General features: G+C 35.5%; 2 protein-coding genes across 3 annotated transcripts; one reads left to right on the forward strand and one right to left on the reverse strand.

Annotated features, from left to right (window-relative positions):
• Positions 1 to 7,212: 7,212 nt before the first annotated feature.
• LOC143239112 (mitochondrial coenzyme A transporter SLC25A42-like) lies at positions 7,213 to 29,280 on the forward strand. 2 transcript variants are annotated; one of them, XM_076479948.1, is made up of 8 exons: positions 7,213 to 7,336; positions 9,486 to 9,611; positions 10,359 to 10,446; positions 11,457 to 11,565; positions 13,212 to 13,401; positions 14,704 to 14,820; positions 16,382 to 16,533; positions 23,345 to 29,280. In XM_076479948.1, exons 2-8 carry the CDS (start codon positions 9,547 to 9,549, stop codon positions 23,662 to 23,664), a joined length of 1,041 nt encoding a protein of 346 aa, XP_076336063.1. In that variant the 5' UTR covers positions 7,213 to 7,336; positions 9,486 to 9,546; the 3' UTR covers positions 23,665 to 29,280. The 2 variants fall into 2 exon arrangements, with proteins under 2 accessions (XP_076336063.1, XP_076336073.1); XM_076479958.1 differs by lacking the exons at positions 7,213 to 7,336; positions 10,359 to 10,446.
• Positions 29,281 to 32,012: 2,732 nt separating this feature from the next.
• On the reverse strand, positions 32,013 to 50,301 carry LOC143239123 (uncharacterized). The gene is made up of 2 exons (XM_076479967.1): positions 47,696 to 50,301; positions 32,013 to 34,665 (listed from the first exon to the last, which is right to left on the reverse strand). The coding sequence occupies exons 1-2, from the start codon at positions 48,411 to 48,413 to the stop codon at positions 34,559 to 34,561; spliced, it is 825 nt and encodes a 274-aa protein (XP_076336082.1). The 5' UTR covers positions 48,414 to 50,301; the 3' UTR covers positions 32,013 to 34,558.
• Positions 50,302 to 72,089: the final 21,788 nt, after the last annotated feature.

Here is a 72,089-nt window from a genome sequence, read left to right on the forward strand (position 1 = left end):
TATCCAAATAGTGGTCACTGATAATTTGTTTGTGCTTAGAAACAAACATAAGATATATTTTTCAATACGTTTCATACAAAGCCACACGAGGGCTCAAGGAATAGTGTCGCGCAAAGCTACACGAGGGCTATCTGCGCTAGCCGTCCCTGATTTGGCAGTGTAAGACTAGAGGGAAGGCAGCAAGTCATCATTATCCACCGCCAACTCTTGGGCTACTCTTTTACCAACGAATAGTGGAATTGACCTTCACATTATAACACCCTCACGACTGAAAGGGCGAGTATGTTTGATGTGACGGGGATTCGAACCTGCGACCCTCAGATTACGAGTGGAGTGTCTTAACTACCTGGCCATGCCTGGCTACGAATCGACCGAGTCGCAATTCTTATGGCGCCACGTACGCTCCAACCCCAGGGCGCGACCGCATTTACGAGTTTAATTCGGCTATCTCACGAATTTCATCACAGGTATAGAGACCACAACAGTGACAAGGCGTGAATTTCTAAAATCAGTGAAATTAACAAGTCAATCATTTAGAAAAATAAACGCTTTCTACAAAGAAAAAACTTTCTCTATGTGCATAATTATTAAAAACAACAACTACTTCCTGTAAGATCAAGTACTCTATTAAATTAAATGTTACCACATAACTAATGGACAAATTGTAAAGGTACGCTAAAAAAACGAAATCGGCTGGGTGTGGCAAATAGTGGTTATCGTGTCCAGACTGTGAGTCGAAGCGCTAAATGTTTCTAGGCTTATTGCCATATAAACGTCCATTGCACTTTGGGACCATGGGGACACTCTGTTGGTGACGGGCAAATCTGATTATATTGTCATTAAAAACTAGTTCAAGAACTGATGATAGCTTCAGCTGCATTATATAACTGTAGTCTATATCTTCAAAACTATAGACGAGTGTTCTGAGACGGTCTTTTGTATGCAGCTTTGCGAGAAAACTCCGAAACAAATAAATAGTAACACATGGTTTCGCGGATGATCTTGTGATATATTAACTTTGGACTTCATTGTTATAAGCTGCAGATCTATAATATCTAATTTACTGGTAGAGTAGCAGTGCAAACATGGCTCAGACAGTCAGTTCTATGCGTCAGCTGGTGTGAACTCCCAGAGCGTAGATAATTACATATTATCGCAATAGACATTGTTAATATCACTGATTGGAAATCGCAAGAGAAAATGTATTGAGATCTATTATGAACAGTATTCACGGACCGTTCTATTTAGTCCAATCAGTTCAGAATTCAAAAACAGAAGCCCATTATATATGCAGAAGGTTTCACAGTTTATTGGATTTGCTAATAAAGTTCGTTCACAAATGTGTGTGGCAACCAATCGTTGATGAAAACCTCGAATAATAAACTGAAAATTATTTCAGAAAATATGAATGGCGATGATTTTTTTTAAATGTGCCTCTGTGTAAAGGGAAGTTTTGGAAAAACAAATCACAGAAATTAATTTAAAACTGGCCACAATGTGGCCGATCATGGTCCAGTGATTAATGTATCGAGCTGAGGATAAAATGGTCCGGAATTCGAGACACGCTGACACTGTTCACCTCCATACTTTCAGCGAGTGTAAGCTTTATAGTGACATATTATTCCATTATTCAGGCGGCGGGTGCTGCTGTGTTCCTTTCCTCTAGTCAGTAAATCAAAAGTAAGGGCGGCTTTACCTGAACTTGTGCACAAAGTGCTGCTCAGGTTCAAACCATTCCAGTTAACTTATAATGTTCATCAGTTTGTTTTTGAACATAACGTTACTTGGTAACAAGAGCTGACAAAGGTGGCTCCACTGTAGGCAAAGGTAAATCAACACCTTATTAAATGGTTTGGTTTGTTTTGAATTCCGCGCAAAGCTACTCGAGAACTGTCTGCGCTAGCCGTCCCTAATTTAGCAGTGTAAGACCAGAGGGAAGTCAGCTAGTCATCAACACCCATCGCCAACTCTTGGGCTACTCTTTTACCAACGAATAGGAGGACTGACCGTCACATTATAACCCACCACGGCTGAAAGGGCGAGCATGTTTGGCGCCTTATTAAATGACGGATCACACGCCGTATTGCAAAGTTATCCCACCAACTAAGTTTTTCGAACATTAAAATATGAACAAAAGGTTGTTCTATCCTCGTTACTGAAAAAAAAAATCCCTTATTTCTACACGTTATAATCGATCTCCCAGTTAAAATGAAACAGATCACAAATAATTTGGGTTGAAGTTTTCCTACAGTAAAAAAAAAATTGTTTTGAAGCTATATAAATTATCAGAGCATATAAACCCTCACTAAACCGTGATAATGACCCTAGGAATAATAGACGTATTTGGCACGGTCAATTCACCGTTCAGTGAAACACCACAGGAAACTGAACAAACTATAAGCAGTCTGAAAGTAGAGAACTGGTTTCGACACATTCTTGTGTCCCTTTCAATCTCACGTCGATTTCAGTCAGGAAAAACTGGTCAACAAACGCCCTCGTGACCCTTGATCTCGAAATTCCCTTAAGGCCACAGAAATGTCAGGAAGTTATTGTGACCTTGGTAGTTGTTGAACTTGGCAGACTTTTGATTAAGTAATTTTCATGATTCTTCTTTCATGTAGTTATCTGTTTTGTATACAGTTATTGGTGATTTATAGTTATCTGTTTTGTATACAATTATTGGTGATTCCCAATCAGTTTGATGGCCAGAATTTCTCACACGAATAAAAATGGAATTGGTTTGGTTTCGTTCTTCGCTAGAATAGCGGTAAGTCTACGGATTTACAATACTAAAATCAAGAGTTCGATTCACCTCGGTGAACAGAGCAGATAGCCCGATGTGGCTTTGCTATAAGAAAAATACACACACACAAAGGTTTTTTTTCCATATCTTATGTTTTTTATTGTTGTTGTTTTTAACTCTCATGTCAACAGTCTTTCCAGTTTCACCTACACAACAGGACTAGCATGGTGTAATATAAACACCTTGTGTTCTCTCATGTCTTTTCGTTTTTCAAATAAGTTTCTTTAAATAGTATCAGGATATTTACATACGATTCTAAAGCTATTATTCCTTATTATTATTTTATCAAGGTTCACAGGCTTTGTTGTTGTTTTTGAATTAAGCACAAAGCTACACAAAGGGCTATCTGTGCTGTGCCCACCACGGGTATCGAAACCCGGATTTTAGCGCTGTAAATCCGCAGACATACAGCTGAGCACAGGGTTTGTGTTGTAGTAAATAAAAGGAGGATTCACATTGTCTTTGGTTGATCTTTATCGTCGTAGAATACGATTTTGTTTCTTTAAGATGACAATTTGTAAAAAAAAAAAACGTGGTGGAAAATGTCTTTTGAAAATAGAGAATGTATTTTTAATTTATTGTTTAATCGTTGTAGGGTGGAATATTTTATGCATTCTAATAAAAAAATGAAAAAATGCTGGTTGTTTCGACCTGTTTATGGTCACACAAAAATAAATGAACATAACTTAAATAATATGTCGGTTTACGGTAACGTCCGAGAAAGAAAGTTGGTTATCCCTTTAACCATTGAACCTTAAATTTGATAATTTGGTGAAATTGGTTTTGGTTATTGAAAACACTTTTAAAATCATTTACTTTGTTTGGCTACACATAAAATATATTAACATATCAGAACCATGGAATTATGAAAAGGTTAATATTTATGGAAGGAACCAATTCGGTTACAAAACATTCCATGAAAAGGTTACACAGTATTGATGACAGTGGATTTCTCATAAGTATTTCGTATTTTTGTCTAAAATGCTGACTAAGACAGGAAAATACATTGTTCTTAACACAGATTTCGATAAAAGAAATTAAAATGTCAATGTGAACAGACGAAAATGTATTCAGCTCAGGTACTTTTATCGAAATTCTATGGTTTATTTGATTGGCTAATTGGCAAAATAAAACTTTGACGTCAATATTGATCATTTCCCCTTTATTCAGATCAGTGTTGTTTTTTTTTTAAATTTTGTGCGTTAAGTTTACATTGTTATGGATGTTTCACGATGGAAGTTTCCCAACAACTGAGTCCAGATGTTTTGCTTAACTATTTAGGTAACGGGTATGTGACAGAACCTGCGTTACAAATGATTGGCCTCAGGAGAGAGTCTTCTGTGTTTTAGGTAAACTGTACTTGTAAGGTATGAATGGATTAATACGTTTTAACGTCCTTAAAATATCTGGGTTATTAACAATAATTGTTCTCAGGTGGCTCTTAAAGTCAGACACCTTAGGTAAACGATCAAAGCTCAACGTTTCATAAACAAACCCGCCCATAAGAAGTTCTTTCTTTCGTAACTGAGTTGGTTGGTTCTGTCTGGCATTATAATTACAAAGGCGTTTGTTGACCAGTTTTTGTTTTCTTGTCAGAAGAAAACGTGACACTGAAAAGGACGCACGAGTATATCGAAACCGGTTTCTCTAGTTCAATAAAAATTGGGGAATGTTACGTTTTGTCGTTGAAGCTTTATTTACCTACGTACCAGTTAAATAAACCATGAAGTTTCTTTTTTTAAAAAAAGAAGATTACTTGAATTGAAAATATATTTCGTTCCGTTTACTGTGGGTTTACTCTAATTGCTATTTAAGATATTGTATTCTTTTATTATAATGCTTAACCAGACTTGACCTCTACCTATATCCCGTCACCTGTTGACACCATTTCAGTCACCTTCCGTGTAACGATACATCAACCTTGGATCATTTAGTATCAGGCAAGCCATATAAAGAAATTAAAAAACACAAAAATCATAGGCAAGTCCTCTATACTTTAGTCCACATATAAGTTTTAACTACTCTATTAACCAAGCAAGTGACGAAGAGAAAGTCAGGAAATTTCTGACCACCCCTGTATTATTAAACCTAAATAGTTATCAGGAACTGGTGCTAATAATAACTGAAGAAGAAAAAAAACACTCTGTCCAAACATGTATTAAATTCCACCACCAATAAATCTTTCCCTTGTGCTAACAAATCGTTATTTGCCCACCAATTATAACGTATACTGTCATTGTACACGTTGAAGTCCAGCCAGTAGAAGCTTGGAAAACAAGCACTCAGTTTTTGAAAGTACCACCAGTCTTAAAAAGTGTTTCACGTGTAATGATAATACAAATATTTGAGCGGTTCATTTAGTTATAAAGTCAGTTGTGAATTTCAAATTACAATTTAATCTACGGTGTGAAAATATTTACAAATTAATAAATTTATGCATATGAAATTAGTTTGGTACAGTTTTAAATACATTTTTCTTCGTTATTCTTTAATACATAAATTTATATATTTTTTTATTTTTATGTTTGTCTGACTCATTTTAAGTAAATAAACAAAAAATATTTACCGCAACTAAGATAAAACACTGTTGACCTGCTAGTTTTTACATAGTTCACCTGAAACATATTTAAAAGCTTGAAAACATAGGAATCAAGATATTATAAGTTACTTACATATGTAATTGTTTGTTTGTAGTTAAACATGAAAGTATCCAATGGACTAAAAATATATACATTGTATGTGAAAACGGCTGGTTTGGGTTGAGAAAATTTTTTATGTAGAGAGCGAACAACATTTCGACCTTCTTCGGTCATCGTCGGTTCACAAAGAAAGAGGTAATGAATGGACTATTCGTGCTAGGAACCACGAGAATTTAAACATAATTTTTAACGTTATAAGCCTTACCGACTAGCCATCTGACTTGGGGCCCCAGTACTTATTGACCCCCCTCCAGTGGCACAGTGGTATTTTAGCGAACTTATAACCCTAGAATCCGGTTTTTAATACCAGTGGTGGGCAAAGCACAGATAGCCCATTGAGTAGCTTTGTGCTTGACTACAAAAAAAAAAGCTTATGCATTTAAGTACATATTTAACTTATCAAAATCTCAAATAGTTTACCACAATCCAGTTACCAGTAACAAAACATTTTACACTTACTAACCATAAGAAAGTCCTAAAACGGTATTACAAACCACAAAATAAATAAACAAACTCTATTAACCTGACGATGACCGAAGAAGGTCGAAACGTTGTTCGCTCCTCTACATAGTGCTTTCTCTATCCATACCAGCCATTTTAAATATATACTTTTCTTTACAAGTGGGTTTTCTCGTCATCATGGATTAAACTCTATTAACATGTAAGATTTTGTTTTCATAACTTTCTTACTGTATTGGACATAACGTGTATAAATGTATCGATGCATGAGAGTGATACCTGAAATATTATGTGGCGTCCTCTATTGCACGGCATCACAAACACAAATCCATAAAATATTCACGCTTTGGGGATTCAAGATTCAGATTAGGTATGTATTTTTCTTACAGTAAAGCCAAATCGGACTACTTGCTATATTCTTAGAGAGGAATCGAACCTTTGATTCTAACATTATAAATCCGAAGACTTGCCTCTGTTCTATCGGAGAACAAACTGAGACAGAAAAAAATAGGCTACAGTATGAAGAATAACCATTTCTTTATCACAGAACCCATTTTAAATAACACTGCTATCCTCACAACAAGAACACATTTTCGCCACCGAATTTAATATTGTTCAAAACATATGTTTATTTTGTTGAGAATGTTAACTGAATTTGTAGTGCAGGCCACCAAACACGCCTGTAGAAAGTAATAGAATTAGTATTTTTTGATCATAATATCATAAAACAATATTATTAAGCTTATTGTGTTTTTAGAAACTTGCATTATTTGTTTGGTCGCTTAGGTTTGTTTGTTTTCTCCAAAAAGAAAAGTATATGACAATATTTAAATCATATATATTTTTTACTACAATAATACTTCTGTAATATTCAGTACACTCTTCTGAAAACAAACAACAAATTAAAAAACATAAATAAACTGAATAAAATGTAATATTAATACCACAAAGTATAATATTATTTTCTAATGACAAATATAATTCATTACAACTGCGAATTCCCAACAAAATGTGTCTACACCGTAACAAGTATTAGTATTGTTATAAGCTCAATTTTACGGCGTAACTTAAATGTTAGTTATAGAGTAGATGATGTTAAGCTCGAAATGTTTGGTGATGTAAGCCTAATAAGTGTTAAAAATTTGACGTCAGATATTTGATAAAATACTTTGACGGTCAAAGTTTATTTTGTGTACAAAAAATTACTGCTTCGAGTTTGTTGCTGCTATTTTGTTTATCCAAACTTCTAAATTTTTCCTGTAGAGGACTCTAAGGGCTAGAAGGAGCTCGTGATTATAAATATCAGCAAAATTGCAGAGGTAAAATTTGAGGATGTTCGTAGATGTGATTTAGATTGTAACGTGGAGTTTCAATTGTAAGTAAATTCTTCGTGAATTCGTAAAGTATATTTGCGTTTGTGTTATTGCACTTCGTTGATTTGATTATGCTAACATTTATACTTTTAAGTAAAATCTTTGCAAGTTGTTGCTGAACGTTGTCGAAGGAAACTTATTTATACTATTATTAATCCAAATAATAAGATTAGTAACATTAATAGTAGTAACACGCAAAGTTGAAATTCAACGGAAAGTTAGTATAAGTAATTTGTGTTTATACTAATTATAGTATTAATAACAATATTGTTAATGAAATACAACTATCATACACACACACAATCACATACAGTTTCACGGTTTATCATTATTAATGCATACAGGGGGTGGACCAAAGAAAAAGTAATCCATTTGAAAATATTAATTTGTTATATCTTTGGTTAGATAACAGATAGATTTGTGAAACTGTGTGTTTGTAATGCACTCTACGTGATCTGTTCAAACATGATCTTCAATCCTAATTCAAACACTGGGTTTTGTAAGTAATTAAACTTTTCATGATTTTATTTATATATATTATAAAGTGTTGTGCACCTGCTGTAGTTTGTGATTTTTAAAATTAATCAATTTCGTGCGTATTTTATATAGACTTTTTGTATGGACTATTTCCAAGAAGCACTCATATTTTGTAGCATGTTTGAAAAACGAAAATTGTGGTATTGACTACAGTGTATGTAGGATGTGTTATAAATCGGGGAATTTCGTCATGACGAGAAACGCACTTCAAGTAAAAAATATACCTCGGGACAGTTGATATGGGTATTAACACTTTTAACAATATAAACCAGAAAACAATGTTTTGACCTTCTTAGGTCATCTTTAGGTTAATAAAAGAAACAAACAAAAAAAAAAAAGGATGCAAATCAGGAAATTGAGTTACTGATAAAATAGATTGGGTTCATTCCTGTTTTGTATTTTGATTGATAGATGTCAAATGCATAATGCATAGCATATCACTTAATAATTTGTAATTTTGACAAACCTGAAATTTTAAACCCTGAATATTGAGAAAATGGACTCTAATACTGAGTTAATTTTTTTACATTTGTGTAAAATGTCATTTAAATTGTTTTTGGGTTTTATTTTTTTCCAGTGTAAGTGATTGACAGAATTTTATCATTTGGATATTTTATATTTGTAATAATAATAATAAAACATGTAGAGTATTAATATAATTATTTCATTGCTTAGAATCTTGTAAACATAAATGAGTATTAGACATTCACTCTGTTTTAAGTTCTGCTATAACTGTGTAGAACATTGACTACAATACATGTGCTCTGAAAATGTGTAACATATAATGAAGCATTTGGTAAAGAAATTTTATTCAGATATTTGAGGAAGTAAATTTTTGTTCGTTACTAATGTTTGTAAGTTCAAGTGACAGACAGCAGGTTGCCTCTTGTAGGAGTTTGATGCAACCCTTGCATAGAAGAAATGAAACTATTGTTAGTAACTGAATTGTATGTACAAACATTTTGTTGAAAGTTTGTTGTGAGGAAATTGATGCTTAATTGATGCTTATTTGTACATGGAAAGAAATTAAATCACCCATACAGCCATCTCCTGCAGTTGTGTTGGTATGTGTTAGATAATTCAGGAAAAAAAAATTAACTTTCTGTATAGCTGTGCCTGAAATTGTTAAAATTTCATTCAAATATGTAATTTTTTCTTCAGTACATGTGATCATTTGCAGGGCAGTTCATTTGTTAGCTACATTAACATTTAAAAATCATACAGGTTATTTTAAAACTGAAGACTTTATTCATTACATTAGTAATAACAAAATATGAAATGTTTTTGTGATTCATCTGAAGTTTATTAGAGCTAATATTATAGGTGAATGCAGCTAATAAAGCATCTTAACTTCTTGAACAGCTTAAATTTTCTCCCACCATATTTGTATACATTACCATCATTTAACAGTCAAAGAATGCTGTTGCAATTGAGTCATAGGTTTTGTTCAGCTAGCATGTATTGATATTTTGTCTCTCTGCTGGTGCTACATGACTTCCTTTTAATGAAGAAGAAAAAAACATTTAAAGTGATAATGTAGACTTGTTATCTTTCTTGGAATAATGAAAATTTTTCTTTCAGTATTCAAATGTATAAGGTGTTCAATTATTTCAGGTTCAGACACTATCGTACCAACATGCATGTATTAGATCTTGCCAAACATTATGCTTGAAAAATGCAAAGAAAAGCACTGGATATATCCTGGAAAAGTCCTTCAACAATGCATGTAATGCATAAAAGGTTTGATAATTTCTCATGTTTAGCATCCTTAATATGAACTTGTTTGAGTAAGTCTGTAACTGTTATATATGAACAGCTGTGTTGAAACCCAGGTTGTGTTCAACTGTTTATAACATCAGACTAATCGAGCATTACTGTAAATGCTCGGCTAATCTAAGCATTTTAAGATCTGACCTTCTAATATACAAATTATATTCGTCTGGTTCATTGTCAGAAAATGTTTAAACTTTTTATTCTAATTTATTGTTTATGATCTATAGACAACAAAGAATCAGTTGGTTCTTTAAAGCTGTCCTACTACATTCACTTTTTAGAAAAAACAAATGTATACCCACCCTTAATTTTTCAGCAAATCAGATTTATTTTTCCTTTGAAGCTTTTGTAAAATTTTGCATGTGTGGCAACTCATTTTCCCAGTTGGTCACACTGTTAGAAAATAAAACTAACTGGATCTCGTATTTTCCAAATCTTGAGTCCCTTCTATGTTGTTATCTTCAGGATATACCTAGGATGAATCAGAGGACTTGTCTTGTTTATTCTTTGGATTATTGTGTAAAACTCAATAACATTTTTTATTCTTTTCTCAAGTTAAGTACAAATTAAGACCTCTTATCCATAAGATAATCTGAAATGACTATTTGTGTTAGATTTTTATTTATTAGGCTTATGGCTTTGCTTTACCTTCAAGTTTCTATGCATGTATCATTATTTCACACAAATATACTCTATTAGCCTTCTATTTTATAGCAACTTGGATGTAGTAGACATCAAAGGAGAAAGTTTGGCTCCTAAGTCAGCTAGTCATGAAGAATTTATGGTTTCCCAAGACAAAAAGGTACAACTGTATTTAGTTAAATTGTAATGATGATAAAATATATAATCTAAGAACTTGAGGGAAAGCAAAGAAAAATGTCAATATACCAATTGCACTAAGTCAATCATATCCTGTGGTGACGAATTCTTTTGCCCAGTATTAGGGCTTATTGGGCAGGTTGGGTTATGAAAAAGTAGTGGTTGAAGCCATTATATCATTAATATTCTCTATTAAATTAATTGTAATTATTGTCAGTATTATATAAGTCATTTACAGATAATAACACAATTAATTTTATTCACAAGACAAAGTATTCGTTCTTAGTATTGGTAATTTATTTGAATTGACTTGCATTATGAGTTGAAATAACTGAACAAGCAAGCTAAGATAACTTGCTATAGCATAAACTACTATTCTTTGTATCCATTAGTGATTCATTGAATTATGTCTGTCATCTTATGAATTGAACAAAAAAATCTATGTTTCTGGATAAAGTTAGATATTTAGATGTGTCTTAGCTTTTACTCCATTTATTGTTTTAAATTCAGTATTAAAGAAATTAGGGAAACATTAACAGAACAGTTTCTGATGGTAGCAATGTTTTATTTATGTATTTTATGGACTAACTTGTCTCAGAGTTACTTTGTAACAGAATGTTTAGATATTCATGGAGATCATTCTTGAATCATTTTACATAATTATTACTTTCATACATCTGTATGTTATAACAGTTGTGAACATTTGTCAATAGTTATTTATCTTAATAGTAGAGATTGTTTGTAAACTGTTTCTGGTGTTATTTCTTCATAATTTCTTCTAGTTTATTTAAAGGAGAAAAGGACTTGCCATTTTATAAGAAAGTGAAATTATCACAGAAGGAGGTTACTAGAAGAAAATTTAAATATTTACTCTGTGGTATGTTTACTGACAATAAATTATAAACATAATCACTATTGGTTAAGTTTTTTAAAGTTTCATTAATTGAATACATTTGTTTCTGTGGATTAATTAGTTATGCAAATCTTTTTTAGGTGACTAATAAGAACAAGGTTCTTATGTCTCTGACCTCTGGAGCTTTGGCTGGGGCCCTTGCTAAGACTGTAATAGCTCCATTAGATCGTACCAAAATTAACTTTCAAAGTAGGCATTAATCTGTTTTGTTTTTTACAGAATTTACTTTAGATTCATAGGTAGAAAGTAAAAGCAATTTGAAGAATCTCTATCATTCCAGATTAGTATAATAAATAAAGAATTTTAATTCACTTAAATTTTGTTTGTTTCAGGACTCCATATTTCTGTACCCTAAGACTATTTAAACACTGTGGAAGCACTCTGTAATAATAGTGGCAGAATTTCCTGTTATAGATGTATAGAGGTTTCATTTTTTAAGTTTGTTTTTGACACTAAAAAGAGGATTTTCAAGCTCAAATACTTTTTTAGATTTTTAATTCTTTAGGAAACACAACTCAGCAGTAATATGAATTTAGGGCTAAAATTTTTTAATTTTTAGAATAACAAGTTTAAAATCACTGTTTCTTAGTGTGAAATTTATCATATCATGGAGTGCCTGTGAAACCCATGTGGGTGTACTTGAAGCTATCTTTTGGGTGATTCCCATAGAAGCAGATTCCTAAAATTACTGTTCCTTTTAAGGAGAAAATTTGTATTGCTGTTTTAACCACTTATTGATGAGGACTATTTCTAGGTGCTTGTTGATACAAGATGCATTTTCATGGAGTGCAGTTTCATAATGTTGAGGTTGACTTTACATTATAATGGTTTTTTAAGGAACTGTGTTTGTCTCTTCCCCATTGAAACTCACCCACAGTGAGGTAATACCTGATGCTGCAGTAGTTTGTTATGGGCTTCATTTTTGGTCACTGCATTAGTCCTGTTGGTAGCAATGAATGAAACTAAAAAATCTGAGAATTGATTACCCATTCATCTTTAGGAACCCCTATAACTGGTAAGCAACAGGGGTGAGGTTAGGATGTTGCTTGCATCATGCACTTGTTTAGTAAGTTGTGCATCCCTTGTGATTTGCTAATCACATTTATGCTCCTATGAATTTGAGACCCAAAATCCATGAAAGTTGAAGACTGATGAAAATTTCAGATCTGATAAGTCTCTCCATTGGAGGATACTGTCTCTATCTTTTGCATGTGGGCCTAACTCTTATGCAGGGTTACATTCAAAATGTTGTTAAACAATTTTATTATCAATGTGTTTTAATAAATTTGAACATTGTATTCGATTTTTAACTTCTTAATTTAAAGTATTTGTTTAAAAATGTTTGTTTTGATGTTACGTTACTCATCTAATCTTTGATCTCTTGATGAGGATTTTCTCACATCAAAAATAGTGCTGCAGTTTCCAACCTATTAGAAACACAATCCATGTATCACTACAAGTAAAAATCTAAAGAAACAAATTGGATTTATACAGAATTAACAAGAATTATAAAAAACAAAAGTCAGTTTTTATAGTAAAATGTTAAACTTAATGCAAGGTATGATAAAAGAAAAGTGAAAATTAGTTTCCAGTTGTGATATAAAGAATGTTAAAAATGATTTTCTTAGTTTTTAACATTTGAAGCAATAACTTACTCCAACTTATTCTTCAGATTGTGTTAAGGTGAAAAACGTAGGTATTTAAGTTTTTTAATTACAGAAAAAAACACTTTGAAATTGGTAAAGAAAGTCTTAACTGAATTTGTGAGAAAAGGGAAGTTAAAAAAAAACTGAATTTGTAAACTATCTGTTTTAAATACACTTATACTTTTCCAGTTCACAACAAGAAGTTTTCGTTTCGGGAAGCTGTATGCTTTCTGATACAAAGCTATCGTGACCGTGGAATCTTGGTATGGTGGCGAGGAAACTCTGCGACTATGGCCCGTGTCGTACCTTATGCCTCTATTCAGTACGCAGCGCACGAACAGTGGAAACAAGCTTTACATGTGGACACTCTTGCAGAGAAGTATTATTTCTTATTTGTAATGGTAATATTTAGAAGTTTCAGATTTATTAAGAGGCTTGGAAAAGTTTTCTATGGTTAATCTGTTTGAGTTCCAGTTTTAAAAACTGTATTGAAGACTAAAATTGAAACAACAACAAAATAGAGCTGTGAATTTTTAAAAGCATCACTTACAATATCATAAGACTAATTCATTGTAAGTGTTACCACAGTAATTTTTACCTGATAACTTAATCCTGCTGGGCTTTGTATTGTAGGGATATATAAAATATTTTTTTTGCAACAGTTAGAAGCTTCTGTATTAATTTTTATTTTTATAAATTCTTGTTAAGGTGTAGTGCATCTTGTAATTTAGAATTCCTGTAGTGGAATTGAAGCTAATGATACTGTAACATTGTAAAATTCAAACATGAGAAAGTAAAGTAATATAAACATTTATCTTGATAGATTCCTTTAGTTGATCTTGTAGCTTGCAGTGACATTTATAAAGTTACGTACAGGGTGATGCAAAAGATGTACACCACCATGGTCTTTGACTTTTTTCTAATATGTGTTTGTGCTTTATTGTTCTATTCCATTAATGGTTAGGATATTGTTGATGAAGCTGTAGCAAGGGGAGTCCAGGCAGTGTTACATTTTTTTCTTGGAAGTTTTTAGATGAAAATGTTTAGGTAAAATTGTAATTGAAACTTTATCTTTTAAGATTAATAAAATATTATCAAACATTTTCAACTGCCAAAACACTAAGATCAAATGGTTTTGTGTGATGTAATTACTGTTTGTTTCACCAAATGCATTGCTTCACTTCCTTGCTTGTTTTATTTCTTCAACCATAAAGTACAAAAATGAAGCTCGATAATATGTACCACGAGAAACTAAAATCACTATTTCCATTTACGTGTTTGTACTAAATGGGCAATTATTTTGAGATGGAATAAAAATGTGGGTTAATTGTGGCACAGCTGCTTGCTGTATGGTTTTCCTATATGAACTAGACCTTGTATTACAGTTGACTTAGTAAAGTGAGTGAGGGTAGAGAGTAAGATATTATTGGGATTACTGTCGACAATCTTATTTACAGTTGAGGTAAGGTTCCCAACTGAAGAAATGATGCTTTCTAATTTGTGCAAGTAGAACTGTAAAAACTTGTGTTCAGTCAACCATACATGCTGTTTTAGTTTGGTTCTAAGTACATAAGTTGTTGTGTTTGGAAGTTAATAACCTTTATTGTACTTGTGTTTTTTTAGTGAATAATGTGTATTTGGTTTTGGAATAATAAAAAAAAATCCATATTCTAACTTTCAGAAAAGCTCATCCTAGCAAGTCATTCTTGGCAGGGTCATTGGCAGGAGTAACATCCAGTACGTGTACCTACCCTTTAGACTTGGCACGAGCCAGAATGGCTGTAACACACAAAGAGAGGTAAGCTGAACCATTGTTTAGTTACTTGTAATTTAAAAAGGACTTTTAAGTTGTGTGCTTAAAACACTAAATTATGATATAAACATTTTTAATTAGTTTTATTTATGCTAAGTATTTACTTGGAGCATAACATAGATTTGAGGATAGAAAGTGAAGGATATACTACCATTGTAAGTGGCCCATAGTTGCTTACCACTAATAATTACACTATGTAACACAAATTTTGTTCCTGGATAGTATGTGTTATTTCTTAATTGCTTATGTTGTAAAAGTACAGAAAATGGCCATTATTCCCTTCAAATTTTGCTTTTGTGAACTGGATAATGAAATTTAGAAATTAATATATTTTTTATGTAAAAATGAACAAATTTGTACATTTTCATTTACATAAGGTCTGAATAAAACAACGTATGAATCAACATTTACATGTATTTATACTAAAGTTATTCAAAAATGTTTAGAAGTGAGTAGTTTTTCGAGATTTGCGACTGTAATGTAAATCACTTTCACGTATCAGCCCCAAATCTAGTTTCCCATCGTGTTTTTGTTACATGCTCCAGGTCACAAGAGCAAAGTTTGAAGAGAAAAATAGGTCTTTTCCATTTACGTTAGGCATAAGTAATTGGGAAATAACACTCTGTCCAGGAACAAAAGTAGTGTCGTCAGTTCCAGTTAATACAGCTGGTCTTGTTGTGACTGGTTCTTTCTTGTTGGTTACTGTGACTGGTTCTTTGACATCTTTTAATTTTGTAAAGCTTATGTTTGAACTGTAGTTTCCACTCTCTAGAGTGTGGTTTCATTATTCTTCCCACTTCAAGATTTATACTAAAGAAAGTTTTACCTTAGAATCAAACTGATTTGTTTGATACTACTTAGAAGTCTGTGTGACCTGAGGTTTAGGAAGAGATGCACACAAACACTGAATCTCACGTAATATTAAAAAATAAAAATTCAGTAGTTGCATGTTTAGCTATGTGTATAGATAAGACACTAAACATCTGGTTATGAATGTAGCTAAGTCACCATAGTAACCAATAGTTCTGATTCATTCCTCTTTAATATCATTGTATGTTCTCGGAGAGAGTTCCTTTATGCAAAGATGGACAGGGATTTGTTTTGTACATTTTCAGGTCAGAAGGTGCACCGAAGACATAACCTTCCTGTTTTGTTGAAATGACCAATAGTAACATGGGTAGTGCCCACACACAAATAGGTGTAGACCTAATTTTGTATGTGAGAGCTAAGCTCCCCAACTTTGACAGCTACAGTGAATTATATTTAGGTATTACTAAGTAAGTCTAGCAGGTAGTGTCCACTGAATCTCTTTTCACTTGTTTGTTTGATTGAATACCTATTTTACCAAAGAAGGTCGAAACGTTGTTTGCTCCTCTACATGGTACTTTCTCTATCCATACCAGATGTTTTTATATTTTTCTGTACAAGTGGATTTTCTTGTCATCACAGATTTATATTTTTTGTTTGACTTTATTATATGTAGATGAAGAGACAGTCTGGACAGTTTTGGTATTACTTTGCCATTTATTTGCATTCTATTGTCTAGATATACAAGCCTGATGCAAGTTTTTGTGAAGATTTGGAGAGAAGAAGGGCCAATGGCATTGTACAGAGGTTACTCTCCAACAGTTCTTGGTGTAATACCTTATGCTGGCACAAGTTTTTTTACATATGAAACATTAAAGAGGCTACACTTTGGTAAGATAAATCCTTCAGTAATCAATTATACTACATTAGTTTAACTTTCTGTTTGGAGTAGGTCAATGCAATTGACTTTTTAATCGCTAAATAACCATCAGTTTTCGTACCATAACTTTTAATATTTGTGTATTCACGAAATTTGGCACTTTTAAAAACATTACAAGTCTTTGAACACGTTTTTATTTTTATTGATAAAGGTTTGCTTGTGGATACATGGAGTCAGTGTCAGCTGCTTCAAGTGCAAAATGATTTTAGTGTTATGATTAAAAATGTTTTTCTTCATCTGATACATTAAGTTTCATTGTGTGACCTACAAAACCTCCTAAATAAATATTGGGCATATAGGATCTGGAACCCTTTCACTACTACTGACATTTGTCAGTATTCCCACCCCTGTTACATTGCAGCCGAGACAAATGTTTCCCATTGTCATTCAGAATTGTCGCACATAATGCATGAGAGTAAGTGATTTGTAGAATTTTTATTGAACTTGAAGCTCACGTTACGTTACTGAATGACGTAATGCTTGACATTCTTATATGCATACATTGTGAAAATTTTTCATTCTTCACTGTCGTACCTTATTTACCTCTAGTTTCTAAATTTTACATTTTACTTTTATAATAATAGATATACATGGAAAAGCAAAAAATATGGTACTTGTATTTCACCTACTGTTGCTGCTTACTGTCTTTTGATAATGATTATTGTAGTATACTAAATTTTTGTATTCTTTAAATAAAATGTCATTTAATTGGCTCTCAAACTAAAACATGAGGGGCTTAACCTAAATCCCATAGCTGCTTGATCCAAACCCCATGAAAAGTTTTTAAACCAAAGAATAAACTTAACATTCTGTACTGAAACCAACAGTATTATGTTGTTTAATAATTAAAACTTTGCTTTTCTATTGGTTATAAACAATGTAGTATGGAAGATCAGAGAAACTTGGCAGTTATTTGTTAGACAGGATGTGATAAATTGATCTGATGTAGTTCTTGGTTTGACAATGTAGTATATTGGTTATGAACCTAAGCAAATTATGAACAATTAGTATATTGGTTATGAACTATGAACAATTAGTAATTTGCCTTAGTGATATCTGTAGACAGGATTATAATCTGAGTAATTTATGCAAATTAGATTCCGAAAATTAGAATTTGCCTTAGTGATATCTGTATTATAATTAGTAATTTGTTAGATTCCATACTTCTGAGGGGGTGTGTTCAATAATTTAGAGAAGGGGGATCTAGGCAACAGATGTTACAATTCTCAAACAAGGGGAGATTGAGGATTTTTAAAAATATTTTCTTGTAAATTTAAGAACTTGTATTAAAACTAGATGTATTAACTACATTTTGATACCAACTTTTATTTGTATACATTGATAAGTTTTGTTCAGTTTCAATTAAAATATAATTAAAGGTCATGACACACACTTTGACCAACCCATTGTGACTGTTAACTGCATACAAATGAATTGGGTAATTATTTGAGAATTTTTTTTCCCAGTATCACAACATAAACTAGTACTGATACTCGTGTTAATAAAGATGTCCTATCAAGGATGTTACAAGTAGGAAAATGTCTTTAAATGTACAATTACCAATGACAGCTCGTTAACTTTCAGAGGTGAATTTTTCTGTAGTATTTATGCACCATATTATTTGTGAATCCATAAATGTTAGATACCCTAATTACATTAATATCACACAAAAGAAATTTAAACAAATGTATTATTAATATTAAAATCTAATTATTGCTGGGTTTTTGCATATACTTTACAGACAAGTGGTTTCTTTTGATTAAATTTGCCAACCCTACTTAGTATTGTTAATTGGCAATAGCAGAATAATCCCATCAGTAGCAAATCCTTTTGAAATGGATGATAACCTGAGAATTGAAATTATTCAATAAATAAAGCAATCCTGTTTTGTGGTTTCTCTGATAAACGTTTTTTTCTAACATACGTAGTACATCTTGCTACATCTGTATTAAGATGTGCTATCAATAGTTTACTGACCTTTGATTTTATTGAATATGTTATGATTGATATTAAATATTGTTTCAAACATCAGTTTATTAACTAAGTGGACAAAACCTAATTAGGGTAATATACTGTAACACCTAAAGAAACTAAAATATCTTTAGTGATTTTGAAATGTCCCTAAAACATTGTTATGGCTATCATTGATTTCTGCTTAATTTTGGTTTAATTTTTAGATAGTATATTTAGAGATGTTAAACTAGTTTTATACCATAAGTAAGTAGAAGTGAGAAATTTTAAAATAACTTTTTATAAAAACGTGTAAATTATTGCTATAATTATTATTATTAGGTTGTTTTCTTGAAAGTATATTGTACTTTTTATTTTAAAGATTTTTGGGTAGATTTAATAATTCAAAATTTGCCAAAATTGCATTATGTTGTGATTGTTGTTTCTATAGAAATTTAGGTAGTTGACATAGTTTTGAGAATTTTAATAGACTTTTGAAAGAAAAGATGACCTTAGTATAGAAGCCATAAACCATGTTTCCTTTTTGTACAGAAAATTGAATTTCATTAAAACTTTCAAACTTGTTCTTGGATTATATTTAATTTGACCATTATTATACTTTCAGTGCTAGTTGTTTTTGTTTTGACCTTTAGCTAATGAAGTTTTTATTACCCCTTATAATCAGATTACAAGCCAAAATGGATTTTGGTACAAGGAAAAGTTGTAATGTCTGATTGTAAGTGCAGTGTTGGTCTGGACAACTGATGCTTGTCTGGAGAGTGAAGGGAAACAATTATTAGAAAAAACAAGACCAGTTTTTAAGAGACTTGTATTTATTCTGTTTGTGTAATATGGTTAATCTGATCTGCAAACCTGAATATCAGACATTTTAAAAGCTTTATCACACTGTTTAGGATAACCCATGGGGTTATTCTTATCTAAAATATTAGTGTCTGTACTCTTTAATAAAGTCAGTATTTATGGGATTGGAACCCAAAATCTGAAATAAATACCTCTAATGGAGATTTTGTTGTAAAAGTACTGTTTGTGAAGATTGCAAGTATTGTTGTAGAAGTACTGTTTGTGAAGATTGTGAGTATTGTTGTAAAAGTACTGTTTGTGAAGATTGTGAGTATTGTTGTAAAAGTACTGTTTGTGAAGATTGTGAGTATTGTTGTAAAAGTACTGTTTGTGAAGATTGTGAGTATTGTTGTAAAAGTACTGTTTGTGAAGGTTGTGAGTATTGTTGTAAAAGTACTGTTTGTGAAGATTGTGAGTATTGTTGTAAAGTACTGTTTGTGAAGATTGTGAGTATTGTTGTAAAAGTACTGTTTGTGAAGATTGTGAGTATTGTTGTAGAAGTACTGTTTGTGAAGATTGTGAGTATTGTTGTAAAAGTACTGTTTGTGAAGATTGTGAGTATTGTTGTAAAAGTACTGTTTGTGAAGATTGTGAGTATTGTTGTAAAAGTACTGTTTGTGAAGGTTGTGAGTATTGTTGTAAAAGTACTGTTTGTGAAGATTGTGAGTATTGTTGTAAAAGCACTGTTTGTGAAGATTGTGAGTATTGTTGTAAAAGTACTGTTTGTGAAGATTGTGAGTATTGTTGTAAAGCACTGTTTGTGAAGATTGTGAGTATTGTTGTAAAAGTACTGTTTGTGAAGATTGTGAGTATTGTTGTAAAAGTACTGTTTGTGAAGATTACTGTTTTGTGAAGATTGTGAGTATTGTTGTAAAAGTACTGTTTGTGAAGATTGTGAGTATTGTTGTAAAAGTACTGTTTGTGAAGATTGTGAGTATTGTTGTAAAAGTACTGTTTGTGAAGGTTGTGAGTATTGTTGTAAAAGTACTGTTTGTGAAGGTTGTGAGTATTGTTGTAAAGTACTGTTTGTGAAGATTGTGAGTATTGTTGTAAAAGCACACTGTTTGTGAAGATTGTGAGTATTGTTGTAAAAGTACAGTGTTTGTGAAGGTTGTGAGTATTGTTGTAAAAGTACAGTGTTTGTGAAGGTTGTGAGTATTGTTGTAAAAGTACAGTGTTTGTGAAGATTGTGAGTATTGTTGTAAAAGTACACTGTTTGTGAAGGTTGTGAGTATTGTTGTAAAAGTACAGTGTTTGTGAAGGTTGTGAGTATTGTTGTAAAAGTACACTGTTTGTGAAGATTGTGAGTATTGTTGTAAAAGTACAGTGTTTGTGAAGGTTGTGAGTATTGTTGTAAAAGTACAGTGTTTGTGAAGATTGTGAGTATTGTTGTAAAAGTACAGTGTTTGTGAAGATTGTGAGTATTGTTGTAAAAGTACTGTTTGTGAAGATTGTGAGTATTGTTGTAAAAGTACAGTGTTTGTGAAGATTGTGAGTATTGTTGTAAAAGTACAGTGTTTGTGAAGGTTGTGAGTATTGTTGTAGAAAGTACAGTGTTTGTGAAGATTGTGAGTATTGTTGTAAAAGTACACTGTTTGTGAAGGTTGTGAGTATTGTTGTAGAAAGTACAGTGTTTGTGAAGATTGTGAGTATTGTTGTAAAAGTACAGTGTTTGTGAAGATTGTGAGTATTGTTGTAAAAGTACAGTGTTTGTGAAGATTGTGAGTATTGTTGTAGAAAGTACAGTGTTTGTGAGAGGTTGTGAGTATTGTTGTAAAAGTACAGTGTTTGTGAAGATTTTGAGTATTGTTGTAGAAGTACAGTGTTTGTGAAGATTGTGAGTATTGTTGTAGAAATTACAGTGTTTGTGAAGGTTGTGAGTATTGTTGTAGAAGTACTGTTTGTGAAGATTGTGAGTATTGTTGTAGAAGTACAGTGTTTGTGAAGGTTGTGAGTATTGTTGTAGAAAGTACAGTGTTTGTGAAGATTGTGAGTATTGTTGTAGAAGAAATTACACTGTTTGTGAAGGTTGTGAGTATTGTTGTAGAAGTACAGTGTTTGTGAAGATTGTGAGTATTGTTGTAGAAGTACAGTGTTTGTGAAGATTGTGAGTATTGTTGTAGAAGTACAGTGTTTGTGAAGATTGTGAGTATTGTTGTAGAAGTACAGTGTTTGTGAAGATTGTGAGTATTGTTGTAGAAGTACTGTTTGTGAAGATTGTGAGTATTGTTGTAGAAGTACTGTTTGTGAAGATTGTGAGTGTTGTTGTAGAAGTACTGTTTGTGAAGATTGTGAGTGTTGTTGTAGAAGTACAGTGTTTGTGAAGATTGTGAGTGTTGTTGTAGAAGTACAGTGTTTGTGAGTGTTGTTGTAGAAGTACAGTGTTTGTGAGTATTGTTGTAGAAGTACAGTGTTTGTGAGTGTTGTGAGTACTAAGCAGATGTGGTGGAATGACGTTTGATGGTGAAGTGTTTTTTCTGACAACAATGATATTTATTGTTAGGATCCAAAAGTAGATAAAATAGGTTTAACCTGTTGACTGTCAAGTATTTCAGTTGCTACTGCAACTCCGAACCAAGTTCAAAATACAACTCTGATGCTTCTTCACTTTGTAACCTTTTTCGTGAAGTCATTTTTAGATCAATGCATGTTTAGTGCTGACATCTAGCGTTGAAATTAGGTATTATTGAGAACGAATTAACCTAGTCCATGGCACTGTGTTACATATCGGCTTGGACGAGTTATCTCGTCTACGGCACTGAACAGGTTAATGTGTATTCTCAGTTCATAACCTTTAGAGAAATTATGAATTTTGTGTTTTAACCATGGTGGTATTTTAAGTTATTAAGCTGTTTTGGATATGTGGATTTCTGATGTGTCTGCTAAAATTACTGTTGGTTTCAATTTTGTTTTTTGATGTTACTATGCTTCTGTTTATCACTATCAATGACATGTTCAAGAACTCTATCAACATGCTTAACTTTCCATGACCACGAACCCAACTGTTCAGCAAATACTTTAATTTTTAACATTCCTCTTTCAGTTTTTTGGAAATTTCTTTATCAGAAATTAATTTACATTTTAATTAACTCAAAAGACTAACAAAAACGTTGATAACAGATAAGTTTTGATTTTAATAATTGCAATATTTCAACACTAGTAGTAAATCTGTATGAAGTGATTTGCTACTATGGGTTCAGATGTAATGAACATCAAACTTATCTACTCTCAAAGTTTTTCTATTTTATTTTTTAGTTAATTATTAAATTCATTAGGTTTCTTTAGTAAACAATTTGTAATCCTATGCATAATTTCAATCATTTAACCTGAATTAATTTATAATTAAAGATTCTGGGGTGATATTCGAGGAAATGGAGTTTATGAGTTGAATATTTTTTATTTTAAGTCTTTGTTGCTGTTCTGATTGGGGTACAAGATTTTCTGATGGTTTATTATTAGAGATGTATCTTGAATCAGTTGTATTTACCTACATACTTTTTATTCAACATTTACTTGATTATGAGAACCATGCAGGTTATTGGAGTGTTGTCATTTTGAATAATTCTCACTCCAGCTGTGTTTGAACCACTACACAAAAGCTACAGCTGTTTGATTGAATCAAAGGGACCGTCTTTTTTTTACTGTTCCTGTTTTTATTGAAACTTAATATGTGCATCTTAACGTTGAACATGACCTTGAATTCGTATAAAAGCATACAGTGTAAGTTTGTTTCTTGAACTTTCTAACGATTCCCCATTGTAAAGAAATACAACTATGCATCTTAGGAAAATGGTTGTCAGTTGACTGTCTACTATTGTTGACTAACAGTTAAGATAAATTACACGTATCATCAGTGCTTTGTTATTCTTCTGTAATGTGTTTTTCCTGTGATCAGTACACGTATAATAACTTGTAGTACATACTTTTCCTTTTATCAAAATGCAACCACAGAATCCTCGCAACAGTTAGAACCCAATCCAGCACAAAGAATGATGTTTGGTGCAATCGCAGGACTTCTTGGTCAGACGACTTCTTATCCACTAGACATTGTGAGGAGAAGAATGCAAACTGCACAGCTCACTGGAAGGAGTTACCATTCTATTGTTAGTACCTTAACAGTGGTCCTTCGAGAGGAAGGACTTGTTGGTGGGCTTTTTAAAGGACTTAGTATGAATTGGATCAAAGGCCCAATCTGTGTTGGGATCAGTTTTACAACCTTTGACCTGATGCAAAATTTTTTACGGCAACTTCCGGTCTTTATTGATAGATAATGGTGTTAAAGCATTAATTTTTTTTAACATAGAAAATGGTTTCCTACCTACATTAATGCCAGAGGTTTTTAAGTTTTATTTGTGGTCCAGCATTTACCTTGGATATTCTTCTATTTAATTGTAAAGTAAACAATCGATTATACGTGCACACAGTCTTCCATGCATGTTATTGTAAATTAGACAAATAAGATTTAAGTTTTTTTAAAAAAGTACATATGGTAGATATTTGTATTACAAAAGATTTTGATGGAACTGGAGGAAATTGGATAAAAAACTAAAATTATTTCCTCATTCATTTCTATAGCTGGTGTTACTGATTCATACTGTTTCAAATTTTGGCTAACAAAATAAACACTGGTACAATGAAATCAAGACCAAAAAAAAACAAACAAACTTGCAACGTGAAAAATGGTTAAAGCGAACTAATGTTGGTTTAAACTTTTCTTTAAACTCTTTTAATATTTCAAAAATAATTATTTCAATGAGAAAGTTAACTTTTTCTGAATCATGTTCTATGTTGCATTTATTATCATTATTAGTTTCAGGCATGTTTATATAAGTGATTTTTCCTCTAATGTTTCTGTGACCAGTACAATAAGTTGTTTGCCAAACATGTGTTGAGGTTAAGTTCAACATCTATGTTGATCTGAGTTACTAAATGCAGAAGGAACAGTGATGAATAGGCTTATTTATTTTGATAAAATTATTCAAATTTAACATGCTCTAAGTATATCATCTTTTGTTTTTTCAAGTTGCCCTGTCAATTTTAAAACTTGTTAAAGTCAAAAAGTCTTCAATTCTGTCTTCACATTGCTACCAGAAATGCAGTTACATAGAGTATTTTCCACAGTGCAATAAGTATAATGTGCAACAAAACATATTTTTCAACTTGTGTACTTTAATTAATGAGAAATTATCCCTTGAATACTTGACTGTTCTATATGTTTTTAAAACTTGTGTTACTCATAAAAAAACAACAAAAAAAAAACATGCTTGTGTGCACTTATAAGATCAATCTTACTAAACCGTTAATAAAGAGAGCACTGAGAACAGCTTTGCTGAACTGTTGATGGATAGTGCACTGAGAACAGCTTTGCTAAACTGTTGATGGATAGTGCACTGAGAACAGCCTCTTGCTAAACTGTTAATAAAAAACAAGCACTAATTTAGTGAACAAAATTTGTATCCATAAAAGAAATATAAATATAAATCCCAGTCACAACTAAGCAGAGTTTGTAACTTTACAATAGGCTGTTGTAGGTGGTGTATACATTATACCAGTTAGGAGTAACTGTTCAATGCAGCTTTAGCTTACAATGGTGGCTGCAATGCCATCCTAAGGAGATACACTAATTTTCCATAGTATGTCTTGCCTTCTCTGTAATTTAAAAAAATATCAAGCTTCTCATAAATAGTGAGGATGTGGAATGTTCTTTTCTTCGTTTCCCACATCTGTATTTTACTTCAGTAGTTTGTGAGACTAGGGACCAAAGTATCAGTCTGAGATAGACTGTATGTTGTATTATCATGGAAATTGTTTCTAAGTAATTCCCAGAACTAGGGATACGTTTTGCATGTTCCTGCCCATTAATGCTTTTCTGTTTCTGTAATCTATTTATGTGGGGGAAAGACTTTGTTTTTTGAAGTAGTGTTTATACATGTATATAGGTTGGTAACAAATAATAATGTTGAAATGTACGTTTGTTGTAAAAAACATTATTAAGTAAGAAACTTGACGTTTGCACTATTTAATTAGCTACGATAATTAAAGTTGAAGAGCATAGCATGGCTAGGGTCTGATTTTAGATGAATTAATGTCTTAAAGGCACTTAATAGTTTCTTATCTTGTCAATAAAGTTTTAAACTGGCTAAAAATTGTTAAGCACTTTACTATGTTGCAATGAAAGTTTTTATACAAGTGTCCTTATATATATGTGTGACTAGTGGGAGTAACTGATTAGAAGAAATGGTGTATTACAACTAATTAAGTTCACAAAATTTATTATAATGAATCTTTCTAATGGCCAGAGGCCTATATCAATTCTGTCGCTTGGTGGGTTAGTGGTAGGTGTATGGATTGTTAAAATTTGTGGTTCAATACTCTGCAGTGGACAGAATGAAGGTAGCCTATTTGCATAGCTTTGCCTTAAAACCAAATTTTTTTTTTGTTACAGTTTTGTGCTGTATTTAAAGATGGTAACATCATATTGATATACAATAGAATAAATGTGACTTAGAAAAATAAACATATTTGCAGTATACATTACAGAATTGAAAAATACTTTCTGTTGCTATTTTTTCTAATTGCAAAATATCAGGTTTACTGAGTTAAAATAAATTAGTAATTTAAAACCATAAGCTGTTTGTTGGTGATATATTTTTTTTATCCAAATCAAAATATTTCATGTATTATTAGAAAGGTACAAATAACTGTTAGAGATTAGTATTAGCTAACGCAAATATCAATTCAACCTGTAGCAGATTTCAGAATGGAGATTGTTTTTTCCCAAAAGAAATTGAATCTTTTCATTTACTCAAAAAATTTTATTTATTTACATAAAAATCAAACTTGTTAAGAGCCCCCTAGTGGCACAGTGGTATGTCTGTGAATTTGCATTGCTAAAAAATGTTTTGATACTCGTGGTGGGCAGAGGACAAATAGCTAGTAGCCCATTGTGTAGCTTTGCTAAATTCTAAAGAAACCAAACCTTATTATGAAATATAAGAAAAACAAAATGGTGCATCTTTTAGATTTTTTAGAATATGTCAGTCATTCAACTCCTGTACTTTTCACAGCTACACCCCTGTAGTACATTATGTAGCAGATCATGCTATATTTATACTATAAATTTCATCACTATTTAGGGCATCATGAGATAGCTGTATATTTTATCAATGTTTTAGATATAGGTGGCAGATGTTCAAAAATGAAAATTGAATTCTGTATTGGTAGGCATGTCTACTTAACACTAAATTGGTAATATTCAATATTATGTTTCTCCAAAGCTAACACTGATTTTGGAAACCTTTGTGTTACGTCTCTGTAAAACTAAAGTAAATGAATTGGTGATTCATGGTGTTGTATCTCTAAAGTTAAAATGCTGTATTGGTAATCTTATCTTTCTGTAAAGCTAAAACTATTTTTTTGACTATTCATGTTATCAACTGAAATCACAATATTTTATTCTGTCGTATTTTTAGATAATACAAGATTATGCATTTGTACGAAAAGACTTTAGAAAGAAGCTTTATAGTTACAAGGTAGTTAGTTGTCTGTTGATAGAATTTATTTTTTTGGTATCCATGATTTTCATGCTGGATGAACCCATCTATTTAAAAAAAAAAAAAAACTTGTGATAACCAGATCAGTGTTAGAGTACAGAATTGTTTTTATTGTAATAGTATTTCACAAAATTTCATCTATGTCACTCAAATTAATATGGTTTCTTGTGTGTACGCCCTCTTGTGTAAATAAGGGAAAGAGTGAGTTAAGTAATGAGTTATTACACACAGTTGCACATTAAACTTCTACATGTTGTACTAATTACTTATTGTAATTTATAAAAATACGTTAAAATACTTTGAGTCTGTTTTAATCACTTGTGCCTGCCCTTTGGAAAATTCTACAATTGAACGTAGATTGAAGTGGTTTCATGATAAAGGAGACACTAGTTTTGTGCATATAACTGAATTAAGAATTGGTGGTAGTGTGTAATGTTAATCTAGTCATGGAAACACTGCATTGTTGAATATTTGTTTTTAATGTTAGCTCTCAACAAATTGTTTCCAAGAGAAGTTGGTAAACTGTTTGAATTAGGTTTGTTTGAAGAGGACATTGCTGCTTGTAGTAGGTTTGGTCTGAAGTTTCATCAACCTTTTAACAAGGGTTTTTGTTCCCAAGTACAAAAATAAATTGTTTGGAGAAAAAAATAGTTCAGGTCAGTCCCTACTGACAAAGTTAAGCAAATGTACCTGAACTTGTATAGTGTAATTTAATCTTGACAGAAGAAATATTTATTCAGTAAATACTAAAATGGACCTGTACGAATATATCATGAACATTTTTTTGTTTATGGACAGCATTTCAACTTGTAATTGAGAATTTTAATGGTAAATTCTGTTCATTCTAGTTCAATTTGTTTCTCTCCTGCAACTTATAATTCATTTGAGAAGTGATGTCATTTTAATTTTGTATATGTGAAGAAAGTGTTTTGTTTTGTTTCTTACTATATTCATTTCAACTACTTAGGAGCGAACTGTAGATGAACTTAATTGTAAACCTTTTTAAGTTTTCAGGGATTTTGGTTCCAAATGTATTTAGTTTCTTTTTTTTTTTTTTATCCTTAAAAGCTTTTACATAAATTTCAGAGTAATGGGTATCAAATTAATTGTCTTGTATTTTACTATGAAGCCCATATTAGGATTCTAGTATAGTCTCTGATGCTCTTCTATTCTTTATTAATTGTTTTCTGAGAGTCGAATGAAATTTCACAGATGAATATTTCATATAGACAAATTGTAAAGTAATTAACCTACGTTTACTGTTAAACCTTTTGACTATAGTTAAACATTAACTATCATATAAGGCAGTTACATATCTACCTCAACTGAAAGGTTCGGGAAATTGGAAGTCTAAAGGCTTTTAATGACTAAGCTAATTACTGAAACCTTCCTGTTTGATACTTGATATTAAATGAGGGCATTATGGAAATAGTATGGTATATTAATATGAGATAGGTTGTTGAGTCTAGAAGTTCTATGACAGAAGAACATGTAATGTGTGTGTTTTAGAATTAGTCGATTATTTAAAAAAATGTAGTAACACTTATTCATCCTGTTTTATTTTCCAAAACTGATTCTTTCTGGCTGCTTGAAGTGATAAACTTAACTGAAAGAAAATTATTTCTTCACACTTCTTGTTTTGTTGTGCAATTTGATTACTGTTTTAGAGTTAAAAACCTTAAAGTACCATTATCTTCAAATATATTAGTTAATAAAATGAAATATATACCAGTCTTGTACGATAAAGGGTAAACTATTACTTTATGAATTCGGTTAAAGCAAACAACAAAACGAAAGCAGTGTAAAACGAACAAACAAGTGTATGCAATATTAATGCATTATAGTTCCAGTCCTTTTATATACAGTGGTTATAACTCAGCTAGTCCAAATATCAGTTCGTTAATACTTGAAATATTGAATTTTTTTTTTATAGCTGCACGCCTACAGAATGCAATACCAATAGTTGAATAAGTCACTACTTTGCAATTATTGTATTCATAAATCTGTTTATTTGGCCTAACTCGTTTTTGATGAAAATGTATAAGTGAAATTCTAGTAGTGTTTAATGTTTCCATATTGAATGGTGTATAATACTGTTGATTATTTTGAAAGTAACATTGAAAACGTTTGATTTCATAGAGACCTGATCTAGCAAAGTTGTTGTAAATTCCAATGAGGTTTTTTTAGAAATAAAAGACGAACCTGCATAGATGATTGTATATGTTTTAAAAAAAGTTTTGTTGGTATTGTCACTGTACAGATATTGTGGTATTAGAGTTGAATGTTTGTTATTCTGTCCAGAAAACGTGTTAATAAAAATCTTTGAAATATTAATAGCATATTTTGATTAATATCTTGTTGCTGTCTTAAAATTATCACCAACTCGTAATAAAAATTTATTAGTGATGTCGAGAAATATATATATGCAAAAACTTCAGATAAAACGCAACGAATTAAAAGTTTTTACATATGGACAACTTTTTTTCGAAAGTAATAGCCCAGTTAAAACCTAAAATTCTTAATTTTCGTAAGTTATTTAACGTAATTGAATCGTTAAAATCTAAGGGCATAAACACACCAATCTTTAATTTTTTTCTACCAACAATAAGAAATACTAAGATCAAACTTCGCACGTGAGCAGATTTTGTTGCTGGTCGTTCTGTCCATTTGTTCTTTCAACCCTATTGTTAAGGGTGACTGCACGTGTTGACTTCAAAGCTCGATTTTTCGATTTCACTAAAGAAAAAACGGAATGTACGTGTTTGAAACTTCACTCGTTAGAACAGTTATTTTTCTGAGCAGGATAATGTATTACCTATAATGGCATAATAGAGTAATGCAAATTATTTTATCAATTAGAACTTAGTAATGGATAGAAGTAATCGTTCGTTGAGCTTCAATTCATCGTAAACTTTAACATTTTAAGTATTGAAATGTGTAAAATATTTTGAACCTATTTACACACGACACCATCTATGGTCAGGATAATGTAATTATTAACAAGATGATTATAGCATTCTTTTCCATGAAAGAATGTCGTACCGAAAAGTAACAGACTTTACATTCACGCAATTTAATAAAACTAACTGCGAAGACTCGAAAAGCCATTAACGTCACCACTTAGAATTAGGCCTAACTAAGAGTAAAACTTAATATAACTGAAGGAAATTGTTTATATGACCAAATTTCCGTTAGTAGCAACGAATGACGCAGCGTGAAAATTTGAATTAATAGTAAATTGTAGTTTAACAACAATTGCAAACATGCATCTACTGAACCCAGGAGTTAGGTAATTGTGTGCATGCATTTAACTTCGGGTTTTCTTGGTCCATTACACACTATGTGCATATTTTTTGAAGTGCAGCTACTATTTTAAATTAAGTGATTGTTCGAAAGTTAAATGTCGATAAAGAGAAATAACGGAACCTTTTTTTGTGCTACGAGTGTGGTGACATGCTATGTACGGGCCAATCAAGCTATAGAAATCTTGTAGCACTAGTCGTGTACAGGTAGGTCGTAGATTGAAAAAGTTATTTTAGAAACTTGAATTGGTTTAGCAAAAATATTAGCGACCATTTTCATGTGTGTGTTTGTGTTTATACAACGTTATTGATACACAAATACATACATACACAAACACGCATACTGTATCGCGAACAATATTTTTTAATTATCGGTTCTTCACGTTGGAGTACGAAAGGGCGGATTTTCGGCTCTTAAATTATTTGGATTCCTCATTCATCCGTATTAAGTATTACTGTACTTAAATTGGCAGACAAGATAAAACTCTCAAATCTATAAATAAAACCAACAATCATTGAGCTACGAGTGGAATACTTTATGACAACTAGATTATTTCAAATTGCTATTTTTTTAGAATATATTTAGTTTATTAAAATTATATCAAACGTTATCTAGTTAGTTTTAGTATAACGCCATTTATTTGTTATAAATATCGAGGCAGTGTGAATGAAGGTCGCCACTTTCATGATTTGCAAACTTACAGTATTTCTCCTACGTTTTCAACGTTATTGATATATTTTTAATATTTCTATTCGGACACTGATTTCAAACGTACTTAATTAGGCCTAACAAGGGCGAAGCAAATTATGTTTAAGTAACGATGCCTTTTATTTCAACTTTGTTTACCAGCTTATGTAATAATTCCATAATAAATTTAAAAAAAATTATTTTTTTTCAAATTGAAGAACTTAAATGAATTAAGATACATGCAACGTTCAACAGTAAAAAAGGAATCGTGGTTATAATAATGGTCGTTGGCCTAGTGGTTTCACATAATGGCGATTTACTCTTTCCATTATTGCAAAGGCCTCGTGATTTTGTCGAACGAATATTGCATGATGTCAGTATTAATCGTTTGTGATTCTAATAAAAGTAAGGTAGAGATTTTGGGTTAAAACGTTTCAATGGTATATGCATGTACAAAACAAATAATTTAAAATACTTGTTTCATATGGACGAATAAAAGAGAAATTCGATCTTGTTTTAATTTATTATTGGGTTTAATAATGTCTTACTAAAACAATCGTTATGTTTTTAGAAGAAAATATACACAGTTTATTAAATAAATTACATATGTACGATCTGAAGCCATGGGTACCAAGTATCTTTTGTGAAATAGTAGTTTATGAGATGTTTTTTAAACATATTTAGGATCAATTAACGTGTAAACGATTATTGTTCCATCAATTTCTTTGAAATCAACGATACACAATGGGTGTCGTCTGTGCTGTGCCACTAGGGGGTGCTGCTCCATGAGATGCCTTTTTGTTTTGTATTTAACCTGATATTAATGTAACTTCTCCGAATTTCATATAGTAATTTTTAATATTATATAAAAATATGTGTGTACAAACCTGTTGCTCACATATTCATCCTGTCTCTCGCACATTTCAGTAGTTTTCGAGTTATCTTTTTATTTTTGTAGTCTGACACTAACTGAACGTTTCCTTGGACATCTCATACCCCTCCATATGGTGTGTATTTCACAAGAATCCAGTAATTTCGATCCATTTGTACAAATTAAGACAACATACACACATAAATAACGTATTGTACTGTTTATTATCCTATTTACACACGCCAAGAAGATGTGAACTAAACTCTAAAGTGAACTGCAGTAAAATCGATATCAATGTACTTTTTAATCAACCTAAAATGTTTTATACATCTTGAGCAATGAAATTGAACACTAGTTGTAATTTCGTTCGATCGCTTATACGCTACGTTTGGAAGTGTGAACACCTTTTCTTGCAATACAAACCCTGCGCTTCAGCTATAAAAAAATATCTGTAGGCATTGTTTGCTTCAGTTCAATACTTGAGTGTAACACAGAATAAAGACATAATCCTAATCAGAATGATTTTATCTACTCTTGTAAAAAACAACAACAAAGTAAAATTCGTTCTAGTTCAATTTTGGGGTTAAAGACAAATTATACAGCATTAGAGAATACAATTGCTATTTTATAACATGATAAAGATGTATGTTTTCACGATAACAGTTTCAGTCTCTAAAGTAAATAACGTATAGGCTTAACAATATTTGGTTTTAATTTTGTCTTTGACGAACAGGCACGTACAAACGGTTCGTGACTTAGATGCTGTACGTTTGTGTTTTATAGCCAAAGCAACTCGGCTACCTGCGCAGACGTTGTAGAATATTTTTTATTATAAACAACGTAAGTGCTTGTGGAAAAAAATATTGTGCGACGAAAAGAGAACATACGAAATATCCTATAGCCCAAGATGAACAAGTTTACAACAAATCCATGTTTACTCTCTGTAACGTAAAACGACATCCAACAATTACAAAATAATGAAAGAGTGACTGGTTAAGCCTTACATAAATGTCTTTCGACAAGTTATTTATTTATTTTACTGTGTTGCCCAGTGTAAAAGTGTGTTGCACAATATTAAAAACAAGTAAAACTGTAGTTTTCTATAAATTAATATTTATTAAATTAATTGTAATGTGTTTCCTGCTGCTGCTATTCGATAACGTTTAAATTCAAAATACCTATTATTATTAAGCAATATTTTTCATCAGTCAAACTTCTGTTGTTTTTATTGTAGGTTTTCACTGTCTTTGAGAATAGTGAATAAACTGGAATAGCGAAAAAAGGTGTTTTTTTTTCTTTTTAAAGGCCTTCACAAAAAAGAAATACTCAAAATAGTTTTAAAATGTACTTTATATTTAAAGTAGCAAACGTTCTAACCGTTTTCATTCATATCCAATAATCTAGATATTTAATCTTTATGTTCCTGATATGTTTTATGTACGAAATGTTTTTTTGTTTTTTTTAATAGCTCATAGCTACCCGAAAGCTATCTGCGTTAGTCATCCCTAATTTAACAGTGTAAGACTAGTCCTCACCACCCATCACCAATTATTGGGCTATTCTTTTACTAACGAATAGTGGATTGACCGTAACAAATAACGTACCCACGGCTGAAAGGATGAACGTGTTTGAGTGACGGGGATTTGAATCCGCGACTCTCAGGTTACGAGTGGAGCCCACTTACAACCTAGTCATGATAGGCCTAATTTACAATTAAGAAATATTTTTCTAATACTTTATCTTTAAGTTAATAATAGTTGAAATATATAGCCTTCAGATTCATCATAAAGTTGTTTTTTAACTTTATACACAATTTATATAATGTATTTTATTTAACAGTAAAATGGTGGTGCTACATGGGAGCTGGTAATTGCTACTAATAAAATAAAGAGAAAAAAAACAACATTTGTATTTTGTATGATTGAAAGTACAAATCTGTATAATTTTCTTTAAAATTCATTCTTAACGTCGTTATGTTCCGTTATCACGACAATTTGAATAAATAAACCTAACAATTGTTTTATGGAAAGACAACAATGATTAATTAGAATACGAAATATTTGAATATTTTAGGTAATATGTAGACTATTAATTTATTTATCTAGAGAACTGGAATGAAAGGATGATTTAGACCAAGTAAATTACTTGGTGCAAGCACCCACAGCACTCACCGAGGTGCTATTTTCAATACTACCTTCTATGCTCCTATAAACAAAATTAAAACATTTTAACAATAGATACAAAACAATATACTATTTTTCAGTACTTCTACTGCTATATTATTTGACTAGGCTTATATGATTTAAGCACCTAAAGGCACCATTATACACACACACATTCTCATATGTATATAATATTTACAAATTCTATTCGTAAAAGTGGAACAAAACTATAGTATTACGGAACTATATTAATATACAACTTTTGTTTACACGGAAACCAATAGGTAGCGCTGCAGTTTTTATCAAAGTGGAACAAAACTATAGTATTACGGAACTATATTAATATACAACTTTTGTTTACACGGAAACCAATAGGTAGCGCTGCAGTTTTTATCAAAGTGCTCTATACATATCTAACCTAGCAAGCAATGATCTTGTTACAATGTGATGTAATTATTTTGGTATCGTTGTAAAAACACGGTAATCGGTTGATGACATTTAGAAAGTTGGTTTTCTACAGTCTAAAAGTGTCCTCTTTTTAAAGTAAACGGAACATCTATTACTTTGAAGTGGGAGATAATCATCCTGGTCACCCGGTAGTACTGACTGTTTGGTTAAAGAAAACACCCTGAGCGTTCTCTTGTGGCGTAGTGGTGGAAGACCATATACGGTAGATTTCTTGGTTTTCTTTACGTACTGAAAAGAAATGAACCACACAATGAGTCTAACATACAGGGATGACCTGAAGTTACAGATAATAAAGTAAAAGAAAAAAACACATCAGTTTCCTGTAGTTTTTAAACAAAATAAAGTAAAAAAAAATTTTCTTAAAAGTTTTTAAACAAAATAAAGCAAGAAATCAGTAGTTTTCTATAGTTTTACACAAAACAGAGCAAGAAATCAAGTTTTCTGTAGTTTTTACACAACATAAAGCAATAAACCAGTAGTTTTCTGTTGTTTTCGATAAGGCACTCGATAAATGTCAATGAAACAAACACTGTGTTTTAACTCTGAAGCTCTACGACCCCAGGGAGCAACAACAGATGCAAATGATAATGTAACATTTCTGGCGTCTGTGATGTGTTTGAGTTTTGTAAAGAATTATACTGTTTTTTATGAATACATACTATTTAGAAAAACATGTAAACATATTATTTTCAGACATAAAATGTTTGAAATAAGAGTGTAGTGTGTCAGTGAAAATTCCGAGTCTGTCTCCTGTTTCTCTCTTTCGATCCATGGTGGTAATTTAGGTTAATATATATTTCATTCCACAATGGGGACTGATGTAAAACCAGCGGCGGTCCGAAGTTTCCCTTTCTCTCTACGTGAGCTCGGAGCGACACCTAATTTTAGAGAACTTTGGATTATCAAGGGAGAAATTTTTAAATAAAAGAAAATTGACTGGATTAACTAGTGGGATTGCTTTAAGGCATCATGAGTCGTTGCCTCTGCCTGTATCAATAATATCAGCTTGTAAGTATTGAAGTTTATTTAACAGTATAGCCAGTTGTTTGTCTCCTATGTATATGATATCTCCTATGTCACTGATATCTGCTTATAAGCTTCACAGTTTAATTAATTTAATTAATCACAGAGCACTTAGAGAAAAAGAAAACAGTGTAAAAGAGTCATCAAATATTCTGTTGACATAACAAATATATTACTGAATTACTTTTATGTGTGAAAAATTCACACACGCTACAACTGTGGCACTTATGTGAGCTTGAAATAATTAATTGTTTTGTTTTTCTGTGTGTGTGCGCGCGCGTGCTAAAAATATTTCTGTCAGTGTGGTTGAAAGCATTGGAAAGGGTACGTGTATGCATGTTTATCGTAAAAACAAGTCTACGTTAACAGTCACGTATTTTTAACCACCGTTGTAGCAACTTTCAGTTTAGGTGTTTTACGGTTGCTTATTGCGAAAATAGTTGCGTTACCGAGTTGTTATCAATTTTATTTTTCTGCCTTTAGTTAAAGAACTCGCTGTTAGCAAAACCAAAGACGACTTGTTATTTGGACAGTAAATCTTTTGATTAGGAGTTTTTATTGCCATATAAGGCATTAGTCCCGAATATATGAACTGAAAATGGAAATTAGTTCAATGCAATTAAAAACGAAGAATAGACTGGAAATGTAAACATTTATATTGTAACGTTTTAATTTTTGTATGCTTTACAAACTGTTACAAAATTTGTAAAGAAAAACCTAGTGTGTTTTGTTTTTTCGAGCTATCGCTTTGGCAACCGCATTATTTCTCTACAGCAATGGTTCCTAACCAGGGGTGCGAGATAGCGTTCCAGGGGGTGAGAGATGACATTTGTTTTGACCACCTTCACCTTTATTCTTAAATAAATAATTACTGTGAGGGGTGCGAGAACATATTAAATTTTTTTAGAGGTGCGGGGCATAAAAAAAGTTGGGAACCACTGCTCTACAGCATTCTAACTTTACAAAACTAAGACTCAACGGAATGCAAGTTTTTTTTATTTTTGAATTTCGCGCAAAGCTTCTCGAGGGCTATCTGCGTTAACCGTCCCTAATTTAGCAATGTAAGAGTAGAGGGAAGGCAGCTTGTCATCATCACCTATCGCCAACTCTTGGACTACTCTTTTACCAACGATTGGATGGATTGCCTGCACAATACAAAGCTCCTCGGCTGGGAGAGAAAGCATGTTTGGTGGGACGGGGAATCGAAGTCGCGATCCTCGGGTTACGAGTCGAGCATCCTAATCACCTGGAAGTGATTAATAGAAGTGAAACCATGAAACTGGTTTCTTCAGTGTAGAAACTGAACAATATTCTGAATAATATTAATTTCTATTAAATTAATGGTAATAAATAATTAGTCTCTAAAAATATATTTAAAGTCATTTTTATATTGTTATATATATATATACTAATACAATATACACTTTAATGTAACGAAATATATTAATATTTACGCACACGCACAGAAACAAGCACTCTTCGTGTAACAAATAATAAATAAACCTCTCGATGTAAATATTCGTGCAACTGGTAGGAACGAGGCTGAACGTATCACACGTTGAGGTAAGAGCTTTTAAATAGCTCAACACAACAATGTTCGCCAAGTAATGTTCTGTTATACTGTGTGTTGCAATTATTTGAAATAACTTTTCTACCAACCATTTTACGCTAGGCCGAACAAAACAATAACAACTTTATAGGAACGTGTTTCGTTCCACTTATAAACCTGGGAACAAGCCAAGTTGTAAAAGTTGGGTCTCGGAAAAAACCAAACCAAAAGGTACTAACAGCTGGTTTTTTAAAACAAAAACTAAAATTATGGACATAATGTGTGTATATATATACACACACTCGTGTTTACGTGGTACAGAAACTTCGCAAAGATAAGTATCATGCTAAATAGATAAACATAAAACATATACACAAATATATATGGTTTCTTTTGAAAGGATGAATTCTTAGTTAGAAATAATCTGGGATGTTTGTTTGGCTGCCCTCCATTTACCCCAAATTGTAGCCCAGACTTACTACTAACACATTATAGAACATCTGAGCTCAGATTAAACGCTCAGGTAACAACTGAAACGGTAGATATTTTCAGGGTTATTATCGGATTATTCATCTATGTCATCATGAGGAAAATATTAAGGAATCTTTATAAACATAATAGTTATGTCTGTTTTCTATATAAATATTATAGTACTGTCTGTTATTTGTTTTCTATATATATATATATATGACAGTGCTGTCTGTTATCTGTATAAATATAACAGTACTGTCTCTTGTCCATTGTCTGTATAAATGTAATAGTTCTGTCTATTGTATGTTATCCATATAAATGTAGTAGTACTCTGTTGTCTCTATGAGTGTAATAGTGCTGCATATTGTATGCCCATGTAATTACTTCGCAGGGGATGAATAGAATTTCATCCAAATTGGTATGGAGGTTCATTAGGTCAATGAGAAGATGATATAAAAAATTGCCGTTTCACATTTTGTGTTTTGCGTTTCTTACAGTTACATATAAGTGAAGTAACGTTTCATGTATTTAGATAACCTTTCATTAATTACGAACATACATTCGTTCTATTTACAACATATAATTATCGCATACAGTTTGCTTCAAAAGTTCGTAACGTAAGCATTTTGGAATATTTCATCTGGAAGCCACAAAACTTATACAAATATAATATTGAACGAATTTTGTAATCTCAAAACTGTTTTCTTCTCAGTTCCTTTCTTTAAATTGTCTCACACTGATTAGTATGTTGTTTCCAACCTCTTAGGCACAGATAGCCAAGCTGCTTTGCGTCATGAAACACCAAACCAATCAACCAAACTCTTAAATCTCCAATAACTATCAACCGCCCAATTTTCACCATTAGAATTATGTTTTTAAACTCAGATGTATCAACTAATCTTTAACCAAGCATCCTTAAATGCATTTCCATTAAGATATTCAACATTCATTCTGAAACAAACGTACAATCAGTTTCAGTTAATTTGAGAACATTATGAATTTTCACAACAAAATCAGGTTATCGAAGTCAACTTGAAAAAATTTCATTGTTTACTGCCCTGAACTGTTTGTTTGTTTGTTTTTGAGTTTCGCGCAAAGCCACTAGAGGGAAGGAAGCTAGTGATCACCACCAACCGCCAATTCTTGGGCTACTCTTTTACCAACGAATAGTGGGATTGATCGTCACTTATAACGCCCCCACGGCTGGGAGGGCGAGCATGTTTGGTGCGACCGGGATTCGAACCTGCGACCCTGAACTGTTTGTTAAACAGTGACATTTATTTAATTCTCGATGACGAGAAACCCATTCGAAATAAAAATGTTTCTCAGAACGGCTGGTATGGGTGTTAACACTTGATATAAAAATGTATTTTATAAGAGCTGGTGTGGGTGTTAACACTTTTACTGATAAGGAGAGACCTTCCTAGGTCATCTTCAGGTTAAGAAAGAGAGAGTGTTTGAATGTAACCGTTGACGACACACGTCTTAGGAAGGAGAGTATAAATGGTCACTTTGCAATGTCTCTCACAAACAGGAACAATGTGACCCAGTATGATCCGATATCAAGAGTAAACAAAACTACACAATATGTTATATTGTGCTCTACCCACAGAGACAAAAATAGAATGGTAAACACTGGCCTTTTGCGAGATTTTTGTTAAAGTTTTATATGTAGATAATTATTTAGCACAAGGCACCATGTTCGAAGTCTTACACAAAGACGCCAGTTGTTCCTTTCTGTACTGACACAAACTATATGTCATGGTTGTTACTTCCATGCTGACTAAATGTTAACTTATTAAACAGGTTTGTGTTATTTTGAGTTTCATTTTCACGTTCGATTATTAAAGAGAAACTTGTTCGATCATTTCGTAGGTTGGCCCACCATGGCCAGGTGGTTAAGGCGTTTGACTCGTAATCTGAGGGTCGCGGGTTCGAATCCCCCTAACACCAAGTATGCTTGCCCTTTCAGCCGTGGGGGCGTTATAATGTGATGGTCAATCCCACTATTCGTTGGTAAAAGAGTAATCCACGAGTTGGCGGTGGGTGGTGATGACTAGCTGCCTTCCCTCTAGTCTTACACTGCTAAATTAGGGACGGCTAGCGCAGATAGCCCTCGAGTAGCTTTGCGCGAAATTTAAAATAACAAAATCATTTCGTAGGCTAACTGAAGTAAGAAGATCTAATAAACTACAGCAGACGCACAAAACGTTTCATCAGAAAGTGTTTTTGTTTGTTTTGAATTTCGCGCAAAACTACTCGAGGGCTATCTGTGCTAGCCATCCCTAATTTACCACTGTAAGACTAGAGGGAAGGCAGCTAGTCATCACCACTTACTGCCGACTCTTGGGTTACTCTTTTACCAACGAATAGTGGGATTGACCGTCACATTTTAACGCTCCACACCTGACAGGGCGAGCATGTTTGGTGCGACGGGTATTCGAATCCGCGATCCTCAGATTACAAGACGAACGCCTTAACGCACTTGGCTATGCCGGGCCTGTCTGTTATCTCACAAAATACATAACAAATTAAGAATCTTTTTTAAAGGGGGTGAAATATTTTGGCTACCCCCTGTAAATCTATATACACAAAATGTTTTCACCAGCGTTTGCTATGTAGCCTTTCATTTCGATTCATCTGGATTTAGTTCTGGATAACTGATGAGGAGTAAGGTTACATGATTAAGCTAGGCCTCGCTTTTTCATCCAATCAGATTTAGTAATTATAAATATTTGTCAAGAATGTTGTATTATTTGTGTGTGTGCAATATTATTAGTAACCAGCCTATTTTATTTGTTTGTCAGTATTAAGAACGAAATAAAAATGAGCTAAACCTGTAAAATGTCCAACATTTTTGAGAACTATAGTATAGATTCAAATTACCAAACAGACGGAAGTAGCATGGACTTCGTGATGTAAGACATTATTCATTTGATGTCGTTGTAGACGCTAACTGTGTCCTTAGTGCGTTGTCGCATACATTAACAAAGGAAGTTTGTAGAAATCAATATATCGGTAACAGCTACGCATGCCTACAATAAAGTCTGATACGTTGAAATTCGCTCATTTCTCTTACTGTTTGCCAAACTTAGTTTTGTTTTTATGACACCAAACATAATTACATATTAGCTCAAACAACAAAACTGTTCAATACGTTCTCGCGTAAGAGATCTTTGTTCCACACAAATCTTGTTGTCCTGTCGCCATGTAGTTTGTCAATATGAAATTGTGAGCTATTATCCAGTAATTTAGCCAAGTTGTTATGATGTCTTTCGATTTTTCAGCCTTAAATTAAGTCAATTTTTAAATCGGGACTTTGTGCAGATAAAACCGTGATTGTAAATGTTCCACGGGCCTCCTTTTGTACCGTTTCACCAGATTTGCTGTCTTGATGAGGCGCGTTCTTGAAGGAATGGTATGATGTATCAGAAATCACGTGTCAAACAAGGGGAAAACTGCGCATGCTCGTCATAAAAGTCCATTCTTTATAGTACAACTTTCTCTGTACTCGTCCAGATATTAAATACAGTCAGGCCATTGACCCGGAATGTATATATATGTAAGTACAAAATGGAACCCGTCGCTTTAACAGCAATATCATGAAAATAGTAACCAAAAAACAACTGACGACCTGGTTCCGGTTAAGGAGGAACTGGGGCTGTAGGGACATGGGGGCCTGGCTCCATTGATTTTATACGAGGCTAACGGATCTTTTACCTCCTTCCGCCATTTCAAAATATGACACAACGTTTTTATCATAGAGAGAGCCAGAAAGGAAGGCCGATCACGTGGTATTTCTGGTGTTAACTAGAAACTATAGTTTTTATGATTTAGACGGAGCTATAACAATCAACGACTGCCGACTCTGCGAAGAAAGAATTGTTCCATAACTACCACATTTTTGGCAAAGATATTACTCACTGCCGAACACTTAAAGAGCACGACAAGTTGTCACGCATGGCCAATGTTTCTGAGGGACTTTAAAGCACCTAACAGATCACCCTTGAATGTCAATACTTACTTAAAGTATCTGTGTAAGAAAGATGTCATGGTTAGTAAGCTTATACTATTGCTTACCAATTTTTATTACTATTTCTGGACACTTACTACGACAGACCAGCTGACACTATGATTTAAATTTGTAGTTAATTAGTAAGTATTTCTATTATGTACGAAACTATTATTATGTATTTAAACTAGTAGTTAATAAGTATTTCTATTATGTATGAAACTAGTATTATGTATTTAAACTAGTAGTTGGTAAATATTTCTATTATGTACGAAACTATTATTATGTATTTAAACTAGTAGTTAGTAAGTATTTATATTATGTATGAAACTAATGTTATGTATTTAAACTAGTAGTTAGTAAGTAGTTCTAGTATTTAAACTAGTAGTTAGTAAGTATTTATATTATGCATGAAACTAATGTTATGTATTTAAACTAGTAGTTAGTAAGTAGTTCTATTATGTATGAAACTAGTATAATGTATTTAAGCTAGTAGTTTATCAGTAAGTTTCTATTATGTATGAAACTAGTAGTTTATTTATAAATATTTCTATTACGTGTGGCTAATCATATCTGTCGACGTCCCTAACTTGAACTACTGATCAGAGGAAAAGCAGCCAATCAGTAGTATCCTATCATCCATGCTGAAGGACTTGCTATTATTATTATAATACAGCCGTACCATAGAATGCAGGAAATATTATGTGGATGACACGAAATTGATTCCCGGCTACCAACTCCGAAATTCAGAACTCTACCAAAGGACCAATCAGAATCTAATGGTTAAAAAAAGTAAAAACAAAAATATCACTAATAATTTGGATTAGGTGACCACGTGGACTTAATATCCAATCACAACACTTTTGTTATAAAGGTAACAGTCAGTGGCTAATGGTATGAATAACGTTTTAAAGGTGAATTTTACAGAGAAAGAAAACTTTGCAGTCAAAAGAACTACCCATAGTGATTAATTTTGCAGGTTCACATTTTTTTATAAAATATATGCGCTAATAAATGAAACAGAACTTGGTGCAGAAAGAGCCCTTTCTGAGCGGCAATTCGAACGTTTTAGTTTTTACGTTTGCCGCTAGGAAAAGTACTGTGACGTAATAGTTGCCAAACAAACCGCCAACGCTAGCGCGTTGAATGTAAATAAACATGGCTAGTGCATACGGAGAAACAGAGGCGGAGTCTGTTTTGACTTTGCGTTCTGAACAGTATCGAGTAGCACTATATTAATTCGAACTTACTCTGAACGAACCTAGAACAGTTACTTTTGACACAGATCTGACAAGTTCTAGTGATGAGGACAGTTCCATGAGCGAGAGTAGCGGAACTGTGAGTGATACTGATAGCGCCCAGGCCGGTTGTGAGTCGGTCATACCTCCAGTGGAAGAATGGTAAGCCTAAGTCATGACAACAAATATGGTCTGTATTATTTCACGTGCAATTTTAAGTATCTCGAAACCTGTCTGGTGTTAATAAATTATTGGTATCACAGACTGGGTTTTATTCGTTTATACTTTGCCGACTATGGTAACTAATACTCGGCCCTTCCACAATTATTGTACCAGGTATTTATGACTCGTAACAAAATGAATTTTAATTCTGTCTATAAAATCAAACTAGATGCAGCAGTCTGAATAATAGTAAATTTAATATGTACCTTAAATATATAAATTATATGACATATTCCGTATGTTTGTGCAAGGTGTAGGTGTGGTTTATGCGAGTAGATGCCAACCAGGAGAGAGTGCGTTTGTTGTTCCTTCTCCTTGCACAGAAACGAAAAGAAGCTTTTGCCCGATGACGAACCGTTTTTACAACCATAAGCAACGCAGTAAACTATGTTATCATAAAAGAAACATAAAGTAGCAATGTCAAGACAAAAAATAGTCTCACAAAGAATGTAATCCGAAAAACGCACCGATAGATTTACATAAAACATCAGCACTGAAAGGAACAAAATGGTCGGCGCGCAATGAAGCGTGTTTGGCAACTATTACGTCATAGTTGTTAAAAGTCACGGAAACAGCCGAACGACCGAGAGGAACTTGAGTTCGAGGACCCGCATATTTTGTTTCATTTTTACTCAAAAACTAAAGTGTTTAAAAATATGGCAACCACACAAAAATTATACCTAACCAAAGTACAGTTTCTAAGGCAATTATTAAATTTGTTGAAAATTCACCTTTAAGAGTTTACTTCGCTGAAATGTGCAAGTTATTTAGTGGACTTATTTTTTATCCAGATGTTGTTTATAATACTGTCATTAAAATAGTACAGGTTTAACTGTAGCACATTTTTAAAGTGTATACGTAATTATATAATAAAATAAATATTTCGTTAAATCCACACAATATACTAATGCTAAAACATTTTTATATTTAGAATTTCTGACAAAGATTACACAAGGATTATGTGTACATAGCCGCCGCTAATTTTGAACTGTCAGACAAATCGATTTGTTTCTGTGTTGTTTTGAAGATAACCACAAAGCTACACAATGGGCTATCAGTGCTCTGTCTACCACAGGTATCAAAACCGGATTTTAGCTTTATACGTCCGCAGACATACAGCTGTGTCACAAGAGGGTCAGACTAATTGAAAAGTAGCGAGTCAACAGTACTAGCCCGCTAATTCTTGGACTATTTTTTTTCTGACTAAATAATGTGTTTTGACTTTATTTACGGTCAATCATGGTCTCAAAGGGTTGCATTGCGTCAATGAGACGCGAACCAAGAATCTCGAGTTTCACACGCTGGGCTCGTTAACTGCTAAGCCACTCTTGACCTTTACTGATAAACGACAATTATTAGTTTGTTTGGAATTCAGCACAGAGCTACACAATGGTTTATCTGCACTCTGCCCACTTCTGTGGGGCGAAACGAGAATCATCTGCCAACACTTTAAATTTAACAGTCGAAGTAACTACGTTTCGGAAACCGTAAAAGGAAAAGAAGAAAAACACCAAATTGTTCATAAAGTTCGTATAAACAGTTTACCAATTTTCTCTTGATCCTGGACCTTTGCTATACAGACATGAAAGACCTGCTTATGCAGTTACTAATAATAAAACTGAGGTAGACCGAAACACATAATAATATATATATTTTTTTTTTCTTAAACACGAGAACCCAGCTAAAATATACAGGCGTCCTCTAGTATATTTGTTCAAGTCAAGTGGTAACAACAAGGCCTCTGTACCCTGCACGCAGCAAAGAAACACAAGCAGACGATGAACGAATGAAAAACACGGCCTTCAGGTACCTAATTATAAGCTTCGCTTCTTCTGTGCGGGTATTTAGGTAGGTTAATTTTTGAATACCCAGGAGGGTCAGGTGCATGAGACCTCTTCCTTCGTAATTATAAGCGCAATAAGCTTGCTTTGTTTTTTAATTTCGCGCAAAGCTATACGAGGGCTATCTGCGTTAGCCGTCCCTGATTTTGCAGTGTAAGACAAGAGGGAAGGCAGCTAGTCATCACCGCCCACCGCCAGCACTTGGGCTACTCTTTTAATAACGAATAATGGGATTGACCGTTTCATTATAACGACCTCATGGATGAAAGGGCGAACATGTTTGGTGTGGCGGGGATTCGAACCCGCGACCTGTTATAAAGGAACTTGATTTAGATAACCGTTGTTTATTAGAACATTCCGTAAAGTGGTTATTTTGGTATGAAGAAGAGACGGTTAAAATAAATGCGTGTTTTATTGAGAAGATTGAGTGAAATATTAGGTTTAAAGGAATCCGGAATAACATAAAACGATATACATGATAAATGGATAAATTACTTATATAAATTCTTGACTTGGTTATTTAGAAAAAACGTCTTTTTTTTCATTGTATTTGGTTTGATAAGATTGTTTGTGTTATTGTTTGTTTTTTGAATTTCGCACAAAGCTACTCGAGGGCTATCTGTGCTAGCCGTCCTTAATTTAGCAGTGTAAGACTAGAGGGAAGGCAGCTAGTCATCACCACCCACCGCCAACTCTTTTACCAACGAATAGTGGGATTGACCGTCACATTATAACGCCCCCACGGCTGAAAGGGCGAGCATGTTTGGCGCGACCGGGATGCGAACCCGCGACCTTCAGATTACGAGTCGCACGCCTTAACACAATTGGTCATGTCGGGCCAAGAATTTGTTAAGTAAACATGATACTGGGATGCCTAGAATTTAAACAACCTAGGATTTTAAAAATGTGAACATAGTCTTAAAAATAAAAATGTATCTTTGAAATACCTTTTATATAAAACCAATTTGTACTCAGTGGGCAGGTATCGATCCAAGAATTACACAGTGATAAATCAATATATTTCCGAGGGTCAGTTCCAAAGATGGCCGTCTATTTAGCCACGTAGCTGCCAATTACTTACATTGTTTCTTCGGGTGGGTTGTGGGTTGTTAGTGAATAAAGACTGAATGTTGAAACTAGAAAGTAAATATTGATCGGCATTGTTAATTTAGAAGTTTCTTGTGCGAAGAAGAAATAAACTTTAAACTGTATACTCGTTTGAAAGTAAGTGAATGAAAACAAAGAGCTTGACCAGTTTACAATAGGTCTTAAAGGAACATGTGACACTTGTAGATCTAATACTTGAGCAAAATTATGCAGCGGATACGATACAAGTCTCTTTATCCTGTAGAAAGGCATAACTAATGTCATATATTATAAGGTCTAATAATCATCGACCCTTTGTGATGCCATATTTAATGTCATGTATTATAAGGCCTAATAATCATCGACCCTTTGTGATGCCATATTTAATGTCATACGCTATAAGGTCTAATAATCATTGACCCTTTGTGATGCCATATTTAATGTCATACGCTATAAGGCCTAATAATCATTGACCCTTTGTGATGCCATATTTAATGTCATACGCTATAAGGCCTAATAATCATCGACCCTTTGTAATGCCATATTTAATGTCATACGCTATAAGGCCTAATAATCATCGACCCTTTGTGATACCATATTTAATGTCATACGCTATAAGGCCTAATAATCATCGACCATTTGTGCAGCCATATTTAATGTCATACGCCATAAGGCCTAATAATCATCGACCCTTTGTGATGCCATATTTAATGTCATACGCTATAAGGCCTAATAATCATCGACCATTTGTGCTGCCATATTTAATGTCATACGCTATAAGGCCTAAAAACCATCGACCATTTGTGCTGCCATATGCTGGGGAAATTTGGTCCTGGCATTAAGATGATAGTTAGTGTATGATACCCTGTTCTTGTTACAATAGAGTACTGAACACATTCCATAAAACAGAGAAGTGACTACCCGCCTACCGGATTTCACTCTTTTCAAAAACATATAGGATATTCTTGGGAGACGTATAACGTTTTATCAAAGGGATCCAAACAAGAAGGCCTAAGAAACAGTTGTTTCAGAGAAGTGATCAAAGAAATCAGAGAAATGTATAACAAACCTGTTGATAGTAACTGTATCTAATACTGGAGTGAAACGCCACATCTGAAAGATATGTTTGTTTACGATTGTTAACTGTAAATTAGCTTTCTGATTAACATGTTAAGAAATCTGAGATTGTTTGATTCGCACTATCATAAAAAAAATGATTTTGCCTTGTTATAATTAAATTAAAAATTACAATTATGTTTGATCTTTTATGCATATATCTATTAACCTGTTCCACCTGAGGAAGGAATACCTTATAAACATTTGTGAATTTTTTACATTTGAATTTCGTCAACTAAATATGCAAGAAAAATAGAGCCCGCTATGGCAAGGTGATTCGGAGGGTCGCGGATTTAAATCTCCGCCCCATCAAGCATGCTCGTCCTTTCAACAGTGGGGGCGTTATAACGTGTCGGTCAGTCTCACTATTCATTGGTAAAAGAGTAGCCCAACTGTTAAAGGTTGGCAGTGATGACTAGTTGCTTTCCCTCTAGTTTTTCGCTGATAAATTAGGGACAGCTGGCGCAGCTAGCCCTCGTGTAGTTTAGCGCGAAATTTAAAAACAAGTAAAACCATAAAATAGACCTAAAACAGTTTTTAAAATTCGTAGTAACTACTATGACATGATTAAATCTCTCGGTGAAAAGAAGGTTTCGTTAAATATTCTTCTAATAAACCTGTATATATATATATAATTATTGGTTAATAAGACAAGATTTGCCACTGACTTCCGCCTAAAGTAATACCGAACTTTACTTACCGACATTCTCTGTGGCCGGTCTAATCAACAACGTAATAGCTACCAACAAAACGCTGGCTGTGAGAATTCCCAGAGAAATGAGAACTACCGCAAAAACTATTTGTCGTCTGCGTGTTTCCTTCGGACTTACTCCTGCGGCTTCGGCTAAACCTATTTCAACGGCTACGCTTTCGTGTACCTTACCACTTCCGTGCCCAGAATAGGCCTCGTTGTTTGTAAGAGTGTTTTCAAATGGGAGATGACTCTGAGAGGCGATTCCTGAATTAGACGTCCTGCGACCGCGCTGGTTCCCGCGCTGGGACGGACGTCGGTGGTGCTTATGGTGCCGATTAGAATGTTCCCCTCTCTCGCTGACACTCCGTTTTACCTTAGGTCTAAGTGGTGCACGTTCACCTTCTCTAGCCGAGACAGACCGTCTCAGATGGCGGCTATTCCTTTGCCCTGAGCGCCTACCTTTCTGACTGTTGGAAATGTGCTGATCAACGGATCGGACCGAATCACTCCGATCGCTGTCCTGTCGCCAGAGGAGTTTTTCCGTGCCCGAAGACTCGTGATATTCGCCGATAACGTGTTCGTCATTGCTTGTTCCACGAGTTTGATTAACTTGAATCCCCTTATCGCACAAGGAAGTGGACAAACCACCGGACATGATTGTCATTACTGCTACACTGACAGCATCAGCCTCGGTCGGTGACGAGAGGTGCGTCTCGTCTCTCATGTTTCTTTTACTTTGTGACCGAATAACGTATATGACTCCTGTATGGCTAAAATATTTATAAATACTGTTGTTGTTCTTTCATTCGCTTACGTAAAAGTTTAGAGTGCACTCCGTGTCCCACATTTGCGCTAAGCCTACTGTTCTAACCCTTACAGACACATATGTATTATAAACATAAGGTGACTGCTTTATTAATAAAGAGAGACTTTAGTTAGTGATTTAAATGGGACAAGATGTAAAAGTTTCGCAGCAATCACACAGGAAGTTTTATTTCACGTCGCTCTACATTGCTTTCTCTTCATTCTTCGCAAAGTAAAGTAGAAAGAAAATTTTCAATTTTTAGAAACTGGACAATTGCTATGGAAAATTGAGAAAACTAAAAAGAATGGGTGGTTTCGAAGAAAACACAGTTTCTATAGATTCGTGTGAGAAACGTGTTACACACGTAACTCTTGCCTGTACCTATCAAAGTCATCACAAGCGTAGAGAGAAAAAGAAGTCTCCGAATCTGATTAGTTTGGCCTATCTCTATTACTCTTGCGCACTACTCGCAGGGATGACTATATATAGCCTCGTCTCCAGACTCGTACAACGACACACGTCAAGTCTTGCCAAGACTTCATATCGACGCGAGTACCTGTACATCTGATTCACCGTCGAAAGTTATTCCAAAATCATGCCATGTCAAAAGTTCAAACATGTATATTTATACAAACTAAACCGAGTTTTGATTCTTTCAATTTCTCCAGCGTCTTTCTTGCCAGGATTTCCTAAAGTAATTAACAAAACTATTCTGAACTCTTAAGCCTAATATAAATACGTGAGAAAATATTCAATTTTCATTTCCGAGTTTGCAAAATAGACGCGTATCCGAGTAATTTTGGGTAACCGAAAGTCTGTTGTAATGGGACACGTATCCATTTACTCTTATTTTACGTGTTGCTAGAGGTTAAGTTACTCATGTTAAAAAGAACCTTTCGTTAGGAGTCGCTGGCTAACCATGTAGGAGAGAGAGCTATAGATCAGGTAACTAGCTTCGAATTTGTGCGATATCAGAAAATGTCCTCCGCATTTTAAGTTTTGGGTGCGTTATAAGAGTGATAACCAGTCCCTTAGAGTTATGGGGTAGGATGCTGCTTTGATTTTGGACAGTAGTTCAAAATTAGAAGTTGTGTTAAAATAATTTACACAGTTTCAGGAACTAATTATACGCATTATATGTATGTATATATTTAATTATATAATTATATGTGTGTATATATTTTTAAAAGTGTCGAACGACTTATCGATAAAATTCGTACCAAAAACGATATAACCATCCCAAATTTCCAGACCAAAGTAATTTTTAATAAACTTTCTTATCTGGGCACCTTCTTTGTATGTTGACAGTGATTAACGCGGACATTAGCTCGTTGGAGTTCGCTGATTAAAAAACGTTCTTCAATCCATTGTGAGGAGATAAAAGGACATCTACAAAAGAAAGTTTTTTTTATTTCACACCATAAAAAAAGACAAAAAGTTGTATGTGAAAAGATTGTTAGAACGACCAGATACATTCTATTATCAAAAAAAAAATATGAGCAGACAGTGTTTGTTATCCACAGTGTCGAAACATGAATAAGGAAGATATGTTCTGAACCCATGAAACTGCCGCTACTATAGTTACACATCTAGGCCTTAAACGTTGGTTGAAGAAGAACTTTCAATACTCAGAGTTCCTCATCAGTTATTTCTTCTGTATCTGTTTTGCTACTCTCTTATTTATTCTTCAGTCTTTCATATAGTGTGAATCATAAAGGTTGCATTTGCAGCGCCATCTAGCATAAGTCTGGAAGCGTAAATCAGATACAAACTCTTTGTGTTATGTACTAAATTTGTTAACTTGAGCCCAAAACACTTCGTGAATGTGAATTGACCGTCTCATTATAACGCCCCTACGGCTGAAAGGGAGAGCATGTTTGGTGTGATGAAGATTCGAAACCGCGATCCTCATGCTGGGCCAAAAATGAATGCTGATCGAGAGATTGTATCTCAGAACCTCTGGTATGGTATGGTATTTTATTATCAATAAAAGTGAGACATTTTTATTTCAAATGGGTTTCTCGTCATCAAGAATGATCGAGAGATTGAAACAAAGAATTCTGTAAACTGTGAAATTATAACAGTTTTGAAAGATGCTCAAGTAGACGCAACACTTAAACTATAAAACATGTTTAACTGTTTACCCAGTCGTCTCTAGTCAGCAGTTACATTACAGAACATTCAGTGAGTTACATTCGTTCAATCATCATTTCACCAACAAACTATTTTATATTTTATTTTTCAACAATCGATGTTCTATTACAGTAAGACAGAATATTTTAAATCACCGTTTCAATCACTGATACGATCATTCTCAGATAAACAGAGGTCACTAGTGTGCACTCTACCAGTGACCGAGGCCCGGCATGGCCAGATCTTTAAAGCACTCGAATCCTAATCCGATGGTCGCGGGTTCGAATCCCCTTCACACCAAATATGCTCGCTCTTTCAGCTGTGGGGGCGTTATAATCGTACGACCAATCCCTCTAATCATTGGTAAAATAGTAGCCCAAGCGTTGGCGGTGGGTGGTGATGACTAGCTGCCTTCCCTCTAGTCTTACACTGCTAAATTAGGAACGGCTAGCGCAGATAGTCTTCGTGTAGTTTTGCGCGAAATTCAAAACAAAGAAACAAATGTTCTCTTTTTAATTGTCTGAAGTCTAAAATGCATAAAACTATTTGAACAGTTTAAAACAAGTTATTATTTTATGATAATATATTTAAAAATAACTCAACAACAGCTAATGATTGTTATATCTTTCTTATGAGACTGATTGTTTGGTAAGCGGTAGAAAAACGGAAATGACTAAAGAAACATGACCTCGTAAGGACCGCGATATTTGTTTCAGAGAGACCGCCCGGCCTGGCCACGTGGTTAAGGCACTCGATTCGTAACCCGAAGGCCGCGAGTTCGAATCCTCGTCATACCAAACATGCTCGCCCATTCAGCCGTGTGGGCGTTATAATGTGACGGTCAATCCCACTCTTTGTTGATAAAAGAGTAACTCAAGAGTTGGCGATGGGTAGTGATGATTAGGTGTCTTCCTTCTAGTCTTACACTGCTAGATTAGGGACGGCTAGTGCAGATAGTCCTCGTGTAGCTTTGCGCGAAGTTCACACAAAACTGATATTTGGTTTAGAAAAACTGTCGGAACATTTATTATTATCATTTTTATAATGACCGTAGTTGTGTTAACAAATCATCGCTTGTCGAATTGCTTCTGTGTTAGTGTGAGAGGCTTTACGAACAAGTATCTAGACTTGGGGTTGTTCACTTCCTACAAATACCCTTTTCTACAGTCGGTATTCATTGCTTTTGTACTGTATTTTTGTAACAAATTGTTTAAATATTGTAACTGAACAGGTTTCTGGTGAAATAAATTCTAACACTAATGTTTGTAAGCTAAATCTTCAATGAACTGAAGATTCGAAGTGAACTACTTTTGGAACTCTGTAGTTTCGTTTATAGAATTTTTGAAGCAAAACTAACACAAAGGGCTATCCGCACATAGCCTAACCTTCCTTGATTTTGAACTAATAGACTAGATGGAAGGCAGTTAGCCAAAGGTGCTCACCGTCACCTTTTTGGCTACTATTGTCCGTCAAAGTGTCTCCCAGTGGCACAACGGTATGTTTGTTCATACAACATGAAAGTCACAGTCCGAGTGAGCTGACCTCTAGGGCACACCGAACTCCTAGGGTTTCGAAGCTGAAATCTTTACTAGATCCTGTCCATGACAGACCTACCTTTATCTTGTTCGGCTTATAGAGTCTTAAAAGAGAGAGAAGCCAATTTATTTGCTTGAAGGATAACTATTGACTAATTATAATGGTTATCACAAGTGGTAGAAAATATAATATTTATAGCCATCAAACTGTATATTCAAAGCACAAAAACTTTAATGAATTTTTACTGTTTGAGCTTTTCAATTAATTCAATACTTTCACAATCAATCCATTACAAAAGACCGAAGTACTTGATCTTTGGAACTCCGCCTTTTGGTGTACGTAAGAGGAATAATATGGTGACTCGTCTGTGTTAATTTAATTATGCTGTGTTATTTGGGATTTTATGTATAAAAATAGTGTGTATGTGTGTTTTTTGTTGTTCAGGAAAAGATTCTAATATTGTCAAGCTAGAACTGTGTGTCAGATTCTCAAATATGAAAGGATGATTACAGGTGGATGACATTTTAAAGTAGTGTATCAGACTTGAAATGATTGTAGTAACACAGCGGAATGTCTGCGAACTTGTGCTCCTAAAATCCAGGTTTCGTAGCCCGTAACTGGCGGTTGCAGACGCAAAGAACAACCCAGAAATCGAATATTTCACATCTTATGACAACCTGAAAAAAAAAGGGAGAAATTGGAGAAGACGACATAAAACATAAAGCTGATCGAGAGAGTGAAACATGGAATTCCATAAACTGTGCATCCTAACAGATTTGAAATATATTCTACCAATATACAGTAGGTAGAATTCGAGCTGAAAAACGTCTTAAAGAGAGAGAAAAAAAAACGATTTATTTGCTTGAACGATGACAATCGGTTCAGTTTTGAGCTTAATAACAGACAAGAATAATTGTACACAAACGTTTAGCCTGATTCTCTGTCACAATAACACCTAAAATAACAAACGCATCCTTAGGGTAAGTGTTAAGAATGGTCAATGTCGATACAAACGTGACCGAAAAACTAATTGAAGGTGGGCTTAGCACAAGAGTTGGGACGATAACAAGAGACTGCAACTTTAATCTCTGTCAGAACAACTTGCAGAGAACCGATAATGGATCTGTCGTTCAGATGTCTTTAACGACGCCATAATATGAAAAAAAGTTCGAATAAAATGGAGCCAAGAACATGAAAACTTAGCAGAAGAGCAACAAGAACAAATGTGATTTCATCAACTAATAAACACGTGGTTCTGGGCAACTAAATTCAAAATATTGTCTTGTTCTATCGGTTTAGCATGGTAGAGGTTCACTGGTTGCATGGGTAGTTTCTTGATGTAATAGTTTAGAACCTACGATCCCACTTAAGGGTTAAGTCACAGCAAATATTTAGTTCAACCTTACCGTAGTTAAGATTCACCCTCTGACGAGCAGGTTTATTCCTTAACGGGTTTCATAAAAACAATGCTCAAACTTATACCGTCAATAATTAGCCGAGAGAACACAAAAAGGAATCAGTCTCCTACAGATTTAACTATTACAGTGTTGCTATTGGTCAGTTCTTAAATCCAATCTTTGAAGAAGATTTCAATCACCAACAGTAATAAGAAGCTTTGATCAACAGATGGTCAACATCATCCTTATTTCACGTCATGTCTTGTAAATGTTTGTTTTTGAATTTCGCGTAAAGCTACACGAGAACTATCTGCGCTAGCCGTCCATAATTTAGCAGTGTAAGACTAGAGGGAAAGCAGCTAGTCATCACCACCCACCGCCAACTCTAGGATTACTCTTTTACCAACGAATAGTGGGATTGACCGTCACTTATAACGCCCCCACGGCTGAAAGGGCGAGCATGTTTGGTGCAACGGGGATTTGAAACTGCGATCCTCAGATTACGAGTCAAACATCTTTGTTTGTTTGTTTGTTTTTGAATTTCGCACAAAGCTACTCGAGGGCTATCTGTGCTAGCCGTCCCTAATTTAGCAGTGTAAGACTAGAGGAAAGGCAGCTTGTCATCACCACCCACCGCCAACTCTTGGGCTACTCTTTTACCAAAGCATAGTGGGATTGACCGTCACATTATAACGCCCCCACGGTTGAAAGGGCAAGCATGTTTGATGCGACGGGGATTTGAAACCGTGACCCACAGATTACGAGTCGAACGTCTTTACCACCTGGCCATGCTGGACCCAATCCTGTGGAAAAGATACGTTAAGAAAAAAAAAAAGTCAGTTTTAACTCTTTGTAAATATATTAGCGCTTTCTAGATGGAGAAACATCGCTTGTTGTCATAGGCTAATCCAGATAGTGTATTTGAAAACTATAATACAGTACTATAAAAAATAACGCTTGTTCAATGATCACATTAAACGAGGGGGGGATATTGTATGTCGAAATGAATGGGGTGAATGGTATACTAACAATAATTCACTGGAAATAACTTATAAAAATATTCAAAGACAAACAATGGTGATTTATGTTGTCATTACGCTTATTACATTATTAGAATATTGTTCATGTTGCTAGTAGCTCACACAGTGTCATTATACTTGTCCTTATAATAAGAACTGGTTTTTCATCCTTCAGTGAAGAAGAGCCCATAAGAAGAGCTGGTTATTTATCTTTCACTGGCACAAACAGATATATAAAAACAAACGACTCGTTTCAACCCAAGAAAGGCTTGTTACGGTCTATTGGTTAACGTATCGAGTCTGTGAATCCAAGACATTAAAGGTTTGCTCTCTAGTTACCAGGCTAAACCTAAACCGGATCGGGTGCAACATATCTGTAGTGTGCTCATTGAGCATGATGTCACGTGCACCAGTTACTCCCTAGCGTAACACAAAAAACACGTTGCGAAACAAAAAATACCTTGATATAATCGTTCTTAAATATGTCGCTACCTTATGTATCTTGTACACTCTGGCAGTTGTATAATTACATCAATTTAATTACGAAGTGAAACGAAACAGTGACTTAAGTAAGTAAGATCTGGTCTTCAGTTTATATATAGTTATATTAATAACAAAAAAAATGAACAAATAATTACAATAAAATAACTATGAATAGAACTGGACAATTCACAAACGTCTATATCTTCTGTTTTCACCGTATTAATGAAAACCTTAATATAACGACATTTAGGCCCGGCATGGCCAAGCGTGTTAAGGCGTTCGACTCGTAATCCGAGGGTCGCGGGTTCGAATCCCGGTCGCACCAAACATGCTCGCCCTTTCAGCTGTGGGGGGCGATATAATGTGATGGTCAATCACACTATTCGTTGGTAAAAGAGTAGTTCAAGAGTTGGCGGTGGGTTGTGATGACTAGCTACCTTCCCTCTAGTCTTACACTGCTAAATTAGGGACGGCTAGTACAGATAGCCCTCGAGTAGCTTTACGGGAAAGTCAAAACAAACAAACATCATTTATTTTTGTCGCTCTATGAGACTTCACGTGTTAAGTAAGTGTTTTGTTTAATTGCAACCCGATACTTCAGTTGTTATGTGCTTTTATTAGTTCTCCGTAGTGTTTTGTTAGTTCTAACACATTTCTGAGAGTCTACGTGTTATTTTTATTAGGCTAAGTGCTATCTAACACTTTATTAATTTCGTTCACTCTGATACTGCACGTGTCACGTTTTTTTACCCGTTTTAACGTAATACGAGGCTCCACGTGTTAAACATGTTTTGTTAGTTTCACTCTAATGTAAGATTCTGCCTTTTGAATAGCTAATCAAAAAGGTGTGACTGTGTAATCTGGTAAGACAGATATACAGGGTGGCCTATAAGTCCCTACTCATCCATATGTTTTTATGTTATATTCAATTACGCATGTATTATAAATTTGTTTCCTTTTTTTTTTTTTTCTCAGAGAAATATGGCCGATGTAAGCCCCTTTACACTTGAAAATGTCTCACAGAACATGGCGTCGCATAATATTATGTAGCGAGAATGAGGGACAGCACACAGATACACTGGATACATATGATATATGGATGGGTAGGGACTTACGGGCCACCCTGTAGATAGACGGTACCATTAGCAATGTTTTACAAGATAACACCCCTCCCTACAACCTGAGAAGCCATAAATGATGCAAACGCCACTTTCAATTTATGAATTATAACCGTACGTATTCTTAGCGAGTTTAAAGTATGACTGAGCTGTCAGAATAAGGCATGAGTTATGGCCGAAGTCTCCCTTTTCCTGCTACTTATAAGAGCTTTCAAAAATTACGTGAACACCATTACTAAGTAATGTAACAATCATATATAGCGGTGCTACTCAAAAACAGAAAGGACTGTCTTAGCTACTTAAGTGAAGGATTTATCGATTTGTTTCAATAATAAAACGTTGTAATAAGTCCGGTATACTTGGAGGTCCATAACAGAATATTGTAAATATTTGGAAAGTCTGGGCTCACTTGTCAACTAATATCGTCTATAAGAACCACGTTTAACACTCTAGTCGGTCCTGTTCAGTTTAATAACACGGGTACGATAGATGTTGATAGTCTGGACTCGATTTTCAACTAATAACTTCTATGAAACACCACGTCAGAAGATTCGTAACGTTGACAATCGTGTTTCGATACCACCTTTTCAGCATGGCGTAGACAGTCCTTTTAACAGCATGGCGTTCAACTCTCCATCCTATTTATTTATTAGACAGTCCATTGGTTAACATTGTGCTTAACAATACACAAACAAGTGAAATACAACGTTCAATTCTCCATCCTATTTACTTTAATAACACTGGTTAAATAACTGTCCAATCAGAACTTGGAGATAGCTGATCAACAGTGAATATCAGATCACGTGTTAAGAGTAAACATCACTAAGATTTTGTTTGAAATAAGATCTCTACAGTTCGTCTTGAATTTCACGCAAAGCTACACGAGGGCTATCTGTGCTAAGCGTCCCTAATTTAGAAGTGTAAGACCAGAGGGAAGGCAGCTAGTCATCACCACCCACCACTAACTTTTGGGCTACTCTTTTACCAACGAATAGAACGATTGACTTACATTATGACGCCCTCGTGGCTGAAAGTGTGAACATCTTTGGTGTAATGGGGATTCAAACCCCCGCGAGGTCACGACAGATCATTGCGTTTGCCTGTTTGTTTCGCGCAAAACCACGTAAGGACTAATTGACTTAAATGTCATTTTGGATTGACAGATTAGGAGGAAGGCAACTAGTCAAAAGCACCCATCTCCAACTCTTGGGAAACTCTAATCGAGTAGTTGAATTTAAGTCTGGGTTTTGATTCAATACGTTGAACACAACATAGAGTATTGTTCTTCGAATTAAAGATTATTACTGTCGGAATTTGCAACCTGATCGCTTCTTTCTACGTCATTTGCCTGGCTCTTTGAACAGTATAATAAATTTGACTGTCGCCTCTATAACGCACCCACAACTAAAAGCACGGATGATATTCAGTACGAGGCATCGCACCTTGAATCTAGGGTATTGTAATCTGTGTTCAGACACGTTAACCTTTATGCCACCTATAATTTAAGGTTGAAGGGATTGTAACCAGTGTTTTTATAAACGAACTGGTTCTGTCAAATTACATGAGCAAACAAAAGATAACCATAAAATTTAAAATGTGATATTAATAACATTTATCATAATATTTCATTATATCAGCATCATTGTTCTATGTAAATGTTAATAAAATTGTTTTAAGTCAGTAAAAGTCATTTTATGGTCGACTAAATTATTACATAACATTATGTAGAGCTATGCGTGATGGACTCGCAGCTCGGAATTCTACAATCAATGACGTATGTAATATAATAGACACGTAATACAGTGAAAATATAATATTCATAAAACATGCATCCGTATACTCGTACAGAATCGATAACAGAATGATTCATTACTGTTGTCCACTCGAGTGTAACTGGGGATAGCAAGCCCCCACGGGAGACCTCTACTCTCCCATTTCAGAAGTAGGCTAGTCTTTTATGATGTCTATGTTCTTTACATTAGGACTCCTATTGATATCAATAAATTAATTGTTCTTTCTCAAAATTAATTTTTTTCACCTTATGTTTCCCCAAATAAAATAAAATAAAAAAAATTCTTGAAGCGCCACTGTTTCTCTGTAGGCCAAGAGTAAAATACAACATAATTCTGACATTTGCCATATTTCTTGATTTTCTGTATTCATAAGTACTTCTAAATCCACTTATTTTTTAGGTTTAAAGGCAAATTAATTAGAAATTATGAAGAACATTTTTCTGCCCATCAAATTAATTGTCAAAGAACTCCTTCTTACAGTGCGGTTTAACAATCATTCAAAAAGTGGAAAAACATTGATTAAACTTTGCATATAATTAAGTGTAAAAGGATTTTTGTTTCCTCATGCTTAACAAATCAGGGAAATTTTGATTTGTTTGTACGTTGTTAAGAATAAAACTAAAGAACAAGTTTATAGACGGTGCCCAACATGGGTAACAAAATCCTATTTTTATCGTTGTAAACATTCAGACTCGCGGCTGAGCCACTTTGGTGAGGGGACAACAGTCAGGCATGAGACTACTATAAAACACGACGTTATTTGTTAAGTGACTTCTATACTAACTTTTTTCTTAGTAAGTACAAAGCTACACAATAAGCTATCTGTTCTGTGCTTACCACTGGTATCGAAAACCGATACTTAACGATACTTAGAGCTGTGACACCGAGCTATTTAGCTTCTAGACTGAGAAAATGTTTCCTCCACAGTTTAAACTATTATAACAATGTGCATGTATGAGCCATTAAGTTGTTTACTAAAGCAGCTTCTAAAATCCAAAGAATACTTCTCTCGTAATTTAACTCCAAGATTTACTCAGCTGTGATATATGACAATCATCTTTACGCATAATTAACTTTAAGGAATGATGATCCAGTTTATATTAGCTGCTTTCCGGGAACAATAACAACAGCAAAAACGAAACAAGAGTGTGCGACACGCCTGAGGTAGCCGTACCAAAGTTTGGTTTTGTTGTTGTTGTTGTTTTTTATTTTCGCGCAAAGCTACACGAGAAGGAAGTGGCTAAGACTGAATGCAATTGCTGGGCCTTAATATTTTGATCTATTAGTTAGAATAGATACGTGCAAAATGTACCACCTTACAAGAGGAACAAAATAAGTGTTTGTTTGTTTCGAATTTCTCGCAAAGCTACACGAGGGCAACCTGCGTTAGCCGTCCCTAATTTAGCAGTGTAAGACTAGAGAGAAGGCAACTAGTCATTACCACCCGCCGCCAACTCTTTGGCTACTCTTTTACCAGCGAATAGTGAAATTGGCCGTATCGTTATAACGCTCCCACAGCTGAAAGGGCGAGCATATTTTGTGTGACGGGGACTCAAACCCGCGACCCTCAGATTGCGAGTCAAAGGCCCTAACCACCTGATCATGCCGGGTCAGCCGTACCAAAGATTCTAACAGTTACTATCAAAAGTCAACTCTGATTTGCACACGTGTATGAATGTGTGGAATTATAACAAATAAATATTATAATTTTCAGTAATTTACGGTTTGCGTTACACATTCTATACGAACACTTATTTGCTTATAACGCAAATCCGCGTTATGATGCGTCGGCCAGAGGATTAAACCCCGAATTATTAGTGACATTATCGCTCTTAATAACGATTATTGTTTGTTATGATGTTAATTAAGTGTGTGTGTGTGTGTGTTTTATAACAAATCTGCATCAGGCTACATTCTACCATTGTAAGTCCACAGGCTTACCGCTGTCTCATCAGGGAGCTTATTACATTCACAAAAGGAAATTACATTCGCTGTGAAAATAGTGCATACATTTACACATGTAATGATTAATTCCACTTTGGACAAACAAATAAGTAGAGGCGGAAGAACACGGGATTCCTGAACAAAACTCACACAATCTCCCGATGAAATGAAAAGAAAGTGACATGAAATATTGAACAGTGACATGAAATATTGAACAGTACCCCCTCTGCCATGTTTCTAATGCTTCATCAACCAATTGATAAATTCTATTCAGGACCATCTGTACTTTATCAAACACTTAAGATAACACAAGATTGTTGCTGAATATCTCCTGGCAATGAATCAACGGACAAAACTAAGGTAAGTGAGTTGAAAAAGGCCCAGTTTTTTCGCCAGTGACGTCAATGAAGCAGTTTTAATAACTGATGCCTCTTGAAGAGTAGGCGTAAAGGTTTGTTTTTAAGAGTAAGGCCGCGTTGTGGTAACTGCTGTGTCCACTGCGCGGAATCTAACCCCTGATTTTGTAAGTTCATAAACTTACCCTTATCTCGCATTTATTGTTTGTTTTCGAATTTCGTGCAACGTTTCACGAGGGCTGTCTGCGCTAGCCGTAAGACTAAAGGGAATGCAGCTGGTTATCACCATTCACCGTCAACTCTAGGGCTACTCTTTTACCAACGAATAATGGGATTGACCGTCACACTATAACGCCATCACAGCTGAAAGGGCAAGCATATACTTGGGGTGAGTGCTCACGTTTATTCATAGCTATTTTAAGTGTTTGATAAAGCGTCACCGGTAGGATTCTACTGTTCTCATGTGATATCCTTGACCACGTTTCGCTATATGTGATACCTGAAATTATTGACTGTACTCAAACCGCATCGTATTTTCAACTTTACTGATGCCATATGCTAAACCACCGGGTCACAGGTCTTTAGAGTTAAGGTTAGAGCCGTCTCTAATTTTGAATAGCTGACCAGTGAGGTAACGGTACTTCCTCTCCTTACCGAGTAGTATCTAGTCGTCTCGAACCCCAGACCATTCGTTTGAAAGATGCAGCTTGATATACTAACCACACATTAGTAATGTGAAATTTGCAGTTTTTCATTCATGGTATTCACAGCTTCAGTATGGTATTTACAGCTTCAATACGTCATGAAGTTATTCATCTGTTAGATCGTTGATTATGACTTGTCATTAACACCGGTATTTCCTTTTTTGGTGTGGATAATGTTAACCTATATTTTCCAATTTTGTTTATATTTCATTAAAGACGCTGCATGCCCTATGTCTACTCTACTAGCATGGTGAGGAAGCCAAAAAAATTGGTAAATTTCTTGGTTTCCTGTTTCACTGAATGCATTTCACTTACAAAACGTATTTGTGTTGTAAAATGTTAAAGAAATTCGTCTAATAGTAGATTCTGTTTGTTCATTTCGACTCGCATTTAGTCGAACCTAGCATAGAAATATGATACTCTATAACTCGAGTGCTTCAGAAAGGTCAGTCTTTTCTTTTCAGTTTAACTCTGAAGAAAGAAGGTCCATCTTTCGAAATTTTGGTGTTCAATTGACTTCTTGAACCTACGTGTTTTTCTAACATTACAAATGGTCGGATCTAGTACAATATATGTATAACGACTTGTCAACCATGTGTATCTAACCTTATTCAGGATGTAATGAAAACTACTGTGAGTGAAATACAGAGAGCGTATATGTCAAAGGTCACTAGTTTTTATGTTATATATTTAGTTTGTAAACGAAACATTTTATATTGTTATTAAAACAATGAATCTAAACTTTTAATCAAATCGAAAAAAAACAGCAAGGTAAAACGTCAAACCAGCACTAATACCTAACAGCTTTGAACGCAGAATGACATCACTAATCACTGAATATAGTGGTGCTTACAAACGTAGTGCTGTGTACGTAATTATCACGTTTAAGAATAATAGTTTCATCTCATTCTCAAAGAACTATCATGGTCTAGTGATCTGATGGTCTAGTAGTCGGGTAGTCTAGTGACCCGATGGTCTAGTAGTCGGGTAGTCTAGTGACCCGATGGTCTAGTAGTCGGGTAGTCTAGTGACCCGATGGTCTAGTGGTAGGGTAGTCTAGTGATCTGATGATCTAGCAGTCGGGTAGTCTAGTGACCCGATGGTCTAGTGGTCGGGTAGTCTAGTGATCTGATGATCTAGTAGTCGGGTAGTCTAGTGACCCGATGGTCTAGTGGTCGGGTAGTCTAGTGATCTGATGATCTAGCAGTCGGGTAGTCTAGTGACCCGATGGTCTAGCAGTCAGGTAGTCTAGTGATCCGATGGTCTAGTAGTCGGGTAGTCTAGTGATCCGATGGTCTAGTAGTCGGGTAGTCTAGTGACCCGATGGTCTAGTAGTAGGGTAGTCTAGTGACCCGATGGTCTAGTGGTAGGGTAGTCTAGTGACCCGATGGTCTAGTGGTCGGGTAGTCTAGTGATCTGATGATCTAGTAGTCGGGTAGTCTAGTGATCCGATGGTCTAGTAGTAGGTTAGTCTAGTGACCCGATGGTCTAGTGGTAGGGTAGTCTAGTGATCCGATGGTCTAGTAGTCGGGTAGTCTAGTGACCCGATGGTCTAGTGGTAGGGTAGTCTAGTGACCCGATGGTCTAGTGGTAGGGTAGTCTAGTGACCCGATGGTCTAGTGGTCGGGTAGTCTAGTGATCTGATGATCTAGCAGTCGGGTAGTCTAGTGACCCGATGGTCTAGTAGTCGGGTAGTCTAGTGATCCGATGGTCTAGTAGTAGGTTAGTCTAGTGACCCGATGGTCTAGTGATCTGATGATCTAGTGGTCGGGTAGTCTAGTGACCCGATGGTCTAGTGGTCGGGTAGTCTAGTGATCTGATGATCTAGCAGTATGGTAGTCTAGTGACCCGATGGTCTAGCAGTAGGGTAGTCTAGTGATCCGATGATTTAGCAGTAGGGTAGTCTAGTGACCCGATGGTCTAGTGGTCGGGTAGTCTAGTGATCTGATGATCTAGCAGTCGGGTAGTCTAGTGACCCGATGGTCTAGTAGTCGGGTAGTCTAGTGATCCGATGGTCTAGTAGTAGGTTAGTCTAGTGACCCGATGGTCTAGTGGTAGGGTAGTCTAGTGACCCGATGGTCTAGTGGTAGGGTAGTCTAGTGATCTGATGGTCTAGCAGTAGGGTAGTCTAGTGATCCGATGATTTAGCAGTAGGGTAGTCTAGTGACCCGATGGTCTAGTGGTAGGGTAGTCTAGTGATCTGATGATCTAGCAGTCGGGTAGTCTAGTGACCCGATGGTCTAGCAGTAGGGTAGTCTAGTGATCCGATGATTTAGCAGTCGGGTAGTCTAGTGACCCGATGGTCTAGCAGTAGGGTAGTCTAGTGATCCGATGATTTAGCAGTAGGGTAGTCTAGTGACCCGATGGTCTAGTGGTCGGGTAGTCTAGTGATCTGATGATCTAGTGGTCGGGTAGTCTAGTGACCCGATGGTCTAGTGGTCGGGTAGTCTAGTGATCTGATGATCTAGTGGTCGGGTAGTCTAGTAACCCGATGGTCTAGTAGTCGGGTAGTCTAGTGATCCGATGGTCTAGCAGTAGGGTAGTCTAGTGATCCGATGGTCTAGTAGTCGGGTAGTATAGTGATCCGATGGTCTAGCAGTCGGGTAGTCTAGTGATCCGATGGTCTAGCAGTAGGGTAGTCTAGTGATCCGATGGTCTAGCAGTAGGGTAGTCTGGTGATCCGATGGTCTAGCAGTAGGGTAGTCTAGTGATCCGATGGTCTAGCAGTAAGGTAGTCTAGTGATCCGATGGTCTAGCAGTAGGGTAGTCTAGTGATCCGATGGTCTAGCAGTAGGGTAGTCTAGTGATCCGATGGTCTAGTAGTCGGGTAGTCTAGTGACCCGATGATCTAGCAGTCGGGTAGTCTAGTGATATGATGATCTAGTGGTCGGGTAGTCTAGTGACCCGATGGTCTAGTGGTCGGGTAGTCTAGTGATCTGATGATCTAGTGGTCGGGTAGTCTAGTGACCCGATGGTCTAGTAGTCGGGTAGTCTAGTGATCCGAGGGTCTAGCAGTAGGGTAGTCTAGTGACCCGATGGTCTAGTGGTCGGGTAGTCTAGTGATCTGATGATCTAGCAGTCGGGTAGTCTAGTGACCCGATGGTCTAGCAGTCGGGTAGTCTAGTGATCCGATGGTCTAGTAGTCGGGTAGTCTAGTGATCCGATGGTCTAGTAGTCGGGTAGTCTAGTGACCCGATGGTCTAGTAGTAGGGTAGTCTAGTGACCCGATGGTCTAGTGGTAGGGTAGTCTAGTGACCCGATGGTCTAGTGGTCGGGTAGTCTAGTGATCTGATGATCTAGCAGTCGGGTAGTCTAGTGACCCGATGGTCTAGTAGTCGGGTAGTCTAGTGATCCGATGGTCTAGTAGTAGGTTAGTCTAGTGACCCGATGGTCTAGTGGTAGGGTAGTCTAGTGATCCGATGGTCTAGTAGTAGGTTAGTCTAGTGACCCGATGGTCTAGTGATCTGATGATCTAGTGGTCGGGTAGTCTAGTGACCCGATGGTCTAGTGGTCGGGTAGTCTAGTGATCTGATGATCTAGCAGTATGGTAGTCTAGTGACCCGATGGTCTAGCAGTAGGGTAGTCTAGTGATCCGATGATTTAGCAGTAGGGTAGTCTAATGACCCGATGGTCTAGTGGTTGGGTAGTCTAGTGATCTGATGATCTAGCAGTCGGGTAGTCTAGTGACCCGATGGTCTAGTAGTCGGGTAGTCTAGTGATCCGATGGTCTAGTAGTAGGTTAGTCTAGTGACCCGATGGTCTAGTGGTAGGGTAGTCTAGTGACCCGATGGTCTAGTGGTAGGGTAGTCTAGTGATCTGATGATCTAGTGGTCGGGTAGTCTAGTGACCCGATGGTCTAGTGGTCGGGTAGTCTAGTGATCTGATGATCTAGCAGTCGGGTAGTCTAGTGACCCGATGGTCTAGCAGTAGGGTAGTCTAGTGATCCGATGATTTAGCAGTAGGGTAGTCTAGTGACCCGATGGTCTAGTGGTCGGGTAGTCTAGTGATCTGATGATCTAGTGGTCGGGTAGTCTAGTGACCCGATGGTCTAGTGGTCGGGTAGTCTAGTGACCCGATGGTCTAGTAGTCGGGTAGTCTAGTGATCCGATGGTCTAGCAGTAGGGTAGTCTAGTGATCCGATGGTCTAGTAGTCGGGTAGTATAGTGATCCGATGGTCTAGCAGTCGGGTAGTCTAGTGATCCGATGGTCTAGCAGTAGGGTAGTCTAGTGATCCGATGGTCTAGCAGTAGGGTAGTCTGGTGATCCGATGGTCTAGCAGTAGGGTAGTCTAGTGATCCGATGGTCTAGCAGTAGGGTAGTCTAGTGATCCGATGGTCTAGCAGTAAGGTAGTCTAGTGATCCGATGGTCTAGCAGTAGGGTAGTCTAGTGATCCGATGGTCTAGCAGTAGGGTAGTCTAGTGATCCGATGGTCTAGTAGTCGGGTAGTCTAGTGACCCGATGATCTAGCAGTCGGGTAGTCTAGTGATCTGATGATCTAGTGGTCGGGTAGTCTAGTGACCCGATGGTCTAGTGGTCGGGTAGTCTAGTGATCTGATGATCTAGTGGTCGGGTAGTCTAGTGACCCGATGGTCTAGTAGTCGGGTAGTCTAGTGATCCGATGGTCTAGCAGTAGGGTAGTCTAGTGATCCGATGGTCTAGCAGTAGGGTAGTCTAGTGATCCGATGGTCTAGGAGTAGGGTAGTCTAGTGATCCGATGGTCTAGCAGTAGGGTAGTCTAGTGATCCAATGGTCTAGTAGTCGGGTAGTCTAGTGATCCGATGGTCTAGTAGTCGGGTAGTCTAGTGATCCGATGGTCTAGTAGTCGGGTAGTATAGTGATCCGATGGTCTAGCAGTCGGGTAGTCTAGTGATCCGATGGTCTAGCAGTAGGGTAGTCTAGTGATCCGATGGTCTAGCAGTAGGGTAGTCTAGTGATCCGATGGTCTAGCAGTAGGGTAGTCTGGTGATCCGATGGTCTAGCAGTAGGGTAGTCTGGTGATCCGATGGTCTAGCAGTAGGGTAGTCTAGTGATCCGATGGTCTAGCAGTAGGGTAGTCTAGTGATCCGATGGTCTAGTAGTCGGGTAGTCTAGTGACCCGATGATCTAGCAGTCGGGTAGTCTAGTGATCTGATGATCTAGTGGTCGGGTAGTCTAGTGACCCGATGATCTAGTGGTCGGGTAGTCTAGTGATCTGATGATCTAGTGGTCGGGTAGTCTAGTGACCCGATGGTCTACAGTAGTCGGGTAGTCTAGTGATCCGATGGTCTAGCAGTAGGGTAGTCTAGTGATCCGATGGTCAGCAGTAGGGTAGTCTAGTGATCCGATGGTCTACAGGAGTAGGGTAGTCTAGTGATCCGATGGTCTACAGCAGTAGGGTAGTCTAGTGATCCAATGGTCTAGTAGTCGGGTAGTCTAGTGATCCGATGGTCTAGTAGTCGGGTAGTCTAGTGATCCGATGGTCTAGTAGTCGGGTAGTATAGTGATCCGATGGTCTAGCAGTCGGGTAGTCTAGTGATCCGATGGTCTCAGCAGTAGGGTAGTCTAGTGATCCGATGGTCAGCAGTAGGGTAGTCTAGTGATCCGATGGTCTAGCAGTAGGGTAGTCTGGTGATCCGATGGTCTAGCAGTAGGGTAGTCTGGTGATCCGATGGTCTAGCAGTAGGGTAGTCTAGTGATCCGATGGTCTAGCAGTAGGGTAGTCTAGTGATCCGATGGTCTAGCAGTAGGGTAGTCTAGTGATCCGATGGTCTAGCAGTAGGGTAGTCTAGTGATCCGATGGTCTAGCAGTAGGGTAGTCTAGTGATCCGATGGTCTAGCAGTAGGGTAGTCTAGTGACCTGATGGTCTAGCAGAAGGGTAGTCTTGTGATCTGATGATCTAGCAGTAGGGTAGTCTAGTGATCCGATGGTCTAGCGGTAGGGGTAGTCTAGTGATCCGATGGTCTAGGGCAGCAGTAAGGGTAGTCTAGTGATCCGATGGTCTAGCAGTAAGGTAGTCTAGTAATCCGATGGTCTAGCAGTAGGGTAGTCTAGTGACCTGATGGTCTAGCAGTAGGGTAGTCTAGTGACCTGATGGTCTAGCAGTAGGGTAGTCTAGTGACCTGATGGTCTAGCAGTAGGGTAGTCTAGTGATCCGATGGTCTAGCAGTAGGGTAGTCTAGTGACCCGATGGTCTAGTAGTCGGGTAGTCTAGTGACCCGATGGTCTAGCAGTAGGGTAGTCTAGTGACCTGATGGTCTAGCAGTAGGGTAGTCTAGTGATCTGATGGTCTAGCAGTAGGGTAGTCTAGTGATTTGATAGCTTAGCTCGGGTAGTCTAGTGATTTGATTGTCTAGCAGTAGGGTAGTCTAGTGACCTGATGATCTAGCAGTAGGGTAGTCTAGTGACCTGATGATCTAGCAGTAGGGTAGTCTAGTGATCTGATGATCTAGCAGTAGGGTAGTCTAGTGATCTGATGATCTATCAGTAGGGTAGTCTAGTGACCTGATGATCTAGCAGTAGGGTAGTCTAGTGACCTGATGGTCTAGCAGTAGGGTAGTCTAGTGTTTGACAGCTTAGCTCGGGTATGAATTCCAGAATCCGTTGCTCACTATCTGTTGCCGCAGAAACGCCCTTTGTTTTTTGGAGCCGTGGATGCTCTCTGAAAGTTACATAGTGAAACCCCACTATTCGGTCGGACCAAAGTAGCCCAACAGATGGTAGTAGGTGCTGTTGACTAGCTGCGTTCCCTCTAATCTATTAGCTCAAAATTAGGGACGGCTTGCTCAGGAAACCCTTTGTGTAGCTTTGCGCGAAAATTTCTGTGACAAACAAATTGCAAATTCATATTTTAGAATAATCTTACAAACTACTTTGGAATCCATTATTTTACCAATTCTCTGCCTCTTAGAAGGCTTCCAGTGTAAGTTAATAACACAATAATTAATGGGAGGAACGCATGACTTTCATTTATTACAATAATCAGTTATTTCATTCTTGCTGCTCATCGATAATGCGCAGAGCGAAAAACAGTCTTTTGTACCATCAGTCCGTAAATTGACTTATCTGTTTTGTTGGCACGAAGAAGTCGTGTTGCTTTGTGAGGAATACAGAACAGAATCTACTGGATTTCACACTTCTCTCTCGCGAGCACAACCGTCTGTTAAAATTAACGTAATTAGAAATTCAGGCTTAGGATAAATAGCGATTACTTAAGTAAATTAAACAGTAAATTATTTAACTTCTAAATCTTAAAGATTTTTATGAAAGTTATTCAGTTCCCCCTTTCTCCTGTGGTCTGATGGTTAGCCTGGGGATTCATGGTTCTTGTCTTGCTGACATAAAACTCGATCCATATTTTTGGGCCGATGGTACGTTATGTTTGTTTGTTCATTGCTTTTGTAAAGCATAAATCTACACAGTGATCCGTCTATGCTTTACCCGCTACAGATGTCGAAACTCGATTCTTAGTGTTATAAGCCCACTATCTTACTGCTGAACTATAGCGGTAAGGTATGTTACAAAAGTAACGACCAGTTCCACTATTGTAACATAGCAGTCCAATATTTGGCCGTTGGTGCCCTTGACTATCTGCCTTCCTTTTAATCTAATAGGTCAAAAGGCCCAGCATGTCCAGGTGGTTAAGGCACTCGACTCGTAATGTGAGGGTCGTGGGTTTGAATCCCCGTGGCACCAAACATGCTCGCCCTTTAAGCCGTGAGGGCTGTGTAATGTGACGTTCAATTCCACTATTTGTTAATAAAAGAGTAATACCATGCAACAGCGAAAGCCTCGAGTTAATAAGCATAGGGAACATATTTATAAAAGTGGATAGTTGTGACTGTCACGAGAGTCTGTATTTAATACGATATGCTGGTCACAATTCTTGTATAACGTGAAACAGATCAGTACAACTGAATAATTTATAGATTTTGGTTCACTAATCGTATATATTAACCAAATTTCTTTGTCAGTTATATTTATCGATGTTTCCGAGGTAGTTAGCTCGTTCTATAGCATACAGTCTGAAGACAACGTTATGCTAAAGCGTTCTTTGTATTTAATGTAATACAAATCCATCTTCAGATCTCTTGCTATTCAATATATTTTCTTAGACTTTATGGGTTTTTTTTTCTTTCGGGAATGTCATAATTTACAGAAAAATGTTAACCATCCAACAGTGTGAGTTTTTCGCCTGATTGTGTATGTGTTTTCTTATAGCAAAGATACATCGGGGGGCCCGGCATGGCCAAGCGTGTTAAGGCGTTTGACTGGTAATCCCAGGGTCGTGGGTTCGAATCCCGGTCGCACCAAACATGCTCACCCTTTCAACCGTGGGGGCGTTATAATGTGACGGTTAATCCCCCTATTCGTTGGTAAAGGAGTAGCCCAAGAGTTGGCGGTGGGTGGTGACGACTAGCTGCCTTCCCTCTAGTCTTACACTGCTAAATTAGTGACGGCTAGCGCAGACAGCCCTTGTGTAGCTTTGCGCGAAATTCAAAAAACAAACAGGTCAAAATTAAGAACGACTAGTGCAGATGGCCCTCGAATAACTTTGTGACAATTCCCATTTCCAGTTGAGTTGGATCTGGCACGTGAACTGTTGTGGGACGTTTCAATTATCTCGCAGTTTATTTGCCAATAAGTGAAGTAACTCTATTGGTCAAAAAGATAAAGTTGTTTGTAAGTTATTAAAACTATTACCATCTACAACACAAATGGTTGTCTCGTATAAACTGATAAAACTTCAAGTTGAAACAGCTTAACCTTAGAATTACAGACGGAGTTCTTGTGACCTTGTTAGTGTTCTATATAATTTATTTAACAAATTTCTTGTGGGTTCACGACTTGGTTACAAAGATTCTAATAACATACGAGTCACGAAAAATTAAAACAGTCGCAGTATTGGCCTTATTAATTACTGCTGTATTCAATTAACTCAGAAAATGAGCAACATGGCTCAATGTTTTTGGTCAGTTACTTCGAGTGTTCTAAAAGCAAAACTACTAATAGTTCATGTTAATAGACCTACATGGAAATCACTCAAACTTACACATTTTAAACCCACTCACTAAAGTTAACCATGTTTTCTTGACTACATGGAAATCACTCAAACTTACACATTTTAAACCCCCTCACTAAAATCAGCCATGTTATCTTGACGTACACGTAAACTTACACATTTTAAACCCCCTCACTAAAATCAGCCATGTTATCTTGACGTACACGTAAACTTACACATTTTAAACCCCCTCACTAAAGTCAGCCATGTTATCTTGACGTACACTCAAACTTACACATTTTAAACCCCCTCACTAAAGTTATCCATGTTATCTTAACGTACACTCAAACTTACACATTTTAAACCCCCTCACTAAAGTTATCCATGTTATCTTGACGTAACTCAAACTTACATTCTCTAAAGATAGTCGCATTAATATTTCCTACAGTATTTGACATTAACACCTCCCTCTGGTACAGCGGTATGTCTACAACGCTAAAATTAGGGGCTCGATTCCCCTCGGTGGGTTCAGCAGATAGCCCGATGTGGCTTTGCTATAAGAAAACAATCACAATCATTCCACATCAAAAGCTTGATTCCTATAACGAGCGCATACTTACATAATATCACTTATTCGAAAGTGGCCCGGCATGGCCAGGTGGTTAGGGAATTCGACTCATAATCTGAGAGTTGCGGGATTGAATCCCCGTCACACCAAACATGCTCACCCTTTCAGACGGGGGGAGCATTATAATGTGACGGTCAATCCCATTATTCGTTGGTAAAGGAGTAGCCCAAGAGTTGGAGGTGGGTGGTGATAACTATTTGCCTCCATTCTAGTTTTACACTGTTAAATTAGGGACGTCTAACGCAGATAGCCCTCGTGTAGCTTTGCGCGAAATTCCAAAACTTATGTAGAGCAAACTGTGCTCATGATTCAACTTAAACTTTTGCTTTTCTCAGTAAAAATAAAAAAAACCTGATGTAATTAAATTTTATTCAAAGTGCAATTACAATTACAAGTACGCTACTCTTACCTCAGTGGTCTTAAAAATATCTCACAGTCACTTTGACTACTGAAAAGATCCTTAGACATTTTACTAAAGAGGAATTTGAATTGTAAATTTATTTAGGCTTTAACTTCCATTGCTAATTTCTTAAAGCTGAATCAAGCTAGTTATCTTATAAATGACAATTTGATGTGACAGTCAGTAAAGGACAGCTGCGATCGGAACGAAAGAAACGATCTCAGTTTTGAAACCCTTGGAAACATTTGTGTAGCAAAATTCGAGACTACTTCGATTTCCAGTGGCGAGCTGTTTTGAAATGGTGGGTGATAAATGATCTCGAGCGCGAAAAGTTTTGGCATCTTGACCAGCCATAAGTACATATGGAGTCGGCTCTGATCACGAAACGGTGTGCTCGACCCAGAAAAATAAATCACAAGAAGAATGCAAGTCGACCAATCTGCTTTGAGAGGAGACGCCGCATTTCAAGAAACTCGTTTTTTAGTCTGGCGTTTACAGTACTTCCACTGTAAATCAATCTCAGCAAAGTATTACATAACACCACATTTGTAAAGTTAATTTCGAATAAAATATATTTCTAATTAGTGGGCGCGTTATTACAGTGACAGTTTATGCTGTTAATGTTTTTTTTTGTTGTTTTTTTTAATTTCGCGCAAAGCTACAAGGGCTTTCTGCGTTAGCCGTCCTTAATTTAGCAGTGTAAGATTAGAAGGAAGGCAGCTGGTCAGGAACCACCGGCAACTCTTGGGACACACTTTTACCAACGAATAGTGGGATTGACCGTCACATTATAACGTCCCCACGGCATAAAAGTCGATTACGTTTGGTGTGACGGGTATTCAAACTTGCGACCCTCGGATTACGAGTCAAGTGCCTTAACCACTTTGCCATGCAGGGGCCTTACTTCTATATAGGGTTCATCATATTTATTAACAATGATTTGTGTATGATAACAGTCGCTAAAGTTGTTAGTTGTAACATCAAGGATGCGATCTTTTTTGATTGTTTGACGTTTAGCACAAAGCTACAAAAATAGTCGGTCTGTGCTTTGCCCAATATTGGTATCAAAACCCGGTATACAACGTTGTACGTCCGCAGACATAAC

Source organism: Tachypleus tridentatus, chromosome 2, assembly GCF_004210375.1.
Source record: "Tachypleus tridentatus isolate NWPU-2018 chromosome 2, ASM421037v1, whole genome shotgun sequence".
Taxonomy (NCBI): Eukaryota; Metazoa; Arthropoda; class Merostomata; order Xiphosura; family Limulidae; genus Tachypleus; species Tachypleus tridentatus.

What these genes read in the sequence shown, in the direction of transcription:
- LOC143239112 (XM_076479948.1), top strand. Translation starts at nt 9,547, where the DNA reads ATGCAAAGAAAAGCACTGGATATATCCTGGAAAAGTCCTTCAACAATG. An exon ending in ATGCATGTAATGCATAAAAG is followed by an intron (nt 9,612 to 10,358) that starts GTTTGATAATTT and finishes TCTATTTTATAG; the next exon opens with CAACTTGGATGTAGTAGACA. An exon ending in TACCAAAATTAACTTTCAAA is followed by an intron (nt 11,566 to 13,211) that starts GTAGGCATTAAT and finishes ATACTTTTCCAG; the next exon opens with TTCACAACAAGAAGTTTTCG.
- LOC143239123 (XM_076479967.1), bottom strand. Translation starts at nt 48,413, where the DNA reads ATGAGAGACGAGACGCACCTCTCGTCACCGACCGAGGCTGATGCTGTC. An exon ending in ACCGGCCACAGAGAATGTCG is followed by an intron (nt 34,666 to 47,695) that starts GTAAGTAAAGTT and finishes ATTTCTTTTCAG; the next exon opens with TACGTAAAGAAAACCAAGAA.